The sequence below is a fragment of the Cornus florida genome, unplaced genomic scaffold, assembly GCF_030987335.1.
Source record: "Cornus florida cultivar Cherokee Brave unplaced genomic scaffold, ASM3098733v1 CherokeeBrave_3.0.0_Hap2_Chr03, whole genome shotgun sequence".
Classification (NCBI taxonomy): Eukaryota; Viridiplantae; Streptophyta; class Magnoliopsida; order Cornales; family Cornaceae; genus Cornus; species Cornus florida.
This window is the reverse complement of record NW_026775573.1, coordinates 55,514,207-55,586,295: the sequence shown is the minus strand read 5'-3', so window position 1 is coordinate 55,586,295 and position 72,089 is coordinate 55,514,207. Positions and strand designations below refer to the sequence as shown.

The 72,089-nt window shown below is 37.0% G+C and overlaps 2 protein-coding genes across 13 annotated transcripts in view; one reads left to right on the top strand and one right to left on the bottom strand.

The window, feature by feature from the left end:
• The window catches only part of LOC132300568 (putative disease resistance RPP13-like protein 1), a 7,218-nt gene extending 5,201 nt beyond the window's left edge, over window positions 1-2,017 (top strand). The window contains exons 2-4 of one of the 5 annotated variants that reach the window (XM_059797712.1): window positions 1,146-1,312; window positions 1,413-1,538; window positions 1,887-2,017. The gene's annotated coding sequence lies outside the window, so the exon portion shown is untranslated. Of the gene's footprint in view, window positions 1-165; window positions 290-1,125; window positions 1,313-1,412; window positions 1,539-1,875 lie in introns of those variants that run through there. The other 4 variants (XM_059797710.1, XM_059797711.1, XM_059797713.1 and 1 more) reach the window with 4 other exon arrangements.
• Window positions 2,018-40,885: 38,868 nt separating this feature from the next.
• LOC132300567 (mediator of RNA polymerase II transcription subunit 15a-like) lies at window positions 40,886-70,959 on the bottom strand. Of its 8 annotated transcripts, none has more exons than XM_059797709.1 (12): window positions 70,928-70,959; window positions 70,018-70,138; window positions 62,106-62,217; window positions 61,810-61,930; window positions 59,056-60,441; window positions 56,487-56,557; window positions 55,023-55,097; window positions 53,338-54,759; window positions 52,879-53,223; window positions 47,251-47,451; window positions 47,067-47,155; window positions 40,886-41,506 (listed from the first exon to the last, which is right to left on the bottom strand). In XM_059797709.1, the coding sequence occupies exons 2-12, from the start codon at window positions 70,125-70,127 to the stop codon at window positions 41,302-41,304; spliced, it is 4,137 nt and encodes a 1,378-aa protein (XP_059653692.1). In that variant the 5' UTR covers window positions 70,128-70,138; window positions 70,928-70,959; the 3' UTR covers window positions 40,886-41,301. The 8 variants fall into 8 exon arrangements, with proteins under 8 accessions (XP_059653692.1, XP_059653688.1, XP_059653685.1 ...); XM_059797705.1 differs by having other exon boundaries at window positions 70,018-70,642; window positions 70,928-70,945; XM_059797702.1 differs by lacking the exon at window positions 70,928-70,959 and adding an exon at window positions 70,258-70,917.
• Window positions 70,960-72,089: the final 1,130 nt, after the last annotated feature.

The following is a 72,089-nucleotide window of genomic DNA, read 5'->3' as shown; positions in this document are numbered from 1 at the left end:
ACAACATGTTGCAATTCTAGTTTGCACAAGTTAGTTACTTCTATTTATTTAATTAACTTCTCCACATATTTATGAATTTTGACATTTTTTGATAGCATCATGGTTGTCAATAACAGACTTAATTCCTAAGCTATGTGACAAGCATTCGTGTGCTCTCTTTTTTAGCAGGCAAAGAAATCCATGATGTTGAATTAGTTGCACTATACATGCATGCTGGAAAGGAACCAAAACAAGATTCATGTGCCCTTTCAGCTCACATAGACCTGGGCTTGACCTGAACTAAGATAGGGTAGGGTAATATTGACTACAATATGCTCAAAACACACACAAACTTCCAGTTGAATCATGTTTGAACTACAATGTGCCCAAGTAGCTTAGATTAATTTCATTTTTTTTTTTTCAGTCCCTGTTTGGTTGATTGCCAAAAAGACACTTGTGTGATTGTAAATGCTTCATATATGGATTTTTTGGTCGTCATAATAGAATATCACGTGTTGAATTGGATAAGGACACGTGTGTGATCAGACACACAATGTATTGTAAGTGGGTGATTTTTTTTTTTTTTTTTTTTTTTTTTAGTATTATATATCAGTAATTTTTCCTTTTTTGAATTATATATACTTATAAAATTTTAAAGTTGGATCCCTTAAAATAAATAAAAAAAACTTACTTTTGCCCTCTCACACAATTTTCGAGGTCGTACCTATGTGTATGGTTCATTGAATTTTCATATGATTTTCTAATTTGGTTGGGAGATTTTTGGAGCAATTATAAGTCTAAGAAGTAAGACATGATTTTGTATTACAGCTTCTCTTTGGAAGGTCTGTGTCCTGTTTAAGAGCAATGCCATTCATAAATAAGAAGTAGACCTCCTGCCAACGAATATAATTGATTGGTATCTTTTTAAAAGTGAAAGACTGAAGGTTAGACTTCCGAGTCCTTGTAAAGACGGAAGTATAAAAAGCAAATTAGTAAATCAATTCAAATAGAAATTGGTCAATACTATATTATATGTATAGAATTCACATGATATTATCAATGTCTGCTATTCTGATCCAAGTTTAATGATAAATCCAAGTTTTTCACCTACAAACTATTTATACGATCCTATAATTTCTTATATAGCCGAAGATTTATGCCAACAGGATACAAATGTAATGTGGCTATGGAACCAATTTGCAAGGCTAAGCAAGAACGAAAGCTAGGATATACAAATGAGCACCGATGAATTCAATGGCGATGCCAACTATATCAACACTGGTTTTTGCTATGTGAGACCAAACAATAGGACCATCTCATTGTTTCAGACATGGTATGACTTGAAGGACAACTCTTCCGGCATGAAAGAGCAAGATGTTTTAGGTAGCACAATGTTTGAAATTTTCGACTGACATTAAGAGATGCTTTTGCAGAGGACATACGGATGTGATTGGATTCTGATCCATCTTCGAAAAACTGTCGCAGAATCACAAAATAGTGGCCTCATGCACAGCTGTGCTGAAGAGATTCTTGTGGAATAAAAGGAGTACATATCTTCGGTAGGTCATATATCTAGTAGATATATTTGATCACAAACATATCAATTAGAAGATAATCAATCATTGTCACATTTCTGTGCCCTATACTTCATTGTCCTTGTGAATTTGAGAGCAAGATTTTTGAATCTCTCCCTCAATTTCACTTGCATGAGCCACTTAGGCACATGCTTAAGTTCTTACTAGCAAGATTTTTAGTTATTTTATTTATTTGATGGCAATTAGTTCAGAATTTGTAGGGATCAGTAGTTTGGCTTCAATTGATAATTCTAATCGAGTATATTTTAGATCTGATTTTTCAAATATTATATTTATGACATATATGAACGCTTATGCATAGGGGACATACAGACGCGTGGATAATAGCGTTGGATAGCTGAGATATTATTACAAAATCGTGGCCTTTCAGCAACAAAATAACAATGTCTTGGCCTCCTGCACTGCTTGGAGTATCTTATGCCTCATCTCTTACTGTTTCAACATCAGCAACCATGAGAATTCAATGTAAAGCATACATATGGTTTACGAGTTTATTGTAATTCTTCTTGTAAATTAAATTGTTTTGTATGTTTTAATCATAGTCAAGGGATACAAAGGTTGTATTCAGAACTAGTCTGTTGTTTTATTTGAAGACAATGGCTTCAAAAGAGCTGGCATTCCTTTAAACGTTTGGTTCTGTTAGTAAATTAGTACAAATGTTTCAGTTATTATGAATCAAGGTTTTACATTTCCCACCATGAAGTTAGAAGATGAATGACATGTTTGTTGAGTCCATTTCGTGTTCCATGGTGGTGATGTTTATTCCATTAGTTTGACTTACGGATATAAATATGGCTGTTATGTTTCCCAAAAAGATTTTACTTTTCATGAATTTCTCAAAAGAGGGCTCCTGGGAAAAAAAAGCAGCCACTGCAAAGCATTTTTGGATCTTTTGCACAAACACAGGAAAATCTTTATGGGCTGAATGGAAGAAATGCTACTCTATATCTTAAAGGATCAAAGTATATAGAGCTGCAATGTGAAGAATAATGGTCTTCGTGCTGCAAAAAGATCATCAGAATGAGAGACGGAATGAAAAGCTACACTAAGGCAACCTATTGGTAATGGGGACGACACCTACTTTTGGTTTGATCCTTGGCACCCTAATGGAATTATTGTTGTGTGAAATTGAAGAAAATTACAAAGATTATTTGAAAAGAAAACAATGTCATGAGAAAGTGGCTGGAAAATGTGCAAAGGTATGCTCGTGGTGCAGAAAAGATGCTGCTAGTTTGATGCTAGTCTTAAGAATTAATAGTCCGCCCCAAAGTTGAGGTTTCTTTGTCATGAGTCATGCAATGAATGCAATCCCGACTCCAACCCAAACTCACGCAACCCAAACCGAAAAACCGCTAATCAACTTTACCAAGGTGAAATTGACTAACTATCCCTGGCCTCAAAACCGACGATCATTTGGGGCCTAGTTAGTTCAACTATACACGTCCAAATCCGGCACGTGCTCCCTCTAAATTGAATTAGCCAACGGATCGTGACTTCCAGCCCTCCCTTTCTTAAAAAGCTTTTCCTCAAACTTTTGGAAATTCAATTTCATCCTTAACCCACCGAACCAATCCCAACACCATGTCAATGCCATGTCTAAATTGAATTTTTTCATCATTCCATTTACAAGTGAATAACTATCACAATTCTAATAAACATATTTTTTCCCCCAAACTAGCATACACATTTTTATTTTTTTTTTCCTAATTGATACTCACACACACATGTCTCTTACGAGATTTGAACCCCTGACCTCCCTTTAAAAAATAAGAAGCTGATACCGCTAGGCCCTTTGGTAACTAGCATACACATTAGTTGAAGCATTTTATCAAACAAGAAATGAACGTGATAAGAATAACCATAATAGATCATCAATGGCATGGTTTTGCATGATAATTGTCAAGTAAAGTATACAAACCTCTATATACAACTACAATGATCATAAATACATTTCTAATCCAACATGTCAACACATAAGGAAGTAATTAGACAAGTAAACATCAAAACCTACATTCTTACAATTTAGTAATTTGTAATGTTACCAAATTTTCCTATTTTCTTTTTTCCTGGAATTTATTTGATTTTTCTGGATTATTTCAATCATTGCCTCGTTTTGCATGTCACACGGGTCCCGAGAGTCATTTTGGTCATTTCCTTGAGTCGAGGGTTTTGAAAGAAAAAAATTTAATCATTTTAAGTCAATTGGAAGTGACGGTATCATTTTTAGAATTTTTCGGAAGCTCGGACGATTTCCGGACTCGGAAACTTATCCCAGTTTTCTCATTTAAGTGGAGGGCATTGTGGTCTTTTTACACATTTATGCATACACCTATATCCTTACATTGTAGAAGATATTTATTGGGACATAGAGGAAGTTTCAATGGTTATAGATGGGCGAAAGAGTAATTAACCATAAAGTGTAATTCATTCACATGGTGACAAGTGACAAGTTATTGATCACGAGGTCAATTGTTGACCAAACTATTTCCTCTATTCTTTCCATCACCCGGCAGAATACTCCCTTTCTCTCTAACCCTTCACTTCCTCAATCTATATCCATCTTTATGCACTAAATGTCTTCCACATTTTAAGCTTGTTTTTAGAGTGATTAAAGTGAGATTTTTATGAAGCTATAGCTGAGGAAATTGATGAGTTGAGGAGAGATTTTAATTAAGACCAATCTTGCAAGGGGCTGGGAATTTCGAATTTGGGGGCTGTTTTGAAGATCTTGCTTGGTTGAGGTAGGGGTTGTCCTAAACCTCAATTTCCTTTGTTTCTTGTGAATTGTCTTTCTTTAAATTGAACCATTAAGTGACTAGAATTGAAGTTGGTTTACAAGTATGTTATGTAGTTGAAATCTGAAAATTTTAGCTTACATAGTAACGATGTGTTATGTGCTTTAAATGTTGAAATTGAGTCCCCCTAATTGTTAATTATGTTTTGTGTACAAAAATTGAAATTTTGTAATCATGATGGTGGTATTGTTGTTGCTACAAAACTAAAATTCTGTAATCATGATGGTGGCATTGTTGTTGCTGCAAAAACTGAAATTTTCATGTTCAATGTACCTCAATTTTGGGACTGTTTTGTTGTGAATATTCTTATGGCCATATGTGCTTAAATGCTGAAATTTTTAACTTCTATCTAAATGTTACATAGTGTGCTTTAACTAGAATTGAAGTTGCTACAAAACCCATATGCATTACATTGGGTACCACATGGGGCAAAACAGATTTTTGTTAAAATGGAGGATGTTATGTTTTGAAAAGAAAGCAAACTGGTTTTTTTTTTTTTAGAAAATGATTAAGGCGTTGGATGAAATTTTGAAAGTGGGGAGAGACATTGGCACCTCATTAGCATTGCATTCCATTACAATCATGAGATTGCATTATGTGACGATTATTACTTTCCGAACATGCATGACCCATTTTCTTGTCGCTATTCTTTGTTTGGATTCACGGAGGCATTAAGGAGTGCGTTTTAGGCATCTTCTACTGAGCTGTTGTGCTCACTCCTTACTACTATTTTTCAGGATGCAGAAAGTAAGTGGCGAAAGACATTCCCCCATAGGCTTAGACAGGACTTGACAGACTTTCTTGTGTTAATTTTCTGTTGTATATACAAGTTTTGTAAAATTTTAAACTTATTGTGTATCTCTTTTGTAAGCTTATGTTTAGGGACTGTAGTCGGATGTAATGTTTGTAAATGAACTTTAGGTTTTTTTGTCTATGTGTGTGATCATGATATTACCATTATAAATGCATGTGGCGACTGTTGTGGGACAAGGTTAGCCTTTAGTATGGCTTACAATTGAGTTTGGAAATTATAGGACTTTAGTGACTTAGAATCCGTGTAATTTCATGTAACGACCCGGTCATTTGCCTTCCTTTCCTTTTTCCTGAAATTTTACGAATGAATTTTTTTCGTTTAAATTTCTTTTCTGAGCTCTGTTTCGTGTCGCTTAATGTCATCTCGAGTGCTCAGAATTGGTTCCTGAGACTCTTTTCCATGGATTGACAACTTCTTTTGAGGACTGAGTCATTTTCACATTTTTCGTTTTTCGACACTATGCATTATTTCGTCCTTTTCCCTATTCTGTCTTATCTCTGTTTGTCAGTTTTTGGCACAACCTCACTTCTCATGCTCGGAGTTGGTTTTTGACTTCACGTGTCTTCATCTTGAGTGGCTTCCACGAAATACGTATCTTTACTTTTGTAAGAAAGTACTTTGGTTGCTTCCGGTGTCCATAGGGGCATGGATGCAAAGTTCTTTGAAATTATTTTCTTTTCTTGGGGTGTTTTTCATAAATATCTTTTGAAGATATTTTATTTCAGGGGTTTTTAAGAAAATATTTTTGGAAGATATTTTTATTCTGAGCCATAAGTGCAGTTTTCACTTTTTGGAGGGGCCATTATGCAATTAATGAAAGTTATTGCAAAATGTCTTGTTTTGAGCCTGGATCTTCGTACGGGATTCATTTTCACATTTCGTAGAGTTGTGTACTCTTGGAATTTCCTCCTGGTCGATGTTTTCCAGTTTCAGGGTTTCTGGCCCCAGTTTGTGCCAAACTTGTTTTGGGTATAACTTTCTTCTCGGGACTCAGTTTTCAACACCGTTTCTTCCGTTGCTCATATTTTATCATTTTGAATCTTTTTCGTTCACAAAGTTTTGCCATTTGAGCGCGTCTGCTCAAATTTTACTTTTTCGGACCCGGCGGGGCCCGTTCGGGGCACTTTTTGGGATTTCTATAAAAGCGGGGTGAGATATTTCATTTTTCATCTTCTCCCCTCTTCATGCACGACCTGGAGCTCCCATGGTAGCCCAAGGGGTGCTGCCATCTTCTCTCTCCTCTTTTGGTTCACTTTTCCTTGATGGAAAGTCTTCGGCCTTAACGTTTGTTGTTCCCCTCGCCGTGCTCTACCTTTCCCCCTTATTAGAATTCAGTTTTGACCATTTCTTGAGTTTGGTTTTGAGGTCAAGTTATGATTTTGATGGGACTTTCATGGGGGTTATGTTCACGGCGTTGTCCCTAACAAAACCTAGTAGTTTCGTCGGATTCGGAGCCGTTCCATTTTGGTGGGCCTTTGGGATTTTCATCTCAAATTGAGGTAGGAGATGTTCTAGGTTTAAAATTTTGTTATATAGCATGCTTGTGATGCTTATACTACTTGTTTGCATGATTAAATATAAAATCTAGAGATTTTATTATTTATTTTTCTTGTACGGGATCTAATTTTCCTGGTTGCTCATAACTTGGTTTAAACATGTAGCATAATTTTATATTGCCCCTTGATATGCTCATTGTCGTGTATTAAAATTGGAACATTTGAATAAGTATTAAAGATTTTATTTAATATTTATCTTAGGTGAAAGATTAATTCACATGGCCTTAACTAACTTGAAATTAATATGTATTAGCATATTATATTAGGCCTTAGCATGCTCTTCAATATAGTTGAATTTGAAAGTAATTGGAGGTGTTTTGAAAATTAGTAATTATTAATTAATTTGATTAATTAATTTGCCCCGAGTGCACTATTCACTCCATTCGAATTCTGACTTGATATTCTTGATCTACATGCCATATAGCTTCACATATATTTGATTTAGAATATTCGGTGAGGTTTTGAAACCTTTCGTTTAATTAATTTCCTTGTTTAAGATTTAATCCTCATGGTGATATACAACTTGGAATTGAATGGTGGCATGCTAGAAAATTAAGCTTTGGTGTGGTTGTTCACATGTATTAAATTGGGATTAATTGCATGAGAATTGCAACCTTTATTTTATATTTAACTTTAGTGAAAGTTTAATTTACATAGGTGCAACTTACATGAAATAAGCTTGAAATCTGATATTACATTAGTCCTTGGCATGTTCTCTAAGATATGTTAAATTGAGAGTATTTGGTTAAGTTTGAAAAATCTAGAGATTTTAATTAAAAGAATTAATTAAAATCTATTTCGTGGTCCCATTAGCTTAATTAAGGTTTTAACTTGATATTTGTATTGGCCATGACTTGTTTACTAGTATATATTAATTTGGGACTATTAGAAGTTGTTTTAGAACCATGGTAATTAAATTAGCATGATTTAATTAAAGTTCTACTTTGTTGTTCTAACAACCTAATTGAGTTTTAGAATGGATATAGGTGATGACCTTGCCATGCCCTTTAACATGTATTAAATTGAGATTAATTGAAATTGAATCGGAAATCTAGAGAATTTAATTATGTTTATCTATTTAAATTCTATCAATTTGCTCCATAATCTAGTTGTGTTTTAGAAGTGGTTTCTATATTCAAATCATGGACTTGAACTTGTTATATATTCATTTGGTTATGTTTTGAACATTGGATAACATAGTTGCTATGTTTGTATTCATGAGAATATGTTTTCCTTATTGAATATATTGTTACCTTGTGTAATGATTTGCACACTTCGTGTTTAACATCTTTCATGCATAGCGTGTAACGAATCGCACACTGAAGATTCGACATTCATCATATCATATTAGTTGTGGATTTAGAGCATGTATTGTATAGGTTTCCAAATTTGGTTGTGCTTAGTAGATAGTTGATTATCTTGCATATTTCTGTTGATATATGCGTTGTTGCACAACTTGTTGATTTTGGAAACTTGGGGATGTCGTTGTTTGACTATGGCTAGCACGTGGTTCTAGTACGGGGGATAGTCCCTCTATATATAGTCTAGTGCGCACATAGGAAGGTTACCCATGGGCTAGTAACCCTAAAGTAACTATGTTGTCGGTCTGACCCGGCGTGACGTCCGAGTATCCACTTTGTTTGATTTCGCATTTTATTTTCAAGTTGATAACTAGATGATGTTGTAACTTGTTGTTTCTTATTTGTCGTTCCATTTTAAGTTACAGGATGTTAACTTTGAGAAATTGTGCTTTATGCGTTGCATTGGAAGTTCCAATGTTGGTTAAATTGCATCGATATTGAAAATCGTGTTTTGACATTCTAATAAAGCTTAGGATTGATCCTATTGATTCTTTTATAACATAGACGTTAGGTGGCATGAACCACTACTGCTATTTTGTGCTTTAGATTCTAAGTTGATGGCTTTGAGAACTTAAACCTTGTTGCATTGTATAACATGCTCTTTTGTTGTTGAATTGCATGGATAATGTGATTCTTGTTAACTTGTATTCAAATATACTTTTGTCATGTTGTATGGATTACTCTAGACCTAGTTCAATTGTATTGAAAATGCAATTCATGTTAATCTATGCTCAAGCATTCTTCTTGTCGTGTTCTTTGGATTATCCCAACCATGATTCATTTCATACACGTATGTATATCATGATTCTTGTTGCTTAGACTCTAAGGTAGCTTAGAATGCTCCCCGAGTCTCACTTGGACATAGACGTTAGGTGGCATGAGCCCCTTTAACATGTTTCACCTTAAGGTGATAAATTTGTAAAATGCTAGGTCGATGCATGCTCATCTCCTACGAGTAGCTTTATGTTACTCACCCCTACGATACTGGGGCATATTTCAGGTACGAAGACTTGGTTCGTGAAGCCTAGCATTCCTTGGATGTCGTGTAGCTTTCAAGTTTCCATTTCATGCAAATGTTAGCATGAAATGTCATTTTGTAGACTTATATGTCAAAATATGTATATTTGATTCCATGTATGTAATGTGTACATAAGTGCACTCCGTTCAATGTATTTGACATGTATGAGATGAGGCCGGAGGCCAATGACATGTGTATTGTATTCTATACAACTTTTTAACTTCATGAAATATTATGAAAACCTTAAAAAATCGCAAGTCATTGCTTCACCATGGTTGCATCGGGTGTGGGAATTCCATTTTCATTCTTTCATAGGGTCTCATTAATCTTGTATGAAGTGTGACCAAGGGCTAAATGGTCATTTGACTCCATTTTACATTTTTGGATTCCATGTTTTCCATTCTAAGTCTATTTTTGCCTTTTTGCCCGTTGGGGGGTCGGATTTTGTATCGGCTATATTTTTAAGCCATGGACCATTGTAGCACATCTAAATAGGTAAGTTACGTTTGCGTGCATGGTCGTTTCCGGGCAAAACCTTATCGTTTGTGTTTTGAGCCTCTTGTGAATTCATTTCGCATTTTTTTTGCATATTCTGATCTAGGGGCATTATGGACCTTTCACATCAGTTTTATTTTCTTCTTTTGACATGGTTGAATAGAAAACATGATTTTAGGGGGGGGTTCTTCTTTGTGTTTTTCCAGAAAATGTCGTCTTGGTACCGGAAATCTCTCGTGAAGTTTCAACTTCTAATTTTCATTTAGTAGCTTTATGACTCTCTTGTTCAGTTCTGATCTAGGGGCATTTTTGGGATTTCACAGTGAGATTTTTTCGATTCCGTCCGCAATGTAGGGTAGAAAACTCAATTTTAGGGGGGGTTTCTTCTTCATGTTTTTCCAGAAAAACTCGTCTTGACCTCCGTTTCAAGCCTCTGTTCTGGGCAGATCAAAAAAAAATGTAGCAGCAGCCAAAGGCTGCCACCAGCCATGTCTTTGGGCGCTGGCATGCGCGCCGGTGGGCTCGCACATGGGCGCCGTGTGCGCCATGGCCCCTCGTCGGGCCGCCGCGACGTCAACTCTTCTTTTGGGCTTTTCTCCTTCGTCTGGATTCCGATTCAAGTGAATTTTTTTTTAACTTGACTAATTTTTTGCTGTCTTTCCAACGGTGTACTCGGTTGCACCCGGTTCTTCCTGGATAATTACCAGTTTACCCTTTTTGCCTTAAGTGCTCGTTTTTCTTCGTCATGCCGTTTCTCCTTTGTCCGGACTCCGAATCATGCGATTCTTGAGTCCATCTTGATTAGTTTTTCGTTGTCCTTCCAGCAGTGTGCTCGGTGGCACCCAAATCTACAATTTTTAGAAATGATTATTTTGCCCCTGGGGGGCTTATTTGTCATATTTTCGATATTTTGCTCCCGCATCAGTTCTTGTTGAGTTCCACGACCTCATGGAAGGTCACTTTGACTTCTTAGAGTCTTGCTTTCTGTTTTCGCTTCCGCATTCGGATCCGTTATTGGATCATCCTTACGGTTCATCACAGGACACGCTGGCCTAAAAACCAGGGTCGTCATATTTCAGTTTTCACATTTGGTATGATGTGTTCCCTTGTAGGTTAGAATTGGGAATGACTGTAGTGATAGTAGATGACCTCGGGTTCGAGTATGGACCAGGATACATTTCGGACCCCTGGGTTCGGGTCTTTACAAAATTGGTATCAGAGCATTAGGTTCGGAAACCTAAGGATGACAGGTAGGGTTAACCTAGAGGAGTTAGAATTGAGTTTGACGGTGTTGCATGTTTATGTGGTTATTACTTGTTTGAATTGAAAGAATAATTTATCATTATGTGCTTACATGTGATTTGATTTCTAAATTCATGAACTAGTAAATAAAATAAAGCATGCTAAATGATAAAGTGATTATTGTTATTAAGTTTATCGTTTTGTGAATGTGAAAGCGTGCTTGTTTGGTAAATGCGTACGTGAAATTATTTATGTGATTAATAAAATGATTAAATTTGTTTAAAGCATGCCTAATTGTTTGATGTTAAATGTTTATGTGTAACTGATTACATGATTAAGTTTGTTTGATACATACTTGATTCATTGCGTGTTTACCTATTAGTTGTTTATTGTAGATGAAAGTAAGTTTAATTGACTGTGTACCTAATTGTTAAGTATTTATTGTCTATGAGAGCATGTACTAAATAATGTGATGACATTTGTTTGAGCATGATAAATATAATTCTGTTTTAGGATGTAGTTGCATGTTTTGGTCTGCATGTGGTCGTTCATTCACTAGGGAGTGGATGTAGGCGTAACTTGTTTGTTTCATTGTTGACGGGTGGGTTACGGAGGGTTCTGACCCATGTATGTGATGGGCTTGATCATTCTTACGATTATAAATGTTTAGTTCTTATCGAACAGATAATGTGAGCACCATAGCTCGTGGATTGAGCTATTTCTTGTATTCTTGTTTTGATCGTATAGTTGCTTTTATAGAACCACGCTTGAGGGCGACGTAAAGAAATGGATCCGAATGAAGGGCCATCCCAACCAGATAGGGTTTCAATGGGACAGGGCCAAGATAGAGAGGTGAATGATAATCCACAAGTACCGGTTGATGATGTCTTATTAGTAAGGGCTATAGCCTCAGCCTTTCAGAATTTAGGGAGTACCACAACTCCTCAAGTGGTACCACAATCGGCTATTAAGCCACAGGAAACGAGGATGGAACGGAATTTTTGGTACCTTTTTTAGTTTAATAAACTCATGAATGTAACATTTGAGGGAGGTCCAAACCCGTTAGTTGTAGACGACTGGCTTGATGAGGTTGAAAAGCATTTCAGGGCAATAACCGTACCCAATGATCGGTTAAAGATCACCTTAGCCACGTATAAGTTTGTTAGCGATGCGGCGGTATGGTGGAAGACCATGACTAGCGCACATGATATCAATAGTATGAGTTGGGATGCATTCAAGAATATTTTCTATGATAAGTATTTCTCACAGACCAAGAGACGAGAGTTGAGGACGCAGTTTGACAGACTAGAACAAGGTGACATATTAGTGACAGAATATGAGAATAAGTTCACTTCTCTTTCACATTTCGCTACGGATGTGTTAGGGAACGAGGAAGAGAAGGCATGACGTTTTGTGTACGGCCTAAATTATTTTATTATGCCAGGGGTGACACTTTTGGGATTAAAGAATTATTCGGAAACAGTTATGAGAGCACTAATGGCAGAAGCAGAAGCCAAAGATTGGCAAGAAATGAGTGGTCTGGTAGGTTCTCAGGAATCAGGTACGAGTGTAGGTACTTCTTCCCGAACCCAGGTAAGAAGAGGCACAGAGGTGCTTCATTGTTTTCTCAGGATCAACAAACGGCAGGTGCTACTCCTATTGTTGGTGCTTCTTTAGGGTCCTTTAGGATGAGTTTGGTGTGTTACCATTGTAGACAGCCAGGACACCACAAGGCGAAGTGTCCTTTTGATAGACCTGGCTCTGGAGTTTGCTTTTAGTGTGGTCAGTTGGGCCACACGAAGAGGGATTGTCCACAGAGGAATTGAGATATTACTGTGATTGATTATGATGTAACGGGGGCGACCTGTGACTGTGTTGTAACGGGAGATACTTGTGAGTTTTGTAACGGGGGATACCTATGAGTTGTGTTGTGTTATAACGGGGGATACCTGTGAGTCATGTCATGTTATAATAGGGGATACCTATGATGTAATGTGTCTAATTTTTATCATTTTCCAATTTCTAGAATTTTTTGTTTTTGCAAAGGCATTCTTGTCTTTTCTCGTTTTACGTGCTGGGCACTGTGGAGTGTGCTGGTTGTGTCCGAGAGTTAGTTAGGACATTTCATTGAGTCCAGGACTCTTTGAAATGCAAAGGTTGCCATTTTTGCATTTTTCTATTTTTCGAGCAGAACGGTCCTGTGTGGGACCCGCTACCGAGACTGTTGCAAATGGGAATTTTAATGGGTTCATTTGCATCATATTTATTTTATTTAATGTGTTTTATGTGGTTGTGGATTGATATGTGTATATATGTGTGTATTTGTGGTTTAAATTAAAGATAAAAAGAAAATGTATATAATTTAAGTAGGACCCACAAGATTTTTTTAGAAAAAGGCCAAGAGGCCTATTTTTGGCCTCACTTTCTCTTTTCTGTCTCTCACTCTCGCAGGTCTTCTCTCTTTCTCATTTTTTTCCTCTTTTTCTTTTTATTTTTGCATCAAAACTTTAAGTTTTGATTTCTTCTTCAATACTTGGTGTTTTTAAGTGCCGTTTGCGGCAAATTAAAGCCCACAACGAGATCTAAAAGTTGATCAGAGCAATTTATTGTTTGGTGCACTCTAGAAGATTCGGGATCTAGGGCATAAATTGGGGCTTTTTGCTTAAATTAAGGTAGGGGCTTCTAATCCATAATCTCTTAAATTTTTGTGAGTCAATTCCTCCTAATTTGTGTTATTACATGATTAATTTTGTATATATTTCATGTAAAATTTGCTATGTGTTGTATATGAGATGTATTTGCATGCTAAGTTGATATGTGAAGAAGAACTATGTCTAAATGATGATGTTTTCATTCCTATTGTGTTATAAGTGATAAATTTTGTGATTAGAAAGCTTGAGATATATTTCTAAAAATTTTCTTTTGAATTAAAGCATGTAATTATGTGAATTAATTGATGTTGTATGAGAAAGCATGTTTAAGTGATAAATTTCTATGTCTATTGTGTTTGATTTGCTAAATTTTCCTTATAGAGACATGTTGGTTATTATTAGAAATTTCCTACAAAGCTTGTTATATTGTGAACACATGACTTATACGGTATGTGATTCCCCTTTATGATATTGTTGAAAAGCATGATGCATTCAGGCATAGCATTGGGCAAGGAAAAGGGAAAGAATTGTTTTGAAATAGAAAATGGGGATTTTTAGAAAAAAGATTTGATGAAATGGTTTTGTGAAAAACTCGATCACCGTGGAGCTACCAAAGGGTCGTGGTGTTAATATAACCTAGAAGAAACTAGGGAGATTGTCCTAACATGGTTGAGCTATTTAGGCCCCAAATGACGCCACGGAGGTACCAACGGTCAGTGACAGTAGCCAATCCTTCCCTCGTGTCGCCGCGGAGTCACCAATGGACGGGTTATATTAATAGTTTGAAAAGTGATAGATTTGGATTTTGAAAATAGGGAGTGACATTCGTAGCATCAAATATCATGGCACGGCATTGTTATTTTGGAATTGGAATTAATGATGTATTCTCCCGGCATAGTATGACCCATATCCTATGTTCTTATTCATTATTTGAATTCACGGGGTTACAAGAGGTGTGTCTTAGGCACCACCTACTGAGTAATTTGCTCACCCCTTATATTTAATATTTTTTTTCAGGACACGGATGGCAAGTGGCGGACGACGCTCCTCTTATTATTACTTTTTTATATATATAAACCCAGAATGACACGTATAATATGTATTGACGTAGGAAAGAATGTTGTTGTCGCTAGTTGACCTCGGATTCGGTTAAGGACTAGGCTAACGGTTAGGACCTACGGGTTCGAGTCGTTACAAATTTGGTATCAGAGAAATGGTTCGAAAACCATTAGGACGACGGATAGAGGCCTACCTAGGGCTATGTGGAACTTATTTGCATTATTTGTGTGACTACTTACTAAAGTGTTTTGTTATTTGAAAAGCATGCTTAACTGTCTACTTGTTTACATGTTTATATGCTTACGGTTTTTAAGGACATGCTTCCTTGCAATTTGTTTACACGTTTATATATTTATATGCTAAAGTTTATGTTATATGGTCATATACAAGGAATAATTAGAAGATCTAACCGTGTAAATGAAATGTGAAAGAAAATGAAAGCATGTTAATCGTGTATAAGGAGCATAGTAATGAAAAGTGGTAAGCACGGTGTGTGCAGTTCTGATTTAGATACTAATGTGACAAGTAATGAGCATGGTATATGCAAATGTGTTTCGTGTAGTATTGTGGGTTTCATTCACTTTGTATACGTGTATGTCCATATCTTTATGTGGTTATACGGTTAAGCACTGGGATGGTTGCTAGAACGGTGGGGTACTTGTCACGGCATTAAGGGTTGTGTAAGTTTTGACTTGAGTAGGCAAGGAGGTCGGTTGCTTCAGGGTTGTTTGGGTGCCGATTCTTGTTGAACTAATGGCATGGGCTTCTAGCTCGTGGATTGAGCTATTTGGTGTGTAGTCATCCTGATCTTCTTAGTTGCATTTTATGCGGTGCTTAGAGCACGACCTCGAACGAGTTATATTTCAAGACACAATAACTGTGTCATATGTGAGTTCCATGCTTTGATATGTAGGTTTTGGTGACCGTGGAGGTCAGGTGTGCAAGTGAGGGTTTCGGTATGACCGTAGGAGGTTGGCGTAAGTGACTTGGGTCACGGTTAGGTGCAGAGGTTCTTAACGAACCGGACGTGGTAGGTGTGATAGAGATTGTTTAAGTCACAAATGTAGTCTATGAGTTATAGACATAAATCCTTTGGTACGGTCTAGGAGGCATGTTGGTTCGGGCTGTCGTAGAGACTGGTTTATTGAGGGGTGATCCTCGTATTAGAGAACTACAGGAGTGTGCTATGGGTAATTGACTCTCGGTGAGTTGATTGCATGGCTCGGTCGATGAGTGGAGTTTTGGGCTGGTACGGCTGTCTAGAGAGTCTCAAGGTGGTGTATAGTGGTTAGTTTTAGTTGTGTATACCAAGATTGCACTATAAAGTAGGTAGTATGGGGTTATTGGAGTGCTTGGTTGTTTATGGATGAAGTGATAGCTGGTGAGTATGGTGTTATCAAATGAATTATGTTTTAGAATTTGAAAGCTATGGATTCGGGTTGTATTTCAATTGTGTCTGAAGTATCAGGAGATAGTACTCGGTGTTTGAGGATCCGAAAAGGTAGACTGATGATAAGAATGAGTGAAACGAGGTTGATCTTGTAGGCTTAGTTGGTAGGCCATTTGATTTTGTCAGGGTCAATAGTGTTCTAAGGAACAGTGATGAAGGGAGGTAGTGACGTTAAACCTGAAGTATGAGGTGTTCTCATTTAGGCACGTAGATCGCCTTAGAATGAGTGGATTAAGTTGCCGGTTAAGCGTTGATGATTGATGGCATCATTGATGATATTGAGGTGACAGTTGGGTGTTGAGTATTCTGGGTTTTATGCTCATTTTTGTTTTGAGGATTTATCGATATTGAAGTCCTTTTCTAGTGGTATGCAGTGATCATTATGGGAATTATCAAGAATAATGCTTGTTCTTTTGTTATGATGATATTCTCTTAAGGATATTCGAAGAAAAATCCTTTTGTAGTGGCTCGATGGTCCGGTGGGATGATAGGATAGAATTGTGGTCGAAATGAGTGGCAGTAGAGGTGTTATGGTGTTGTGGTGTGATACTTAGTGCTAATGAACAGAGTGGTTTAAGGTAGGATCCAAATATAGTTTCGAAATTACGAGTTGTTTGTTGTGTGTTGTCAGGTAGGTGATGGATTGTGTGATAATTGAAACAATTGTGGAACGGGTGATCATGTGTCATTGTATTGCATAGAGTTTCTCATTGGGAGATTATTAGGTAGGATGGGATGTGGCGTCTAATATACAGTGATGGTTCCTAGTGTTGGTACGTTGAGGGTGTTGGTGCTTTTATCTGATTGGTTTCGGTTAACATAATGTTGTGGAGAAGTGTGCGCGAGGTTTCTGTGTTGATTGTGTAGGACGGTCTGTTAATGGCATGGTCACTTAGATTGATGTTCATGGTCTCATATATGTTTCCAAGTTGGTTCTTCTCTTTGTGTATAAGGAGTTCATTTCATCTCAGGAGAGATTAGGTATCCATGGTCGAATGAACGATGAGTAGCGTGTGGCAGGCTGTCGGGTGCATTTAGGTGTAAGTCGTCTAACTCTTGTGAGAGTGGGGTTTGTTACCCTTTCCGTTGTTCTAGTCCTGGCAAGGATGTCGTTTGTCATGACTCTTATTCTCCGTTTAGAAGTTGTGCGCGTCCGTGGGTGGACGGATTTGTGAGCGGTTTGTTGCACTGTTAGAGTTCGTCGATTGAGGTCCTGATTGAAAAGGTTGACTCACTCCCACGGAGGGAAGTATAGTCTTTAGTTTTTGTAGTGTTTGTTCTGAGAGTGGTCTTAACTGGTGGAATGTTGGGCACGAGTTGCCAAATAGGAATTGCGTTTCCGATGTTTGGTATTAGCGGTGGTGGCTAAGGAATGTGTTATGAATGGTAGTTTGAGGATGATTAGGTCATGTGATATGAGTTATGTATCCGGATGCTTTTATTGATGTCTGAATGGAGCAGTGTCTTGAGGACAAGTGTTGGTATTGTTTGAGTGCTAAGCAGCTAAAGAGAGAATGTGTGATTTTATTGAGGAATAATAGAAGTGATTAACTTTAGTTTTGAGGTTCTAGGCATGAGACGGTCGTACCATGTGTTTTGAGGAAGTAGGGATTGAATCGAATGATGTTATAGAGTTGTTTACCTGGTATGGGTGTTATGAGGAAATTAGAGATCTATTGTGCTGATTGATGATTGTGACGTTTAGTGCCGCGTTGCTTTTAGCTTGTTATGATTGTGTGATCGAGGAATGATTGTTGTTATTACTTTTAGCATGTTGATATGTGACTATATAGTTTTATGGACTGTGTAGGGTTGTGTTTGAGGTTTAGACCTGAGGACATGAACGACATCTGTGTTGAGATTGGATCGATTATGAGAATGGCCTGGCCAACCATTTCTCCTGAATTAATCCCTCTTTAGCGCGATGTCGGGTCAAAGGTCAATAATTGTTTTGAGTTGTCACGAACAGTGAGAGTATGGTTTTGGGCATTGTGTCGATGTGATAGTGTAAATTCAGGTGGTTGATCTCGGGTGATGAGGTGTGTTAGGTAGCACCAAATGTCCGATAAAAGGTTTGTGGTACGATCATTGATTATTGAAAATCTTGTTTCGAGGATTTGTGTCTTGGGTACAGGATAGTACGCTTATTGATTTGGTGACTAATGTTTATGCGGTCATTGGGGGACTCTTTGTTTAATCATCTTGAAGTTGTTCAGTACAATGATTGTCATACAGTGTGATTTGTAGTTGTTGGTAGGGTTATGTGGTGGTGTAGCTACGTTCTAGATAGCAAGTGTTTGGTCTACCAGGGATGTGTATGTTAGAGTTGAGATTGATTGAAAGATAGACAGGATTTTTTATTTAGGGTTTGGTGTGTCCGTTGAAGGATGTGTTGAGGTTAAATGTTACATTTTTCGGTGGTCTGATGACTGTCCTTTTCTCAGGTTTTGGAGTCTTTTGTGACTGTGTAGAGTAGACTGATGTCCGCTTTGAGTCAGACGTAAGGTCTAGTTGGTCTTGTGTTATGACGAAGGGAGAGATGGGCAACCACATTGGGTTTTGGTGGCAGTGATGTGTAATTGCTTGGTGACGTCCGGTATCAAAGGCAATAATGTCGGTAGGTTCATAGTCTCGATGTTTTGTAAGGTGTTCTTGGAGGAGAGTGTGTGGCTGTGACCTTCTTCATAAGGAGGATAGATTTCGAGGACGAAATCTCTTTAAAGAGGATAGATTATAATGTGTCCAATTTTTGTCATTTTTCAGTTTTTGGAACTTTTCGTTTTTGCAAGGGCATTATAGTCTTTTCTCGTTTTGCTTGCCGGACACCGTGGAGTGTGCCGGTTGTGTCCGAGAGTTGGTTGGGACATTTCATTGAGTCCAGAACTCTTTGAAATGCCAAAGTGCCATTTTTGCATTTTTCTGTTTTTCGGGCCGCACAATCCCGTGTGAGACCCGCTACTGGGACTGTTGCATACAGGGATTTTAATTGGGTTCATTTGTATCATATTTATTTTATTTAATGTGTTTTATGTGGTTGTGGATTGATATGTGTATATATGTGTGTATTTGTGGTTTAAATTAAAGATAAAAAGAAAATATATATAATTTAAGTGGGACCCATAAGATTTTTTTAGAAAAAGGCCAAGAGGCCTACTTTTGGCCTCACTTTCTCTTTTCTTTCTCACTCCCGAAGGTCTTCTCTCTCTCTCTTTTTTCTTCTTTTTCTTTTTCTTTTTGCATCAAAACTTTAAGTTTTGATTTCTTCTTCAATACTTGGTGTTTTTAAGTGCCGTTTGCAGCAAATTGAAGCCTACGACGAGATCTATAAGTTGATCGGAGCAATTTCTTGTTTGGTTCACTCTAGAAGATTCGGGATCTAGGGCATAAATTGGGGCTTTTTGCTTAAATTAAGGTGGCGGTTTCTAATCCATAATCTCTTGAATTTTTGTAAGTCAATTCCTCCTAATTTGTGTTATTACATGATTAATTTTGTATATATTTCATGTAAAATTTGCTATGTGTTGTATATGACATGTATTTGCATGCTAAGTTGATATGTGATGAAGAACTATGTTTAAATGATGATATTTTCATGCCTATTGTGTTATAAGTGATGAATTTTGTGATTAGAAAGCTTGAGATATATTTCTAAAAATTTTCTTTTGAATTAAAACATGTAATTATGTGAATTAATTGATGTTGTATGAAAAAGCATGTTTAAGTGGTGAATTTCTATGTCTATTGTGTTTAATTTGCTAAATTTTCATTATAAAGACATAAAGCATGTTTAAGTGGTGAATTTCTATGTCTATTGTGTTTAATTTGCTAAATTTTCATTATAGAGACATGTTGGTTATTATTAGAAATTTCCTACACAGCTTGCTATTTTGTGAACAAATGACTTGTATGGTATGTGATTCCCCTTTATGATATTGTTGAAAAACATGATGCATTCATGCATAGTATTAGGCAAGGAAAGGGGGAAAAAATTGTTTTGAAATTGAAAAAAAGGGGATTTTTGGGAAAAAGATTTGATGAAATGGTTTTGTGAAAAACTCGGTCGCCGCGGAGTTACCAAAGGGTCGTGGTGTTAATATAACCTAGAGGGAATTAGGGAGATCGCCCTAGCGTGGTTGAGCTATCTGGGCCCCAAATGACGCCACGGAGGTACCAACGGTCAAGGACAGTAGCCAATCCTTCCCTCGTGTCACCGCGGAGTCACCAACGGACGGGTTATATTAACAGTTTGAAAAGTAATGGATTTGGATTTTGAAAATGGGGAGTGACATTCATGGCATCACATATCATGGCACGACATTTTTATTTTGGAGTTGGAATTAATGATGTATTCTTTCCCGGCATAGTATGACCACTATCATCTGTTCCTATTCATTATTTGGATTCACGGGGTTACAAGAGGTGTGTCTTAGGCACCACCTACTGAGCAATCTGCTCACCCCTTATATTTAATATTTTTTTTAGGACACGAATGGCAAGTGGCGGACGACACTCCTCCACAGCGTTCGATGGGTTGGTAGACCGTTTTGATATACTTTATAGCTATAATCTCATTTTATTATTATTTATTTTTTATTACTTATTTTTTTTATAAACCCGGAATGACACGTATAATATGTATTGATGTAGGAAAGAATGGTGTTGTCGCTAGTTGACCTTGGGTTCGGTTAAGGACCCGGCTAATGGTTCGGACCTATGGGTTCGGGTCATTACATGTGAGTCGTGCTGTGTTGTAACTGGGGATACCTGTGGGTCATGTCGTGTTGTAACGGGGGACATCTGTGAGTCATGTTGTGTTGTAACGGGGGACACCTGTGAGTCGTGCTGCATGATTGTCTGTGAGTCATATTACGTGATTGTCTATGAGTCGTGTTGCATAATTGTCTGTAAATTGTATTGCATGGTTGTCTGTGAGTCGTGTTGTATAGTTATCTGGGAGTCATGTCGCATTATCATATGTGCGTCTTGTCATGTTGTTGCCAGTGCGTTGTGTCGTGTTGTAACGGGGGCTACCTATGAGTCGTGTCGTGTCGTAACAGAGGATACCTGTGAGTCTGGTGCAGTAACGGGGGATACCTATGACTGTTGTAACAGGGGATACCTGTGAGTTTTATAGTAGGAGATACGTGCGAGATTGGGTGTGACATGAGATGTCTGCACACTGTTGTTCTGGTAACGGGGGCTACCTGTGAGTTTGGGCAGAGGCCTGCACACTTTGTGCGGTGTCGTGTTCATCTATGCCAGGATGGTGGACATATCCCGTAGTGTGGTTCCGAACTGAACGATGTTGATGATGCTTAGTGTGAGCCCTTAGGGAAGGATGTAGATCGAGAGGTTTTGTATGAGTTTTAAGTTGTAATGATGTACCAGTTGTGACTATTATGTGTTAAGGCAATGATATATTTGTAAGACTATATGAGTATTCCAAAACAGTTTTATTGGATTATGATGTGTATTTTGTGAGTAGTTGAGCTCTTATGTAATGGTTTTAATGATGGATTAATGACAGAAGGGTTTTATCCATGTTTTGTTAGGGACCATGGGTTTGATTTAAATCGTCCGACTTACCTCCACGGCAGGAGGTGAAGTCTTGGGTTTCGAAGGATTCGTTCCGAGAGGTTATGATCGATACGATGTGAGACGTGACTTGTTTACCGGTGTATACGTTTTCTTAGAATCTTGGAGTTAGCAGTAGTATCTAGCAGTTGTGATATGACTTGTGTGTTGAGGATGGTTAGACCGTGTGTTGTGAGCCTTATGTCTAGAGTTAGACGTAGGGATTGATGTATGTGTATGCTTGAGGATTAGAGCTGAAGACAAAAACGATGTTGGTGTTGAGGTCGGATCGACGATGGGAATGGCCTGGCTAACCATTTCTCTGAGTTAGTCTTTCTTTAACATAATGTCGGGTCAAATGTCAACGATCATTGCTTTTAGTGTGATTAGTGACAATCAGAGTATGGTGTTTTGCGTTATGTACATTTGGATGTACGATCTCATTTTAGAGTGAGTCTTGCTTGGGATTAATGGTGTTCTTTGTACGTATTCAGGTGACTTATCATGAATGGTGGTGTACTTGGTACAGGACTACGTGTCCAAGAAGTTTCAGTTGTTGGATCAGTTAATCCTTGAGCTATGCTAATGGGTTATTTTCCCGGGTACCTGATGGTACATTTGACAGGTCAATGGTTCTCTTGATTACAGTCGTGGGTGTTCAGCTATGATGTAGCTGTTAAAGGCAGTAGTCACCAGAAATAGTTTTAAGGGTATTTTGGGATAGCGAGTGAAGCTCGTATATTAGCTCATTGAACGGTTTTGTAACCATTATTTTGTGAGCCTTAGGGCATTTGGCGCAGATTGTGTGAGGCGCTGCTGGTTGGACCTACTATGTTTGGGATCCAACCGCTTTCTGCTGGGATGTCTCATGTGGACCATGTTAGTGCGATTTTATGTGTTGGACTAGTTTTTAACCTAGGTTGAGTGTGGAAGTAGATGGTTGAGTGTCGTGGTGACTTGGATTGAGGGATTCTTTGGTGTTATCATGTGAGTTGACTGAAGCTGTCATTTGCGGAGTTGGTATCGACTAGCGGTATGTTCTGGTTAGAAGGATGACTATCCTAATGGTTCTCTGTGGTTAAGATTTGGTGGAGTTACGGAGTTTGGTTGGGGACTTATGCTTCGCGTGCTTGTAAGTGATGGTAGAAAGTTTTATTCGATACTACAGTGCCTTTCTCGTTCAGTTAGTTATGATGGGGGATGAGATTATATGTGACCGTGGTTACTGTTCGGTCATTGTTACGTTAGGTCACTAGCACAGGGTTGCGAGTGACACAGGATGTGAGATCCTTTGGATTGAGGTTTTGAGGTATAGCGTGTTGCGTGAGGTGCTCGGAGACTTATTCCGTTTTTGCATCCTTTCGTCTTTCTCTTATGAGGTGGGTTGATTTCGAAGACGAAATCTTTTAAAGTTGGGGAGAGTATAATGTTACCAAATTTTCTTTTCTGGAATTTATTTGGTTTTCTAGTATTTTAATCCTTGCCTCGTTTTACGTGTCACGCGGGTCCCGAGGGTTATTTCGGTCATTTCCTTGAGCCTAGGGTTTTGGAATTTTTTTTTTAATCATTTTAAGTCAATTGGAAGTGACTGTATCATTTTTAGAATTTTTCGGAAGCCGGACGATTTCCGGCCTCTGAAACTTATCCCGATTTTCTCATTTAAGTGGAGGGCATTGTGGTCTTTTTACACATTTATGCATACACCTATATCCTTACATTGTAGAAGATATTTATTGGGACATAGAGGAAGTTTCAATGGTTATAGATGGGCAAAAGAGTAACTAACCATAAAGTGTAATTCATTCACATGGTGACAAGTGGCAAGTGGCAAGTTATTGATCACAAGGTCAATTGTTGACCAAACTATTTCCTTTCTTCCCTTCCTTCACCCGGTAGAATACTCCCTTTCTCTCTAGCCCTTCACTTCCTCACTCTATATCCATCTTTATGCACTAAATGTCTTCCACATTTTAAGCTTGTTTTTAGAGTGATTAAAGTGAGATTTTTATGAAGCTATAGGTAAGGAAGTTGATGAGTTAAGGAGAGCTTTTAATTGAGACCAATCTTGCATGGGGCTAGGAATTTCAAATTTGGGGGCTATTTTGAAGATCTTGCTTGGTTGAGGTAGGGGTTGTCCTAAATCTCAATTTCCTTTGTTTCTTGTGAATTAACTCTCTTTATATTGAACCATTAAGTGACTAGAATTGAAGTTGGTTTACAAGTATGTTATGTAGTTGAAATCTGAAAATTTTAGCTTATTTAGTAATGATGAGTTATGTGCTTTAAATGTTGAAATTGAGTCCCCTTAATTGTTGATTATGTTTTGTGTACAAAAACTGAAATTTTGTAATCATGATGGTGGTATTGTTGTTGCTACAAAAACTGAAATTTTCATGTTCAATGTACCTCAATTTTGGGACTGTTTTGTTGTAAATAATCTTATGGCCATATGTGCTTTAATTCTGAAATTTTTAACTTCTATCTAAATGTTGCATAGTGTGCTTTAAGAACCGAATTTGAGCTCCTTGGTTGTTAATTGTCTTGATGTGCATAAACTAAAAATTTTAGTAATTTTAATGGTTGGGTTGTTGTAATTTATAGAACTGAAATTTGATGTTGGAAATGATATAACATTATGAGACTATAAAGTATGTCATTCATGCATTACATTCGGTACCACATGGGGCAAAACAGATTTTTGTTAAAATGGAGGATGTTATGTTTTGAAAAGAAAGCAAACTGGTTTTTTTTTTTTTTTAGAAAATGATTAAGGCGTTGGATGAAATTTTGAAAGTGGGGAGAGACATTGGCACCTCATTAGCATTGCATTCCGTTGCAATCATGAGATTGCATTATGTGACGATTATTACTTTCCGAACACGCATGACCCCTTTTCTTGTCACTATTCTTTGTTTGGATTCACGGAGGCGTTAAGGAGTGCGTTTTAAGCATCTTCTACTCAGCCGTTGTGCTCACTCCTTACTACTATTTTTCAGAATGCGGAAAGGAAGTAGCGAAAGATATTCCCCCATAGGCTTAGACAGAACTTGACGGACTTTCTTGTGTTAATTTTCTGTTTTATATACAAGTTTTGTAAAATTTTATACTTGTTTTGTATCTCTTTCGTAAGCTTATGTTTAGGGACTGTAGTCGGATGTAATGTTTCATGTAAATTAAATTTTAGTTTTTTTGTCTATGTGTGTGATCATGATATTACCATTATAGATGCATGTGGTGACTGTTGTGGGATAGGGTTAGCCTTTAGTATGGGTCCCAAATGAGTTTGGAAATTACAGGACTTTAGTAACTTAGAATCCGTATTTCAATTTTCAAATTTGGTATGATGTGTTCTCTTGTAGTTTAGAATTGGGAATGACTGTAGTGACAGTAGATGACCTCGGGTTCGAGTAAAGACCCGGATACGGTTTGAACCCCTGGGTTCAGGTCGTTACATAATATGTCATTCATAGCTAAAATTTTAAATCTAAAGCAATTACGTCAAACTTCTCAAATCAATCATGCTTTTATATGCGATTAAAACAAGAAATACTCACTAAGAATCAAAGACAAGTGTGTTAGACACCCCTACCTCAATGGAGAACAAAACCCTAACCAAGCTCCAAAATTCGAAGTGCCCAAATGCCCTCAAGAATGGTGTCAAAATGAAACCCTTGACAAGCTCACCAAGTTCTCCAATTAGCTCCCTTTCTAAATCTTACTCTAACATGATGAAATCAAAGGATTTTGTAGGTGGGTTTTTATGTGAACGAAAACAAAAAGAAAGCTTAGAGAGACAGAGAAACGGATGGGAGAGATAGGATCAAAATCCTCTCTCGCTCAATGATATATCTGTCTTAGCCAGTGAGAATAATATGAGATACATATGAAAAAAAATGTTAGGATAATTCACCTTACATTATAACATTTTATTAACGTGTATCCCAACTTTCCCTTTATTGTCATCCCAATATTTTCCTAATGGGCATTTCAATTTTACTTTTTCCTTACTGTCATCCCAATATTTGGCATTCCAATTTTTTCATAATGTATATCCCAAAGACGTATATACTTTTGCGCCAGACATGATTTTTATCCCTAATATGAGTCCCTTGGTCGATGGTGGAGTCCACCCCTAAATCAATGTACCAATTGTAGACTTTCACCTATTACCCAGTAGTTATTAATTAAAAATTATAAGTTTGATAATCTTTTCTTTTTTTTTATTTTTTATTTTTTTTTTTGGCCTTATTTTTGGACAATAGCAGTTAAAAAAATAAGAAAAAGTTGACCATACAAATTCATGCACATGAATTTCACTAACACCCCCTTCAGGTTTCGCCAAATATTACATTGAAACATCTTTCGAAAATTACTATCACTTAAGTCCAATTTTACTTTTCCATTAGTGACACCGTTAAAACTGTGCCAAAATACGATGTTACCCTTAATTTTTTAATACATTTTAATTTAAAATATCAACAACATAAAATGTCTATTTTGCCCTCATTAAGTACTCTCACACTCGTGTTTTTTTTTTTCGAGCAAATTGAAAAAAACTCCCCTTATAAATATCTTTAGCAATTAACCCCCCTCAACTATTATGAAGGGTCATTTTAACTAACCTCCATTAGAGTGATTGTGTGAGATAAAATTTCGGACAAAATTACCCTTAACATGAAACATCCGTTTGAGTTATTGTGTGATAAAATTTTCGGACAAAATTACCCTTAAAATCAAAACAATACATTAGGATTACTAAAGTACCTACCACTCAATTTTTTTTTTTAACTGCATAAAACACACTAAAATGAGGCCTCTGATTTGAAACGAGGCCTTTGATTTTTCTTTTGAAATGTTCTTGCATTTGGAATGTATATAGTAATATGTTAGTTATTTATCAAATGTCAACTTAAATTGATTTTGGTGAAAAAAAAAAAACTTATACCGTGATTTTTTATAAAATAAGATAAAGAAAGAGATATATACGAAAGATTCAAAAATATCAGTACCATGAATTTTTATAAATTTTAAAAGTAAAAATTTATCAAACTACATGGCAAAATCATCTCATAATTAGGAGGAAGTGACTTTTTTCATTTATATGTGTGTGTGTGTGTGTGTAACATATCACAATTTAATAGAAAAGTATTGGGATTAAGATTTATGATGTTGAAATAAATCAAATTTTATTTCATAATAAATGCTTTTCTACAGAATAAATAAATAATTAAATATAGTCCAAACAAATATTTGTTATTTAAGTGAAATATCTTTTAACTATAAAAAAAATAATAATAATAATAAACAAGTGTGAAATATTAGCATATCCATAATTTTTTAGAATATTATAAATTTCTACTTTTAAAATTTATAAAAAAATCATGGTGCTGATATTTTTGATCTCTCGTATATATATCTCTTTCTTTATCTTATTTTATAAAAAATCATGGTACAAGTTTTTTTTTTTCACCAAAATCAATTTAAGTTGACATTTGATAAATAACTACCATATTAGTATATATATTCCAAATGAAATAACATTTGGAAAGAAAAAATCGAAGGTCTCATTTTAGTGTTCTATGCAGTTAAAAAAATAAAAAATAAAGTGAGTGGTGGGTACTTGGTAATACTAATGTATTGTTTTGATTTTAAGGGTAAGTTCGTCCAAAAATTTTATCACACAATCACTCTAACAGAGGTTAGTTAAAATGACCGCTCAAGAGGGTATTAATTGCTAAAGATATTGATAAGGAGATTTTTTTACAAACTGGTGGAAGTCGAGGGGATTTTTGCAATTCACCCTTTTTTATTTTATTTTTTCTGACTAGCATCATCTTACCCACTCCTCTCTCATATCTGGAACTTCCAATTTGATGAAGACTAACAAAATTCGCAACTTAGTTCACTGTTTTTTCTTCTTCTTCATTTTGTGTATTTTTTATTTTCGAAATTTTGTAGGAACTGAAGTGGATTTTAAGCACATGTTCTTAACTGATCCATTGGTACTTTATTGGAAGCTGAAATGATAACATATATATATATATATATATATATATATATATTCTTCTAACTATTCTTGGTGTGATCAATCAGTTGTAGTCGAAGTGCGTATATCAGGAGTGATTCTGGACAAATTGATAATTATATTTCAAAATCTAAGCATTCCACTCCAAACATGTTAAAAAATGAACAAAAATCACATGCTTGTCCATGTGTTTGTTCGTATATGAATCTTTATATATATATGTGTGTGTATGGTTGTAGAGGTGATGCAAAATCTATATTAGGGTTATTGTATTGAAAACAATACAGTAATATTTTAAATATGGGAACTTGATTTCTTCAATTTTAGAGATAGAAGACAATAATCAAACAATTGGGTCAGTGCTACTGCCTGTGACTCGTGTGATTCATCCCCTGGATCATTTCTCAGTTCCATAGAGAACTTGGTTCTCTGTTCATGGTATATAATGCCTCTCTTCTCCGACAAATAATCATCCACTATGTGTAGACACTCTCCACTTGGCCTGCCTTGCCACCGGCTCGGTTGGTGGCGGCGGCATCGACTTTCACCGCTATTTCCTTCGCCATGTGCTTCTTTAGCTTCGCCTTTCCAGTCATGGTAGTGAATGAATCAAGGCGATTTCTCTCTCTCTATCTGGTTTTGGTGAAATGGGGATGGGTCAAGTGAGAGAGAGGAGATTAAGAACCCTAATTTGAAAAGCAATAAAATTAAAACTTCAATGAAGGAAAGGAATTTGCATAGAGATGTGGGTGTTGAGGCTAGATGGTGATGGTGATGGTGATGGTGACGGTGACGGTGACGGTGACGGTGACGCAACTCCAATGAGGCAGGGTTGGTGTTGGTGTTAACTGTGTTTGTGAATTGGGGCAGAGATGGTGTTGGTGTTAACTGTGTTTGTGAATTGGGGCTCGATGATGGATCGCCATGCATATGCAGATAGTACTGTATAAGAAGCAATATGTAATATATATACATACATATATCTCTAAATTTATAAAAGATTTAAGGATATTTTAGTCTTTTTATATAATTCTTTAGGGTTAAGGATTTCTTTAACTTTTGTCGAAGGGTATTTATGTGTCAGGGCTTTAATGCCTTTTAATGATATTAATTTTCAAAGTTATTTTAACATTTTATTTTGTCAAATCTAAGAGGTGTCAGTAAAATTAACTTAAATTTTTTTTTTTGTCTTATTTATGCACAGTAGCAGTTAAAAAAGAAAGAAAAAGTTGACTATACAAAGTCATGCACATGAATTATGAGTTGTGTAACTAACAACATTGCCAATTTTTTTTAACTGGATAGTAATTTTATTATTTCTGGAAGATTTTAATTAAAATGCAGAAGATGATTTGGTCAATTGTTGTGTAGCCCATCGTCCGAGCAGTTCATGAAGAGTTGGATTGATTAGCAATCTTATCATTTTGTATGACAATCTCTTGTATAAACCCATACCGCAAAAAATAAAAATAAATAAATAAAAAGACCAAAAATAAAAAAGGAAGTATATATTTTTGAATAAATTATCTTTTTGAAAAATCAAAAAAACCAATTAGCTGCGCTTAATAAATTATCTCTTTTAACAGCGCCCAAGGAAAAAAATAACAAAAATAAGTATTGTCAATAAATGAAGTAAATAAGGTAAAAAACAATTTAAATTTAAATTTAAAATTTATATTATAAGGAGTAATTATGGTATTTTCAAATAATGAATGATGCATTAATGAGTTTATAACCTAGAGGTACCGATGTGTGTGAGATTGATAAGTCTAAAGAAGGCAAAATGTTTTTTTTTTCTCTTTTACGTGATTAATTTAATTCTCTATGGTAATGGAATCCATTCCTCATTTCACTTTAAATATGGCACACCAAACAAAATAAATGGAATTATTCCATCACACCAAACTAACCTTAAAATAAAAAATAAAAAATAAAAAAAACAAATGCAGTGCAAGTGTTATAAAATAGAGTGGAAATATAACCTCCCTATAAATATGGCTAATATGTTTCTCAAATAGATTTTGAGTAAATGAAATGCTATGGGTGAGAAATTAAATGTTATTGGGTGAAATTAAAACTCACGGATATCTCACTAAGGGACAATACTTATCTATTCACCCATACTAAATCAGGAAAATAGAGAGTGAGTTAATTTATTCCAAAACAAATTTATTTTTCTTATTTATTAATGTGGTCCAATCACAAATACACCTAAGGTTTGTAATTACAAAATTAGAAAATTAATAAATAAAAGAAAACAAAGAGTGTGTGACTAAATTTATTCCAAAACAAATTTGTTTTTTCTTAATTACTGGTGAGTGAGTAAGTATTGTACTCTATTCCTTTCTTCTTCTTTTTTTATCATATTGGATTGATTTGATTTACCCGATAAAATTAGTCTCCGTGAATTTTGATTGGTAAAATTTCGTCCTAAAAAATCCTAGTGTCATTTCACTTAGAGCATCAAGGTGCAACAATAAGTAGATAATATGAGATTAAAGTAAAGAATGAGGAATTTGGTGTTAGTGGGAAGTAAAGTGCTATGTCATTAGGCCTCACCCCTTGTACATGTTGTGGTTTTGTGGAGTCTGATTAGGTAATTGATTTTTTAGGAAGATTTAATTATATGGAAACTTAAAGATTATTGAAGTTTTGGGAAAATTCAATTTCCTGATCTGATTTAACTTCCTTATTGATTTATGAAAAATTCAGTTTCCTGATCAAATTTAACTTCCTTATTGGTTTTGGATTCTACAAAAGGCAAATATTGTAGGACAAGTTTGGGACTCTATAAATGTGTGAGAGATAGAGATAAATTTGTGCCAATACAAGAAAGAAAAATCTCCATTGTAATTCTTCATCTTCTTCGTAGTGAATTTGTTCAGTGTGCTCTATGGACGTAGTAGCCCTAAGATTTGGGTGAACCATGTATATCTTGTGTTCTTGAGTGTGATTTTTTTATTCTTCGTGATTGCTTATTTATTCCTTGAATATCGTTATTTATTTTGCGTTTCCGCCACAACAACAGGTATCAAATCCGGTTGATTGTGTAGAGCAACTCCAACAACTAGTATCAGAGCCTTTGGTTAAGAACCTAGGGCACAGAAGGTGTTTAACGAAATTCCGAAAGTCTTTCGATCAGATCTGTCCGTTCAAGTGGGAGTAATGGCATCAGAAGGTAAGACATCCGCATCAATGATCAAGAAGTTCGACGGCACAAACTTCGATTTCTGGAAGATACAAATAGAAGACCTCTTGTCTCAGAAAAATCTGTATCAACCTTTAGGAGAAAAGCCAGATGATACAAAAGATGCAGAATAGAAATTACTTGATAGGAAGGCTCTTGGCACCGTCAGATTGACGATATCAAAATCAGTCGCCTTCAACATCAAAAACAAGAAAACGACGATGTCTCTCATGGCAGCCCTTTCTAGTATGTATGAACAGCCTTCTGCAGTGAACAAAGTGCACTTGATCAAGAAGTTGGTCAACATGAAGATGGTCGAAGGTGGTAAGTTCAACGAACATCTAAATGCGTTCAACGAGATAGTTGGGCAATTAGAGTCTGTTGATATCGACTTCAAAGACGAGGTCCGAGCACTGCTAATTCTAAGGTAGTTACCCGAGAGTTGGAGTGGCACAGTTACAGCGATCAGTAGCTCTGCAGGGAAGACCAAGTTGAAGTTTGATGAAGTTGTGAGCATGATTCTGATTGAAGAAATCAGAAGACAAACAACTGGGGTTTCCACCAGTGGTTCGGCATTAAATGTTGAAGGTAGAGGCAAGGGTCCAAACAAGAAGAAGGGCAACGGTACTAGAAACAAAGGCAGATCCAAGTCAATGAATGAAATAACACAGTCTCAAAATTTCAGGAATTCCATAAATCTTAGTAATGTTGAGTGTTAGAATTGTAGAAAGAATGGACATTACCGTGTTGATTGCATACTTCCAAAGAAAAGAACCGAAAGAAAAACTGAAGCAAACGTTGTCTCAGAAGAATCAAATGATGCATTGATATGCTCTTTGGAGAGCAAGGTAGAGTCATGGGTTTTAGATTTCGGCGCATCGTTTTATGGTACCTTAAGCAAAGAGCTATTTAATAGCTATGAACTGGGTAACCTTGGTAAGGTGTATCATGGTGATGATCAGCCTTGTAGCTTCATTGGCAAGGGTGAAGTGCATATCAAGTTGAATGGATCAACTTGGAAGTTAAAGGATGTGAGACACATCCCTGACTTGAGAAAGAATCTGATTTCGGTGGGACAATTGTCAGAGGAAGATTTTGTTACAACCTTTAATGGAGACTCGTGGAAAGTTTCCAGAGGTGCTATGACCATTGCACGTGGTAAGAAATCTGGCACACTCTACACAACTATAAGTGTTTATGGGTTTATAGCAGTTGCAGAAAACAGAGAAAATCACAACATTTGGTACCAGAGACTAGATCACATGAGTGAAAGGGGGCTTAAGATTATGCACTCAAAGGGGAAACTATCAGGCATACGGGCAATTAATATTGACTTCTATAAGAGTTGCGTGATGGGCAAGTAAAAGAGGGTCAGTTTCAAGAAGAGTGGTATAGATCTCAGAAAGGAGATTGAGCTAATTCACATAGATGTTTGGGGGCTAGCCACTGTCTCATCCATTAGTGGAAAATCCTACTTCGTGAATTTCATTAATGATCATACGAGGAAGGTATGTGTTTATTTTTTGAAGCACAAATATGAGGTATTTGATGTGTTCAAGAAGTGGAAGGCCATGGTGGAGAATGGGACAGGTTTGAAGATTAAGAGGTTAAGATCAGACAATGGTGGTGAGTATGAAGACACTGGGTTCAAGAAGTTTTGTTTTGATAATGGGATCAGATTCGATAAGACTGTGCAAGGAACCCCATAACAGAATAGGGTGGCAGAACGGATGAACCGAACATTGACAGAAAGAGCCAGAAGCATGCGCATACATTCGAGTCTACCCAAACAGTTTTTGGCAAAAGCAGTCAATACAACATCCTACCTAATTAATCGTAGACCATAGGTGCCTTTGGAGTATTGAATACTAGAAGAGGTATGGAGTGGCAAAGAAGTAAATCTTTCATGGTTGAAAGTTTTTGGTTGTATTGCATATACATATATTAGTGACCATGCTAGGGGAAAGCTCAACCCGAAGTCACTAAAATGTATCTTCATTGGATATGGTAGAGATGAGTTTGGTTATCGACTCTAGGATAATTAGAACAAGAAAATCATCAGAAGTAAAGATGTGATTTTCAACGAGAAGGTGATGTACAAAGATAAAGATACAGCACAGTCAACTAGTCATGTACAGAGTAATCCTGAGTTTATTGAGTTGGATGATGATCCAGAGAGCATTGATGCGGATCAAACAAATAAGGGTTCTTGACCAGAAATCACAGAGCATAGTTCACCGCAGATTCCAACTCCTAAGCTTACACTCAGAAAGTCCACGCGTCCTCGTGTACCGAATCGGAAATATTTGGATTATATGTTGCTCACAGATGATGGTGAACCTGAATGCTATGATGAAGCATGTCAGGTTGAAGATACTATCAAGTGGGAGCCTGTAATGGAATATGAGATGAAGTCCCTTATCTCCAACAAAACATAGGAACTAGCCAAGTTGCCCTTGGGGAAGAAAGCTTTTCACAACAAATGGGTGTACAGGGTAAAAGAGGAACACGATGGTTCCAAAAAATACAAGGCGAGATTGATGGGTAAAGGCTTTTAGTAAAAGCAAGGCATTGATTACACAGACATTTTTTCCCCGGTTATGAAACTAAGTACCATTCGCTCAGTTCTTAGCATAGTTGCAGCAGAGGGGTTGCACCTTGAGCAGTTAGATGTCAAAACTGCTTTCCTCCATGGTGACCTAGAGGAAGAGATTTACATGCAACAACTGGAGGGTTTCTCAGTCAAAGGGAAAGAGAAACTAGTGTGCAAGTTAAAGAAAAGCTTATATGGTTTGAAACAAGTCCCAAGGCAGTGGTATAAAAAGTTTGATGGATTTATGAAGCAACGTGGCTACAATAAGTGCAACGCTGACCATTGCTGCTACTTCAAGACGTTTAAGTCAAGTTTAATTGTCCTTCTACTTTATGTTGATGACATGTTAGTGGCAAGTCCTGATTTTAAAGAAATCAGCAAATTGAAGAAGCAATTGTCTAGTGAATTCGAGATGAATGATGTAGGTGCAGCGAAGCAAATTCTTGGGATGAGGATTAGCAGAAACAAGCAGAAAGGTACTTTGTAGTTGTCTCAGGCTGAGTACGTTGAACAGGTTCTGAAGAGGTTCAACATGAATAATGCTAAGGAGGTGAGTACTCCCTTAGCTAATCATTTTCAATTATCTCAAGATCAGTGTCCGAAGATAGAGGATGAGAAAAACTGCATTGCTAAAAATTCATATGCCTCATTGGAAGTTTGATGTATGCCATGGTATGCATAAGACCAGACATTGCATAATGTAGTGGGAGCAGTAAGCAGGTTCATGAAGGATCCGGGCAAGCTACACTGGGAAGTAATGAAGTGGATATTGAGATATGTACGGGGTACCACAGACAGATGCCTATGTTTCAGAAGGGGTGAGGTGAAGCTACATGGTTATGTAGATTCAAACTTTGCTGGTGAAGTGGACAACAGAAGAAGTACTACCAGGTATGTGTTTGTAGACACTAAAATTTTAATAGACTTTTGTTTTGATAAATTGACCAATTAAATATGGGTTGATGTTTAATTAAGTTATTTAATTGGCCCAAGCTTGGTCCACTTACATTATTTAAGTAGCCCAACCCAGATGGTTAAATAAAAAGATAATTATTCTTAATAAAATATATTTGGAATAATTATTTTTAAGGAAAATTATCATAATATACCCGGCCCGGCCCAGTTATGATTTTATCCTTATTAGGAGATGACACGTGTCATCATCCTATGGATCCAAGAAGCCTATAAATAGAGGCCTGAAGGAAGGGGTACACAAATTCAGAATTCTGAAATCCAGAATTCCAGAGAGAAATCTCATCCCCAACATCCAAACCCAAAAACGAAGAACACCAAGCATATCAAATCGTGTCGTTCTTCATCCAACTTCTACGGTGATCAACAACAAGCACATCAAATCGTGCCTTTTTCATCCAAATTCCACGATGATTCAAGATCAAAGATTAAACTCATGCAGCCCTTGGATCCAACCAACAAAAAAATGAGATCGAATCAAAGGGCCTTATTCTTTATAAAGAATATTACAGAGGATTGTACTCTAATTTTTTTTTTCCAAATTTAATAAAATATTATTTTTGCTCCCTATTTTGTTCTTATTTGCAAATTACAAAATTTGTGTGTACAAATTTCTTGCACGCTCGGTGGGACATCCTCCGCCTCTCATCCCTTTCTTCTATATTAAATCCTTAACAAATCTCATCGTCAGAATTCATGGCTTGCAACAAGATTCAGACGAAGAGCAAGAATACCCCTAAAGACATTGCAGTCATGATGGACAACATCAATACCACCACAAAAGGTGATAAAAAGGTTGCAACTTTGACAAGTGGTACAAATATCTCTGCAAGTTCAATGATATGGAGTATGGTCAAATCATCCGTTCTTTTCAAAAGACAGTACGATGCAATGAGAGTCGATTCCGACAAATCTGTCAAAGTAACAACTCAAACTCATACCGCCTTCACCCCGCTGGGGGCAAGGAGAAAGGTTCCTACAACTTCAAATGTTGCTCTAGTCATAAGTTCAAGTTCAAGGCTGGTCCACCCAAGGCTAAAGATTTTTTCTGACTCCATCACTATGCCAGTCATGATGACGAGTACTAACTCGTACGAAGAACAATTGACAACTATGGCCCGTGCAATTGAAAGATTACAACACTCTCTCAAGGAGCAAGATCTGAAAATTACCGCGCTCACAGAAAAGTTAAAATTGCGTGACAACAATGCTGAGTCAAGCAAAGGCCAAATTCCTCATTCTAATTCCATGCCAGAGAACACTCCCATTGACGATCAAAATGACATGTCCGCAAATCCAACTATTAAAGCTGCCTCCGTCACCTCACTTTCTAACCAACAACTTCAAGACATAATAGTGAATTGCATAAGAGAACAATACAGTGGCGTTCCTCAAAGTGCTCGCATGTACTCAAACCCTTACACAGAAAGAATTGACATCTTAAAAATGCCGGTTAGGTATCAACCTCCAAAGCTTCAACAATTTGACTAAAAAGGCAATCCCAAGCAATATATCGCACACTTTATAGAAACTTACGGCAATGCTGGTACAAACGGAGATCTCCTTGTCAAGAAATTCGTTCATTCCCTCACAGAATATGCATTGGATTGGTACACAGATCTCAAAGCTGGAGGTATTGACAGTTGGGAGCAGATGGAACGAGAATTTCTCAACCGTTTCTACAGTGCTCGTCGTACTGTAGGTATGTTGGAGCTTACAAACACAAAACAGATGAAGGGTGAACCCGTGGTTAACTACATCAACCGTTGGCGAGCTCTAAGTCTTCACTGCAAGGATCGTTTATCTGAAATTTCTGTAATTGAAGCATGTATGCAAGATATGCGTTGGGAGCTTCTTTACATCCTACAAGGGATTAAGCCTCGCATATTTGAAGAGCTTGTTACTCGAGCCCATGACATGGAGCTTAGCATGGAAAATCACGGTGTTAGGGAAGATGTTCCTGATATACCCGACAACCTTCAAGAAGATGAGAGAAGTGAGTCCGAAGAAGAAGACAATATACTTCCTAACTTGGATGACGAAATAGCTTCAGCTTTCATTATAAGCATCATCTCGAGAGACTTGCATCAAGAAATGCACCATGCTACAACAATGACTTCAACTGAAAGTGCAAAATCACAGGGGGCATTAAGTCAAGGAAACCAAGAAGAAAATCCTCAAAATGACGACGAGATAGTCCGTACCCTTTAGCATAGGTTTGGATTGCCGTTTAATTCTTGCATAGTTGAAGAATAATTAAAGTTGAAGTGGTCCCAGATACGAGCCTAAACTGTCGATGACACTCCTTGACATGAGTGTAAACTATTTACCAGAAGAAAAAAAAAATCAAAAACTCCTTGATACGAGTTTAAACTGTCTCCCAAAAAAAAAAAAAAAAATGACACTTCTTGACACGAGTTCAAACTGTCTACCTGGAAAAAAAAAATATCAAGAACTCCTTGATATGAGTTTAAACTGTCTTCCAAAAAAAAATGGCACTCCTTGACACGAGTTTAAATTGTCTACCTAAAGAAAAAAAAAAAAAAAAAAATGACATTCGTTGACACGAGTTTAAACTTTCTACCTGAATATATATATATATATATATATATATATATATATATATAACTCCTTGACATGAGTATAAACTGTCTACCTGGAAGAAAAAAAATCAAGAACTCCTTGATACAAGTTTAAACTGTCTCCCAAAAAAAAAAAAAAAAAATGACACTCCTTGACACGAGTTTAAACTGTCTACCTGAAAATAAAAAAATAAATCAAGAACTCTTTTATACGAGTATAAACTGTCTGGAAGAAGAAAAAAAAAATTGAATTACGTGATGACTTGATCCCTTTTTTGAGGGTACGTAGGCAGTTAGAATTTTATTCTAAGTTCAAGATAATGAAAAAAAAAACCCTTAGAGTTGCAAAATGGCAAAGTGTGTTCGTCACGAGATATCAAAAGAGCTAGTCTCAATTTGTCAACTTCACTTGCTGTCAAGATATTGTTGTCACTCATCATGCAATATCAAAAGTGCTCGTCGTACCCTGTCAACTTGGCATGCCACCGAATTGTAGCTGTAAACAATAATTTTGCTCACCGTCGATCTATTGCTGAAAGAGAAATTTGGCTTTCCGTTGAGGTGTCGTTAAAAAAATCTGCTAGCTGGCGAGGTATTGCTGAAAGAGAAATTTGGCATTCCGCTGAGGTGTCATTAAAAAAGAATTTCTGCTCACCACCGAGGTATTGCTAAAAAAAGATTTTGACTTTCCGCTGAGGTGTCATTGAAGAAAAAAAAAAATTAGGCCCACCGCCAAAGTGTAGCTGCAAACAATAAAACTATGAAGAATATTAGTGGCTGGACACCAACATTCGATGAATGCTTTGAATACATCTCCATGGTGATCATATGAAGACAACTCGCCGATAGAACCATGAAGAATATTAGTGGCTGGGCACGACATTCGAGGAATGCTTTGAATACATCTCTACGGTGATCATATAAAGACAGCTCGCCAATAGAACAATGAAGAGTATTAGTGGCTAGACACTAACATTCAAGGAATGCCTTGAATACATCTTCATGGTGATCATATGAAAATAGGGAGGCCAATAGAGCACTATATAGTTGTTGTTTTAATCGAAAGTCGTGAAAACGCACCAAGACATCTTCTAACCACTCCCAATATAGTTCGGTGTGTGGCAATGCAGCAGAAAGTATACAAGGAATACTCCATGATACTTCCTTCGCCTAAACATTAAGAACCAAGAGTGAAAACTGATTTTCTTCAACAACTCTATCATGAAGTGAAGAATTTAGTATCAAGGCTTCAGAGACAATAGATTCTTCATTAATCTGATCAAGACCAAAAGTTGGTGAGTTTGCATGTGGCCGTGCATGTCCAATGAGATGAACAATGTTCATTGTTAGGATCAGGCACTTGAATGGCATTGCAACCGAGAAGGGAGTCAGATACACTTAATGTGGTTCCTTGGCTTCTTCGACTATTTTTGCTATCTAAGATAGTCATCTTCTGCTTTATAAAACATTTGAATACTACCATGATGGAACAACAAACAAATTTTGAAGCTCGATCGGTATTGTCTAGAAGGAATATTTCAATTTCTGCTACAGTTGACAAAATCAAGTTGCTATACCCAATCAAACCCTTCAAAAAAAAAAAAAGCGATCTAGCGTGGAAAAAAAAAAAAAAACAGAGAGAGAGAGAAAAGTCATACCAATTATTTGTTCGATGCAACACAATCTTTAGAGGTTGTAATCAGACAAGTTTTCAACAACATTGAAATTGATGTTTAACCCTATAGCATGGATAGGTATATATAGATAATAAAATATATTCTATTTGTACTGGGATTTGTATAATTCAGTTCAAATGGGAAAGTAAAATTCTAATCCAAAATTGGATAGGAAAGGGAAAGAGGAAATCTTATAATCCAAAGTTGAATAGGAAAGCCTTTTACAATTCAAAAACCAAATTGGATACTTCAAGTCCCACTTGAAAAATGAGACAAGTCCTGTCAAACATGGGACTCAAAGTGGGGGCAATTTGTAGACACTAAAATTTTAATGGACTTTTATTTTGACAAATTGACCAATTAAATATGGGTTAATATTTAATTAAGTTATTTAATTGGCTCAAGCTTAGTCCACTTAAATTATTTAATTAGCCCAGCCCAGATGATTAAATAAAAAGATAATTATTCCTAATAAAATATATTTGGAATAATTGTTTTTAAGGAAAATTATCATATATACCCGCCCCGGCCCAGTTATGATTTTATCCTTATCAGGAGATGACACGTGTCATCATCTTATAGATCCAAGAAGCCTATAAATAGAGGCCTGAAGGAAGAAGGAAAGGGTACACAAATTCAGAAAATCCAGAGGGTCCAGAAATTGAGAGACTCAAAAATTCAAAGTGGACACAAATTCAGAATTCCAGAGAGAAATCTCATCTCTAACATCCAAACCCAAAAGCGAAGAACACCAAGCACATCAAATCGTGCCGTTCTTCATCAATTTCCACGGTGATCAACAACAAGCACATCAAATCGTACCGTTTTCATCCAAATTCCACGGTGATTCAAGATCAAAGATCAAGCTCGTGCAGCCATTGGATCCAACCAACAAAAAAAGGAGATCGAATCAGAGAACCTTATTCTTTGTAACGAATATTACAGAGGATTGTACTCCAAATTTTTTTTCCCAAATTTAGTAAAATATTATTTTTGCTCCCTATTTTGTTCTTATTTGGAGATTAAAAATTTGTGTGTACAGTGTTTATAGTGGGCACAACTGCAGTTAGTTGGGTTTCGCAAATACAAAGGATTGTAGCGTTATCTACTACAGAGGAAAAATATGTGGCGATGACAGAGGCCAACAAGGAGATGATTTGGTTACAAGGTTTGTTGATAGAGTTGGGATTTGAACAAGTGAAGAATGTTTTGCACAGTAATAGTCAGAGTGCGATATATCTAGCAAAGAATTCAGCATTTCATTCAAGGACCAAGCATATAGGACTTCGGTATCACTTCATCAGATCTTTGTTAGAAATTGGGGTGTTGACATTTAAGAAAATACTTGGCACCAAGAATCCAGCTGACATGTTGACCAAGACAGTGACCATGGAGAAACTGAAGTTTTGCGCAGCTTCAATCGGTCTTCTAGCTTGAAGACAGAGAGAAGCGCACCGACATGCATGAGAAGAGGACGGAATGAGTTTACAAGTGCTTCAACCTCCAAGTGGGAGATTGTTGTGGTTTTGTGGAGTATGATTAGGTAATTGATTTTTTAGGAAGATTTAATTATATGGAAACTTCAAGACTGCTGAAGTTTAGGGAAAATTCAGTTTCCTGATCTGATTTAACTTCCTTATTGGATTTGGATTCTACAAAAGTCAAGTTCTTGTAAGACAAGTTTGGGACTCTATAAATATTAACTCTAATCAGGTTATAGAGTGTGTGAGAGTTAGAGATAAATTTGTGTCAATACAAGAGAGAGTAATTAAAAGAAAAATCTCCATTATAATTCTTCATCTTCTTCATAGTGAATTTGTTCGGCATGCACTATAGACGAAGCCCTAAGATTTGGGTGAACCATGTATATCTTGTGTTCTTGTGTGTGATTTTTTTATTCTTCGTGATTGCTTGTTTATTCATTAAACAGCGTTGTTTAATTTGCATTTCCGTCACAACAACGAGTATCAAATCCGGTTGATTGTGCAAAACAACTCCAACAGTGCAGAGAGTCAAATAAATAATATCTCTCGTGTATGTTTTTTTTTTTTTTTTTAAATATGCTTTTTACTTTTTGGTTACTATTTGTGACCCCGCCCTTTTTCTTTCTTTTTTTTTTTCTCATTAATCATGCTAATTAAAAAATAATAAAGTAGATAATGAGATTTGAGTTGCACACCAACAAAAAAAAAAAAAAAAGTCACGTCAACACTTTTTGTTAAAGTGTGCTTACGTGCTATCCACTATTTGACATGTCACTGTTTCAAAAGAACACTAAATGATAAGCAGACCTAGCATATATCCATAGTGTGGCATGTTACAAACAGCTTATATACTTTCCTACCATGCATAATACATACACCCAGAGCATTCCAGTTGAGAGAACCTAAAGTGATACACGAGTACACCCACGGATTGATGAACTAAACCATATGGTTTTAGGAGTACCACCAAAATGCCTTACAAATGAGCAGTAATAGATAGAGTGCCATGTACAAGAGTTAAAGAATGTCTTCCATGAGTAATTCCACAAATTGCATGGTTCTATCATATTGGCTGCTGACGGCAGTGGCAGTGGCAGTGGCAGTGGCAGTGGCAGTGGCAGTGACTGACGAATTCAGCATCAAGACTAACAAAAAATTAACCCTTTCGGAGGTTTGTGTAAAAGCCAAAATGATCACGCGGCGCTCAAGCAGTCCTCCCAAGTCCCATATTTTGAACTGAAGCACCCTCCACCTCTCTGCTGCGCGAATTCTGAAATAACTGTGCGTGCACAAACATCCCAAGTCTTTGCTATGTCCCCGAGTGACATGGGTTGTGAAAGGCCTCGGAGGGATATGCTAAACTTTGACTTTGCCTTCAGCGAGAGATCTTCGTACTCCCTGTTGTCACCCAATTGTTCAATCCAATTAAATCAGAAAAAATAACCCATTAATATTTGGGAGCAACCACAAAAAATTATAAAAAGGGAAAAGTTCTGAACTATTATGGTTGATAATCTCATTTCTTCATGATCCCTCATGAAGTGCATATTGTATACTCTTTCGTACAAACAAGGGCGAGCAAATAATGAGAAATCAGGGTCTCTATAAGTTAAAAATATAAAAGAATATGAAATCTGACTTATATTTAATTACAAAGTATTTTAGGTTATATCAGTTTCGTCTTCAAAAAATAAAAAATGGGGTAAGAATCTGCGGTGTTTTATTAATGAGATATCATAAGTGTTATCAACCATCTACTCTAAAAGCTTAAATTGTTAGAGAGGGTGTAACTTAAATATATAAATCCTTCAGCACGCCCCCTCATGTGGCCTTCTTTTGGTCAATTTTTTAATTAGGGTGACGGTGAGGTTTGAACTCAAGACATTTGACTTTGATACCATGTTAACAACCATCTACTCCAAAAGCTTAAGCTATTAAAGAGGCTGTAACCTAAATATATAAATCCTTCAACAATAAGCAAAAGTACATAAAATACCAATTATGTGAACTAGAGAATTGTTATTAATATATCAGAAACACAAGTAAGAAAGTTATTTATCAAGCATTGCAGACAATAATTCACAATAGAATTTCTGAACTAGCATGAATTGACAAGGAGCCTCAAGGCGTTTTTCCTGTGAGAAAACTTAACATTGCAAAATAGGTTGACCGTCTCAGTACGTACATTAAATGACAATGTAATATTTCCATTTTTCATCATTTTTCATTTTTCCGAAAAATTTTGTTGTTGCAAGGGCATTTTCGTCTTTTCACATTTTTCGTACCGGACACTGCGGAATGTATCGGTTATGTCTGAGAGTTGTTTGAAGCATTTCATTGAGTCCAGAACTCTTTGAAATGCAAAGATGATCATTTTTTCATTTTTCAATTTTTCGGGCCGGATGGTCCCGTGTGGGACCCATTACCAGAATTGTTGCATACAGGGATTTTATTTGAGTCCATTAGTATCACATGCATTTTATTTAATGTGTGACATAAAGTTGTGAAATTGTTAAATGTGTATATATATATGTGGTGTAAAATGAAAACAAAAGAAAAAGGGAAAATAAAAGAAAATTGGTGGGACCCACAGCCCCTTTTTAAGTAGTCATGAGGCCACATCTTGGTCTCCATTTTTGTTTCTTCTTTTCTTCCCCTCCCGCTAGTCTCTCTCTGCCCCCTCATTCTAGACTTTTCTTTTTTCTTTTGGCTTCCAATCTTCAATTCTTGATTACTCCTTCAATACTTGGTATTTTTTAGTGCCGTTTACGGCAAATTGAAGCTCACAACGAGATCTACAAGCTGATCGGAGCAATTTTTTTTTTTTGGTGCACTTGGGAATTTCAAGATCTAGGGCATTTAATTTGGGAGGTTTTGCTTAGATTGAGGTAGGGGTCTCTAATTCTCATATTTTTGTACTTTCGTGAATTTTTCCTATTTTAATTGTTGTCAAGTATGATTATTTTGAGTAGATTGTCCCTTGAATGACTTAATTGTGTATATGAAGCATGCAAATATGTGTATTTGTTAAATAGTATGAAAAGCATGCCTTATTTAAATTGTTTGCCTTGAAAATGATATAATTGTTGTACTAGAAAGTTTATGCTTATATGTGTTGATGGTATTATGTGAGAAGCATGCCTAAATGTTAATTTCCATGCCATGGTGTTTATTATTTTCCTAGAAATTTCTATGAAGAAGCATGTTAAATTGTGAAATGTAAATCTCCTCTATTTTTATACTATTGGAAAAATACATGGCATGCATCCATAGCATTGGGCATAAAAGAAAAGAGAAAAGTGTTTTGAAATGAAAGTGAAAGGGATTTTTAGGAAGAAATTTTGATAAAATGGTTTTTGAGAAAATCCGGTCGCCGCGGAGTTACCAAAGGGCCGTGGTGTTAATATAACCTGGAAGGAACTGGAGAAATTACTCCAGCATAGTTGAGCTAGCTGGGCCCCAAATGACGCCGCGGAAGTACCAAGGGTTAGGGACAGTAGCCAATCCTTCCCTCATGTCGCTGCGGAGTCACCAACGGACGGGTTATATTAACAGTTTGAAAAGTGATGGATGATTTTGAAAATGGGGAATGACATACATGGCGTTGCATCCATGGCACGGCATTTGCTTGCTTTGAACTTGAAAATTGATTTTGTGTTTTCCCTGGCTTGGTATGATCCCGCTCCCTATTGCCCTATTCATTGTTTGAATTCACGGAGTCACAAGAGGTGTGTCTTAGGCACCACCTACTGAGCTTTATGCTCACCCTATTATTTTAACATTTTTCAGGACATGGAAAAAAAGTAGTAGATAACGTTCCACCACATGCTTAATTTGGATTAGAAGATCATTTTGCTATTTTTGTATCTAAGTCTCACTATTTTTGTAAAACTTAGTATATTGTATTCTGTACGGAGACTTATGGACTCTTATTATTGTAATTATATTCATGAACTGTAAGTAGATGTAATTGAAGTAAAATTCTAGTATGTGAGCATGGGACTATCTATAAGGCAAGTACTCCTTTATTCTGGATGAATGGGATGATGATGATGGGCTATTTTGAGAAGGTTGTTGATGTTATTGTTTTGGGAATGTTTTATATTATTTGCATTGTGTGCTGGGACATGTTAGATAAATTTTCAATGTCCAAGAGAGGCCATTGTATTTTTATACATTTAAGCAGGTTGGCGTAGGACCCTTTCTAGCAGAGGTCATGCCGAAATTTTTTTATAATTGGTTTCAGTTTAGGGTTTTTACAGACAACCAAGAAATAGAAAGGAGACTGTAAGCCCAAAAACTAGGAAGTGAAACTAGAATATAGGATTATAAAAAATGAAGATGTTAAAACAAACAAGAAGGAAATAATATGGACTTTAGAAGATGAATTTAATATAATATGAAATTAGATGGTCAGAATTGTGAAAAGTACAGAGATTATTGGATAATGAAAAAGAAAAGAAGAAGATTGTTATCTAAGAAAACTTGGTGGTGGAATGAGAATGTCCAAGCCACAATAAATGTGAAAAGGGAGTGTTACAAATGTTTCCACAAAATGAGAAAAGAATTTGAAAATACAAATACGCATATAGGAAAGTCAAAACAAATAGAAAAAGAAGAAAAGTATGGAACATATGAAGATATTTATTTTAAATTACGTACAAAGGAACATGATTAATAAAATATACAAACTAGATAAGTTATGGGAGAGGAAAACTAGAAATTTACAACAGGCCAGCCTAGTGGTACTAGGCCCCCTACTTGCCAAAGGGAGATAAGGGATTCGAGCCTCAGTGGAAGCATGTGTGTGTGAGTACCAAGAAAAGGAAAAAAAAAAAAAACTGGGGGAGCAATTCATTCCCCTTAGGTCTAATTAACCGTACGTACTCAAAGCTTGGGTAACAATCCCCGTAGACTTCTCAAGGACACAAAATGGGAACATATAGAGGAGCAATATTACTACCATTATTAAAATTAACCACTAGACATGAAACAGATACCTACCAAAATTAAAAGAATTGAAAAATCTAAACAAGTCATATACGTGACGGCATTATAGTTATTACTCCTTTTTTTTTTTTTTAACAGATTAAATAATAGATATATATATATATATATATTTTTTTTTGATAAATAAGCAATTCATTAAAAGCGTTCAAAAGAGGAACGCATCCCTACAAGACCACAAAAACCTGGGTACACTAAGGCCCCAGGGAAGCCAAAAACTCAATAGTCTCCTCAGCAGAGGAACATAGTCTACCCAAACCCCAAAAAAAGATAGAGCTAGTAACAGAAGATTTGAAAACAGTGACTGAAGATTCCTCTCCTTCAAAGGATCTTCTATTCCGAAATAACAGAATGATAGGTATCACTAGTAGGGGAAAAAATAGTAATATATATGTACAAATAAGTAATGGAAATATTGTTATCATTAGTAATGGAAATATTGGCACAAAATATATAAAAATTAACATACCCATTTAGTGAAATGTGAAGGTAAGGTTTAAAGATATTCACCATGCCTCTTAAGTTTTGCATTAACCATGTTGTTACTAAACATTAATTCTAATATAGGATGCAATCAGTATTATGAAAGGTAATAGGGGAAAAAACACTAATATATGTACAAATAAGTAACGAAACTATTGTTATCATTAGTTAATATCATTCGTTATGGAACTATTGTTATGGATGCAATGATGCATAGATGTGAAAAGGGAGTGTTATAAACCTTTTCCACAAAATGATAAAAGAATAAACCTTTGAAAATCCAAATATGCATATAGGAGAGTCAAAACAAATAGAAAAAGAAGCAAAGTATAGAACATATGATGATATTTATTTTAAATTACGTACAAAGGAACAGGATTAATAAAATATACAAACTAGATAAGTTATGGGAGAGGAAAACTAGAGATTACCAACAAGCCAGTGTCCTAGCGGTACCAGGGTCCTACTTGCCAAAGGAAGGTCAGAGGTTCAAATCTCGGTGGAGGCATGTGTGTAAGAGTGCCAAAAAAAAAAAAAACACTACGGGAGTAATTCACTCCCCCTAGGTCTAACTAACCGTATGGTAACAATCCTGTAGACTTCTCAAGGACACAAAATGGGAACATATAAGGGAGCAATATTACTACCATTATTAAAATTAACCACTAGACATGAAACAGATACCTACCAAAATTAAAAGAATTGAAAAATCTAAACAAGTTATATCGGTGATGGCATTATAGTTATTACTCATTTTTTTGACAGATTGAATGATTGGTATTACTAGTATATGGCACAAAATGTAAACAAAATCACACACCCATAGTGAAATGTGAAGGTAAGGTTTAAAGATATTCACCATGCCTCTTAAGTTTTGCATTAACCATGTTGTTACTAAACATTAATTCTAATATAGGATGCAATAGGTACTATGATAGTAATAGGGGAAAAAACAGTAATATATATATACAAATAAGTAATGTAAATATTGTTATCATTAGTTAATATCATTAGTAATGGAACTATTGTTATCATTAGTTAATATCATTAGTTATGGAACTATTGTTATGGATGCATAGAGTGTTCTGTCCCACATCAGGTGTGTACTAGGTAGGTGGTACTGGAAAAAACCCTACAAATTTTCGATTCCTTTGGGTGTGGAACGGGCCCATTGTGATAGTGGTATGAGAGCCAACTGGTAGATGTGTTGTGTGTGTGCTAGGTGATCTTGGGGTTAACAAAAGAACATGGGGAACCCCGTATATTTCGAGTGTGGAACAAGCCCATTGTCGCCTAGCTGTGTGCTGCCCCACATTGGGTGTGCACTGGGTAGTCTTGGGGCAAATAAATGAGTGCAGAACCTCATAATGTGACTAGTACTTTTGGGTGTGAAACCAGCCAATTGTGACAACATGCTAAAAAAGTTGAGAAAAATATACAAGAAAACCAAAATTCAATGTTTCCTTACCTAGTTTCGATCAGGAACTTGTCGAGAAGTATTGGGGAGCAATTAGGATAATTTGTGGGAACAAGCAATCGTAAGGGCTGAATTGGAGACTGCACAGAAATAAAACAGAACATAAATACAACAAGAGAAAGGATAGAGCAATTAGGAGATAAATGGCACTTAGATTAAAACATTTAAAACTCACCATTTGTGGAGAAGCATACTGTGACTTCAAGTTTGGACCGAGAGCCACGGCACTGAAAGAGCACTTAACAATGGTTCCTTCACCACCTTCAGTAGCAGCTGCTGCTGCAGTTAGATCAACATCTTCATCACTGATATCTACCACTGTATCTATAAGTTGCTGATTAATCTCCCTTATTTCTTCCAAAAGGGCATGGTTAGCCTACAACAGGTGAGACATTAGTTCTTTACACTGAAAAATCCAAACGGCTGTGTGCCTCAAAGTTAACAGTTCTAGAACTAAATCAGTTCATATTTACAAGTTCTCTGCAGCAGCTTGTTTTCTACTTATACACACACACACGCACCCCAATGGTACAGTAGAAATATAAAAAGAAGAGAAAGGAGAGAATTGTGTAAAGGCTTGAATGAGATAAATCACTCATTCATAGCTCTAATATTTATAGATAAAAAGAGCACATACTCATATTACAAGAAAGGAAATTAAATCAAATCCATCACAGCATATTCTATAGCATATTCTATGGAATATTCTATAGCATAATCAAATCTTTGCTAATATGGTAAGTCATTCCATAAATTGTGGCTATCATATCTGCTAACAGGTACCAACAAGCATAATGAAATACTCTCTAGACATAGTTCAGTCTTTGAGGATGTTACAGTGGCTAGACTGCATCTAGACATAGATCAGAAGCAATTGACTGCTGGCATCTAGACATAGTTCAGAAGCAATTGGCTGCTGACCCCATGAATAATACTCTCATGTCTCAAGGAAATGAGACCAGAAATGCTCTATCAGCTGCTTTGAGTAATGAGGAGGTTGTCCTGGCTCAGAAAGCTAGGATTTCATGGCTGAAGGAGTAGGATAGGAAGTAGGAACTTGAAGTTCTTCTATCAGAAGATTAAGTAGAACGCAAATACTAATTCCATCTCTATTTTGCAGGATTAGCAGGATTCTTTTTCCACCAGTCAAGACTCTATTAAGCATTGGATAGTGGAATATTATCAAAATCTCTTCAAAGGTCATTTACCCATCGAAAGGATTTTATCTATGGAAGAGGCTGAAGGTTTGGAAGCTCCAGTCACTGAAGAAGTCAAGCCAGCCATATTTCTACAGGAGTTGACAAGGCCCCCAACAGTACTGGAATACAGTTGGTGGTGATGTGGTAGAGGCAGTTAGAAACTTTCTTGATTCCCCTCACTTGAGTAAGGGCTCTTACATTACATTTGTTCCTAAGAAGAAGCAGTCAAGATCTCTGAAATCGGACCTATATCACTATGTAATGCGCTATATAAGGTCATATCAAAACTGTTAGCTTGGAGATTAAGTTCCATTTTGGATAAAATTGTTGGGAAGGAGCCAAATGCTTTTACCAAGGGGAGAAAATTTCAGGATAATACTATAATTGCTCATTAATTGTTGAGGGGTTTTGGTCACAAACACGCTAAAGCACCCATGGCTTGGAAGGTAGACTTGCGAAAAGCATATGCCTATGTGCAGTGGCCTTTCTTGCTTCAACTAATGCAGTTTTGGTTTTGGTCAGAATTGGTCGACTTGGGTCAAGGAATGCTTCTGCTCAGTTTGGTTCTCCATTATTTTCAATGGCTCCCCCTGTGGATTTGTCCAACCAGAAAAAGGGCTTAGACAGGGGTGTCCATTATACCCTATCCTCTTAATATGGTTACTGCATATTTCTCTGGAATCTTGGAGGCTGAGGTTAGTGTTGTTAGGGGCTTATTTGTTATTACTTATATAATATTGAGGGTTATGTGTAATTTCTGAAACTTATTAGTATAAATAGAATGTGGTGGAAGGATGAAAGTATTCTTTCATTCTCTCTCTCTTTCCCCATCTCTCTCTCTTTTCTATCATCCTCCTCCTCTTTTTCTTCTTCTTCTTATACTTTACTCTTGATTTGATTTTATCTTAAAGTCAACATGGTATCAAAGCATGGTTTGTAAAGCTCTAGGTGTGTAGTTGAAACCCTAGGGCAAGTTTGTGTAAACCCCCGGTGTGAAGGGTTTTGAAGCAATTCCAAGATGGGATTTGTTTGCAAGGATGTAGTGTTAATCACATCCAGCTGTAACCAGATCCAACTGTTTTTGATCTATTGCAGTGTCGATTGGTGTTTTTTACGTGTTCGCGTGGTTCTACAACAACGGCTTTTTCTACGTCGTTCGCGATTCTGGTATGGTCTACTTCGTTGCTTTCTAGGGTTTGTGTGGTGACTGCGTGGTCGCTTTTTTATGCATCTCAGAAGACAGTAATCTTTCTAGTTGAAGTTTGTGTGTTAGAGAGGTGGTTCTCTACGTATTTTGTTGCTGCTTTTGTTTCTGAGGATTGTATACCCAAAAACTATTTGATAAATGTCTGGCTCAGAGGAGACTTCAAAAGAAGCTGGGTCTTCTCCTAGTCTGACTCCAATATTGGGACATAGTAGTGATCATCATCCAGGCCTTTGTATTACCATTGTTAGGCTGGATGAGACAAACTATATGAAGTGGGCTCAATCTGCTTGTATGCATATCACTGGTCGTAGGATGATCGACCATATCAAAGGGACTATCATGTATCCCTCCAAGAGTAATCCAGAATTCAAAGAGTGGAGTGCAAATAATGCACTAGTTATGACGTCGTTGTTGCAGTCAATGCAACCACATATCAGCAAAGGGTTTCTGTATGTGAAAACAACTAAAGAGCCATGGACGGCTGTGGAAGAGACGTATTCCTCGGTTAGTAATTTTGCAAAACTGTATGAACTCCAACAATAGATTTCAAGATTCAAGCAGGAAGACCAAACTCTTGCTACATATTACCACAGTCTACGTGGTAATGGGAAGAGTTAGATCACTACCAAGACCACATACCTGTGTGTGCAGCTGATGTTAAAGCATTTCATGCTATGGTAGAAAGGAATCGAATCTGAGTTCTTGGGTGGTTTGCATCCGAGATACGAGCATGCTAGGGTACAAGTGTTAGGCAAGTATCCAGCCCCTAATTCTTTTAGAGATGTGTTTTCGTATATCCAGGTTGAGGAGTAGAATGAAGGCTATGTTTGCACTTGTATACACTAAGCCTAAGCCAAAAGTACCATCGTCTGAGAGGTCTACTCTTGCCATACAACAATGGAACACACCCAATCCTTCAAAAGGAGGGAAGCAGGATGACAAGAGCAAGTTGAGGTGTGATCACTGTGGGCGTACCCGACTACCCGCCACACTAAGGAAATAGGAATCTACACGGTCACCCTACTCCAGCTCCTGCTCATGCGAATGCTAGGCCAAGGCCTGGTCCATTTAGAGGGTTATTTTGTTCGCGAATCAATAAAGTTGTATTGTGACAATAAGGCTACTATTAGCATTGCCCACAATCCAGTTCAACATGACAGGACAAAGCAAATTGAAATCGATCGACACTTCATCAAGGAAAAGCTTTGTCTTGGGCTGATTTGTACTCCATACGTCAACCTGATCAGGTTGATGATGGTGTGAGCATGGCTTGCTTGCAAAATATGTTAGTCAAGCTGGACATGATATATATCTTTGCACCAGCTTGAGAGGGAGTGTTGTCAGGGGCTTATTTGATATTACTTACGGAGTATATAATATTGGGGCTTATGTGTAATTTTTGAAATTTGTTAGTATAAATAGAATGTGGTGGAAGGATGAAAGTATTCTTTCATTCTCTCCCTTTCCCCATCTCTCTCTCTTTTCCTCTCATCCTCCTCTTTTTATTCTTCTTCTTATACTTTACTCTTGATTTGATTATATCTTAAAGTCAACTGTTAGAAAAGCGAACAATTGCAGTTTCTGATGCAGCTCTGCTGAAGTCAGGTTTGGTTCTCTCTCATCAATTAATTGCTGATGACTTGCTTCTTGTTGTGAGACTTAACATGGGGACCATTGTGAACCTTAAAAGAGTCGTGAAACATTTTGAGCACGCCTCTTTCCTTGCAGTCAGCTTAGGTAAGTCTGAAATGGGTTTACCAGCCAGAGTGGTTAATTGGATCCAGCAGTGCATTTCCACCCCCAAGTTTTCTGATTCCATTAATGGGGAGGGAGAGTTAAATGGCTTCTTTGCTAGCAATAGAGGCCTGAGACGAGGTCTATACAAGCCTTATCTCTTTGTTTTGGTAATGAAAGTGCTCACTGGAATGATCAAGGTGGCTTCTATGGACAATAGATTCAAGTTCCACCGGAGATGTAGAAAGTTGAGAATTATGTAAATTTTAGGGCTGCAAGGTACGCAATTTGCCCATTACCTATTTAGGCCTTCCTCTATCTAATAAGGGTGTGAAAAAAGCAGACAATCTGTGTTGCTGCTTCTAGATGGTAGGACCTAAATTTGGCCTTAGCCGGAATGGTAGAACTTGTGAGAACAGTGATTACCTCAATAGTGTACTACTTGAGTTCAAATTTTACCATTCCTACAGCTGTTATCAATTCCATTAAAACGAGGGTGAGGAATATTGTTTGGGGTCACAGTGAGGATACAAAGAAACTGGCTTCTCCTAGTGCAAAGGATGGTTTTGGATTGAGAAGGGTGAAGGAGGTGAATAAAGCTATCAAATGTGTGCTTACTAGGGATGTGGTGTTGAGCAAATAGGCTTTGGGTGGCTTGGTTTAGGAGAAAGCATTTGAAATCTTCTTCCTACTGGTGTTGTGTGCATATGCTTTCTACTTCAACTATTTGGAGGAGTATGGTTGGTGATAGGTATATTCTAATGCTATAGATCAGGTTCAGGATTGGGGATGGCTAGAAAATTATGTTGTTCCTTAATCGTTGGTGTGGGGCAGTTTCTTACCGACAGAGTTGGACACAGGGTTAGCAGAAGTTTGCATTCTCCAAGAAATGCCCATCCGAAGGAGCTTATTCAGAATATTGAGGGGAATTCTAATAGATTTAACTTAGAGGAATCTCAAGTACTGCAATTTCTTAGAAGCTTCAAAATTCACAGTGGTGTGGATCAGTTTCGATGGGCTAGAGGACCATTTTCTTTTAAGGGGCTTGTGAAGCGTGTGGAATTGTTAAACCACAGGTTCCTTGGTGGTCAGTGGTTACTTGTATTATATTGCCGAAATGCAGCTATGACCTCCAAGAATTTGCAGCAGAGATGCGTGAGTTTGGTTTCCATATGCAGTATCTGTTTGAAGGATCACTTGTTCCTACAGTGCAGCTAGACAGTTATGAAATTGGTTTGCTGCTGTTCTAATGTGGAACTTGCTTGCATATACATCAGTTGGGGAGCTAGCGACTGGTTTTCCAAAAAAAAAAATCGGCATAATATGCAACTGTTAACCGTGCATATTATGGGGAGCTTTTGGGGAGTTTGAGGTTCGTGTATTGAAAAAAAACAATTATGTGTAATAAGACGTAGCAGAGAAATTACAGCAACTTGTACACAGTATTACAATTTACTCAGTAATAAAATTACTCAAAGCCATGCAAAATACTCAAAAAGGTAAAGGGAAAACCACACAGAACACTGGATTTGTGAGTGCATCAATAGTGGTTCAACATAGAACCCACAAATAGTTCTATATTCTAATTATACATCTAAGTATAGTGCATATCCAACAATTTGTTACTATCTTTGTGAAAGAAAATACGAGAGTAAAATAATACCTCAATTTTAGGCCTCTTGACACTAGATGTTGCAGTCGACTCTAAGTCAGACACTTCTGAACCAGCCAACCGTTTTAAACTATCATTTATGCTTCCAGCAGATGACACAACATTTAAGGGCATAGCACTTGTGTGGCGCCTCATTTTCCTTGTTCCGGTAGTTACATCTTGTGTAATGAAATTTCTTGCCTGTAGACGACACTTTGTCATGGCAACCAAATCTTCACCAACTGCAGCTCTAGATCCATTACCTGGAGCTGATCCTGCTATCCTGTCAATCATACTGATAACTGAGCCAATGTCACTAACTGAGGCACTCAATGCTCTTGGTGACATTGACTTTACCTAAAAGTTAATAAGAATCCGTAAGATACAATTATTCAGAACGAGTTATTAAAAGAAGTGTATAAAATATCACTATGCATTATATATAATGAGTGGAAACTATTAAACACTAACCACTTTTATTAAGCGTTCAAGAGGCTGTTCTGAAACACTTGACTTGCCAGAAACAACAGCTGAGGCATTACCATGATTGCCATCCGGACTAGAGAACTCTGCAAGCAAAGGTGAGGCTGATATACCAGGAGTGCCAATGGCAAGGGATTGGGGTGGCACTAGTGCACCAGTTGTTTGTTGATGTGCATTACTCACAGCATTGGAGAGTGATGAAATGCCAGGATTAACTTTTTCAGACTCCCCTGGCATGGGGGATGGAGCCAGGGGAGTTGAAGGAGATGGAACAACAAAGGGTGAATTTGCAGATTGCAAAGGGGTTCCAGCTTTTGTAAGAGATGACAGAAGATTTTGCTGGTCAATTTGCGGCGAAGGATGCTGAGGAATTTGAGGAGATGCAGCCTGTAGAAGTTGTGGGGAAGAAATAGGGAATGGAGCTGACTTCAACTGTTGATGGTGATAAGCTGACCGCTGGCTTGCTGAGTGATGTTGCTGAAGCATTTCCGATTTAGGACCCATCTGCTGTCTCATCTTTAAGTCATTTACATCATTCATCTGATGAAGCTGTGGCATTTCTTGTGCCTGCATCTGTGCAGGTTGCTGATGCTTAGTTTGCTGATGCAATTGCTGCTGCTGTTGGTGCTGCTGCTGTTGGTGCTGCTTCTGTTGCATTAACTGTTGTTTTTGCATCAATTGTTGCTGCATCTGGCGCTGTTGATACTGCTGTTTCAATTGTTGGCTCTGTAGCGTCTGCTGTTCATGCTGTTGTTTTAGATGTTGATGTTGAAGCATATTGGAATTTGATTGAAGAGGAGTAAGGTTCGGCTGTAGCGCAGTCATCCCACCCTGTGATGATAAGGAGTTAACATTTCCCTGCTGGGGAGCGCTCACAGGATTTTGTTGTAAAGATCCCACAGCAACCTGCTGTAATGAATTCAGTGCATTTCCTTGACCTGACTCTATACTGGAAATAGTCTGCAGTGGATTTATCATGCTCTGCGATGCACTTGATACCCCAGATAAATAAGACAACGAATTATGCTGCAAATTCGCCACGTTGTTTTGTTGCATTGTTGCAACAGAACCCTGTAAGTTCATTGATTGCATCTGGGGGTTCATTTGGTTTTCATGTGGCTGCACTTGAGTAATTTGAGATTGTGGCTGCTGTGTTTGCTGCATGGAATGCATATGAGGTGGGGGAAGTTGCTGCTGCCCTTGCTGAAGTGCAGAACCAGGCCTCCGGGGCCTATTTGAATTAAGAAAATTGATAATTTGTTTCTCATAAGAACCCAACTTGTCCTTGTAACCAGGTACAATATTGCTTTTTGGAACTTGTAAGAATGTTATAATTTTCTCCAACATAGTCTTGAAAATTTTGAGCTTGTCAAGTTGATCATTCTTTGGCTGCTGAGGATGGGAATCATGCTGCAAAATAGTAAGATTTTGTAAGTGTATATCAAGAATCAAAAGTCAATATTGAGAAATCAACACTTCCTTCTTTTTTCTTTAAGTAAAGGTAAAATCCAGATGGAATACAAGAGTTCCCATGGGATATCACACTGTCTCGAACCTTAAATCCCCCTACCCGACTACCCAAAGATAATCGCACCACCAAAATTAAATTGATAAATGTTGATTGAAAGTTATGCCAAGGAAATAAATTAAAAAGATGTAGGCTGATAATTTACCAGCTGCAATTTTCCAGCAATTTTCTGGTACATTTCACTCAGTTCTGGTAAGTACGTCTCTTTCATGGCTTTAATCTGCAAAAGGGTAAAGCTTCAAAATTTCAGGTACCATAGAGATAAATCTACCAATTTGCAGATAACTGAAAGTGCAAGTCATAAGAATTCTTTCCCCCATCACATTCTTTTGCACATCAATCCACTTTTTTATACTTTATAACATAAAAAACACAAGAAAACCAGTTAACAGAAAAGGACATAAGACCAATGGGCCATTAACCAATGGTATAACTCTCCTCCTTCAAAGGGGAGGGGAGGGGTTCGAGCCCCGTAGTGGGTAATTTGCGAAATGTGTATGTGAGTACTTACCTAACCCGAAAAAAAAAAAAAAAAAAAAAAAAAAAAAAAAAAATGAAAAAGATATAGAAAATGTAACTTTCCTAAAAGCCAAATATTTATCCATCATGCATGAAAATCATGCAAGGCGGTATCTGCCTAAAAATGTCAGAAATGAAGCTAAACAATAAAAGAGCCATAGCTATTTTACCAATGTAATTGTACATGACTGCAAGGTTAAAACAATCATTTCGAAGAGTGAGAATTCTTAGTCATTCCACAACAGGAGCAAGGTCGACGGTACCATCCACATGCTATGTCCTTTCTTCCAATAGTTTATCTTGACATAATGCCTACATAATCTCATGGTTCTCAATGAAAATACAGTGGCCATACAAGCTCTGTATCATCAAGAAAGTCGAACTTTCTTGACCTGTTCTTCCAAGCTAAATAGAGCATTATATAGATTGCATAATGTTTGAATTTCTGAACAAATGTACAGCTTCCATAAACAAAATGATTGTATTAGTATATCTTAAAAAAGTGTCTAAGTTGAACTGTATCCAACAAAACAAAAAATGCTAGCCTCAGTGAGATCAGACAAACCATCACATCCACAATGCAAACACAAGAATCCTATTTTCCTCTTAGTTTATGTTGATCCACGCACGTCATTTTTTTTTTTTTTTTTGCCTTTATTACTGTACAAGGCCGATCCCTCTCAAATTGTTTTCTAGTTCAATCACCAATAGTGAGGGTAAATCATGTGATGGGAACTACATAAATTTTGAGCTGTTTATCTTCTAAGAAAGAATGCAGATGCTAATCATCTTTTTCCGGCACTTCACTTATCCCTTCAAGACTTGAGGAAAGATGCTTTCTTTTTTTCTACAATTGATTACTTGTGTGATATTTTTAGTTATCTTCTTTAAAATCCTTTTCACTATCTACATAGCTTCTTGCTAGTTTATATGTTACAGTAGAAACTATCATCAGTTATAATGGCCCCAAGTACCATCTAACATGGAATCTGGATGTCATTTTCAATCCTTACATAGACCCAGACCACCCTGTTTTCCTTAATGTCCAACATCGCAATTGACTTTAATAATAATAATAATAATATAGTACCTTTTGATAGACCTCCTCCTGCCAATCGCCAGTGTTAGCATTTCCTGTCTGAGCTGTGGAATCCAAAGAAGCTGCACCACAAATATAAACTTGTGCATATGTTACCTAATTAAGTATCAATTCGATGGCAAAATTAAGAAACAAAACATAAGTAGCATGATTCATATTTTCCAGCAAAGTAACCCTGCCTTGCAGCTACTGTTTACCACCTATAGCAAGAGAAAATTAAAAAAATATTCAGAAACCTCTCCAGAAATTAAGCCTTGATTCAGCAGGGCATTATTTATTCTATCATAAGTAAAATTGAGCTTCCTTCATCTAAAGGAAAATCAGGTAAACATAAGGATAGTTAGCATCCAAGAAAACCCCGAAGTGATCTTCAGAAAATCTATCATTGGTTTTCCTGGATTCCTGTTAGGTTCTTTTCCCTGTGCGTTTGCTGTCTGGTGTTCCCTTCCTATTTGTTGTTTGGTAGGTTTTGTTCCTCTATTTCTTGCACTTTTTTTGTTTGGTATGGCCTTACTTGCCCTCTTTTTCTCCTGGGGAGGGCCCCTTGTAGTTTTACCATGCCTTTCTTGTTTTGTTTATCTTCTTTTTTTTCCTAGTTGGCACTCAATACTACCCCCCCCCCCCCCCCCCCCCCCAAAAAAATAAAAAATAAAAATAAAAAAGAATTGTTTGCACCTAGCAGGAATTGATCTTGAGACCTGATGCTTCATGAAGCACAAGGGCCCAAGTCTTTTCCAACTAGGCCTACCCCTTGGGGTTCCTTTCCTGTCTTCTATATAAATTTTACTTATTGGAGGAGGGAGAGCAGAATATATAACACCATTTCAATGCTCTGTAACTCAAACCTCTTGTTAATAAGAATGTGAAGGGATTTTTGTTTGTTTTCAAGCACACTTGTAGGCTTCTCACATTTATAGTTTTTCATTTAAGTTGGAAGTCATAGGCTCTAAAACAATCATTTTGCAGCTGAAAAAGAGCATTATGTATTCGCTATTCCCCAATAATACAAATTACAATCACAGAGCCAAGGTCGACCAAGAAGAATATGTGTCACTTCGTGGGAATTATGTCCCACCAACTAGAATCATTAGAAGCACCTTAACAAAGAGAAACAAGACAACAGTTAGTTACCAGAATGAAAATACTACCCATCCAAGACACTTTGTACAGTTGTGCATATGATAGGATTGAAAGATTGAGACACACAACCGTGGCTGCCAAGACAACATACATGCAGCAACGACTACCAATAATAATAGGCTTTGAGTTTCCACAACAAACTAGAATCTGAAAAATAGACATGTGCTGCCAATCGTCTTCCTCGACTCTAGGAATTACAAGGATTCGCCTAACAATGGAGAGAAATCAAACATCTTCTTTGGTCTCGACCAATTCATTATGTTTTACATCCCATAATCAAACAAATTCTCATTATCCTAGCCATTTTATTTATCTCTGGCTCTTCTTCATGTTTCATTCAAGTATGAAAGTTTTCTACGGACATTGACATGCCAAGTACCAATCTCCTCACATCTGATGCACTTGTTTCTCTTCCACTTCCCTAGCTATCCATAAGACCCTTTTCTTTAGGATCAGCCATTGAGAAAAAGATGGATTGGAAACGGTAGGTCGATTTAATGACTGCATTGGTGCTAACTTTGCGCCGCGATCTCAGGATCTCCGAAGGTCTTTCTTCCAAGTCCAATGTAGTTGTTGGGAAAACAACTTCCTCCTTATATTAGACCTTATGCCAGCTATAAATCTAGCAAGCTCTTACCCCGAGTCTTCTACCACTTGACTCCTACTCTTTGATTCACTAAATTTTAAACACATATTCTACCACTGACATGATGCCCTGTGAATCGCATATCATGATAATTGACCGGCATTTACTCTGTAGCCTAGCCTTCATTTCTTGCCATGTGCCCAGATTGTCCCAACCACCAGAAATTTCCTTTATCACCAGTCACCAAACTTTTGCCGCAAACCTCACTCTAAAATCATCACTCATTATCATACCAATCAAACAATTCTCAATTAAATTAAGTCAATCAGAAACAGAATCACACCGACCTTACCTTCAAAATCGGGCATCTCCATCCTCAACGCTTCAACCCTAAACCCAGGCCTTTGGGAAAAATTTGGAGGATGATTTACTTGATTTTCCACTTCTACAATGGATGTTGCTACATATTTGTGCCAGAACTAAATCGAAGTTTACCCTGAATAAAGAAACCATTTCGCTAGAAATGAAGAATATGTCCATTGTAATAGAGATGGTCAGGATACTCAACTCTTATCTGACGCATCTTAATCACAAACAAACTACTCCATAAATATCTAACAATCTACTGCTGAGACTTTGTTACTTAATTAAACCAGAAAAAATAGATTACATTAAGCATACTCTTAAGTTGAGAGATTAGAAATGAGGAAAGGTAAAAATCTGTAAGAATGATATCAATACGGTGCATATATGAAAATGTGAATACCATAAGAGAACAGAAACATGGGAAGCAAAGCTAGACATATTTGAAGTTCCATGACTAAAGTGACATACTTGTGGGCGTCTCTGGCATGGCTCTTTGTGATTGAAATAGCTGCTTCTGCTGATCAACCACATTGTGCGTCTGAAGCAAGGGACCTGATGTTTGTAGCCTCTGCTGCATATCTTGCTGTAATGGAGTTGGCTGCTGTTGCAAACCTAATTGCTGTTGAATTTGTCCAGACTGTGATTGAATCTGTGATATCAATTGCTGCTGCAGTGGCCGTGCTTGTGATTGTTGACCCTGGTTTGGCAACAGTGTAGTCAAATTTTGCTGGGTTTGTTGCTGCACTGGAACCTTAGATTGTTGCATCATATGCACTGAGTGCTGATTAGTCTGCATGCTAGAGTTACCCGACTGAGTGCCTAGTAATTGTTGCTGCTGCTGCTGCTGCTGTAGTGAAGCAACATTACTTTGAGGGCCCAACTGCTGTTGATGCATGTTTGAGAGGTTGTTTTGCTGATTCATTAACTGTTGTTGCCGCTGCAGGTTCGAAAGATTATTCTGCTGACCCAGAAAACGCTGCTGCTGCTGCTGCTGCTGATGCTGCTGCTGTTGTTGCTGCTGCATGTCAGGAATGCTGTTTTGTTGACCAAGTAGCTGGTTCTGTTGCATGTTTGTAGCATTTGGCTGCTGACCCATTAGCTGCTGCTGCTGTTGTGTTGGCAACATTGACTGCTGCTGCTGCACCGCCGTTTGCTGTTGATGAATAATGGGACCCTGTTGTGGTTGTTGTTGTTGCCTGAAATTTGCTTGTGGATGTTGCTGAAGCACAGGTTGTGTTGACTGTTGAACAGAAGTCTGCTGATTCTGTTGAAGGTTAGATAGTGGAGCTGATTGCATGACAGAATGCTGCATAACAGATTGTTGAGAAGACTGCAACTGAGTTGATTGTAATAGGTTTTGTTGTTGTTGCTGCTGCTGCTGCTGTATGTGAGATTGCATGAGTGAATGTGTGCTATTCCCCTGTGGGAATTTCGGCTTCAAAAGCTGCTGCTGCAACTGTTGCTGGTAAAGATAATGTTGTGGATTCTGAGACTGCTGCTGTTGCTGGTGGGGAACAACTTGCTGCCTTCCTTGCATTTGCCTCTGAGAATTGGCATAAATATTAGAAGGAACCCCTTGCCCCATTGAATTTCCTACTGAGTTCTGTGAAACCCCAGAGATATTTTGAATGTTCTGCAAGTTGGAATTCTGACCAACAGCATTTGACATGGTGGTTTGATTTAGACTGGTAACAGGAGGTAGTGCAGGTGTCAAACTTGCGGAACCTTGTACTCCAGTTGCTGCCATATTATTCTGGGATAATAGCTGTTGGCGTACTTGAGCCTGATTGGACGCCATTGGAATAGGAAGTGGTTGCCCTTGGTTGTTAACTTGGGACTGCATGCTGTGAGATGCTGCTCAAAAAAATAAAAAATAAAAACAAATAAAATATGAGAGAGAGAGAGAACAGCACCAGGTTAGGGATGAATGCTTGGAAAAAGAAAAAGATGAAAATAATGACCTAGGACTGCAAATACTTCAAGAAAATAAGTCTTTTCTGAGCCTACATGCCTTACCCAAAATATTAATTTTGGAGAATATTTCTTCAATAAATGTAGAAAAAAAATACCCTGGTTGGAAATCTAATTTGCCCTATAGTGCAGACTAGTTCACCAATATTACAGCCAAATTATCAAATTTTCCAGCCTGCAACATGAGCTACTTTCAACTTCAAGAAACAACATGTGACAGTATGGATAAATATTTGCTTGGGGATGAATTCTAAGACGAAATATTTGCTTCCTAGTGTAGGAATAATTCTTTTTTCAGTCTGAACTATGAGTTGTCTTCAACTTCAAGAAACAACCAGTAGCAGTATGGATAAATATTGGTGAAAATTTCAAAGAGTAAGTATTTGCCTTTGATTACACAGGATGATATTTGCATGATAAAGGCCCAAGGAGGCTTTGAATTAGGAAATTTTCACCTAAATAATGCCAATGTCACTAATTTTGTTTGGAAAAGCATTGCAGATCCTAACCAAATTAACCAATAATGGGTTTATTATGGGGAAAATATATGAAAAGAAAAGAACAAAATGTAACGTTGGTCACACCAGTTCAGAGTACTAGGGATGGTAGATTCGGTGCAGACCTAACCTTCACATTATTTGTATGTAGTGTCTCAAACCTGCGTTCTCAACAAGCGAGGAACCTCAAGCTTTTGGCATTGCACCAAGCAATGGCTTCGAGAAAATTCTTCACTATTAAAACTTCTGCCAAGGAAACTTTTGTGTGCAAAGTATCATGGAATATAAATAAGATACTATATTAAAGGGGCGGGACATCAGTAAGATTTGGCAAACAAGGCCTTTTGGGCAAGCTGCGCGAGAAGGGGGCTTCTTGGAGTCGGCTTTCTTCGCACTCATGACAGAACCTGGATTTTAGGTCATCATCTATGAGATATAAGCAACACAAGAGACAGAGCCACGATATGATGGGACACGGGCATGCCAACACAGTGAATCCTAAAGAAGTAGGATACGAACAGGTTGAGGAAACAGCAACAAGGAAAATATTTTAGGCATGTGAAAACTATATTTGACAAACGTTGTTTCTTTTTGTGTTCTCTTTTTTCTTTTTATAAATAAGATCTCATTAAAGAGTGCACAAAAAAAGGAGCGCATCCCATATGTAACTTACGAGTCATAATAAACAACAATCATCTCGCATATAAGCAATGACCCAACATGGACACAACATATATTATCTTTCATTCATCACCTGGATCTGGAGGATTTTTGCTATTAGTGGAAGGGTTGGACGTAAGAGGAGTAGCCATAGTATTTTGCGATTTGTTCTCCATCGTCAGCATTTTCAGAGATATTTTTCTCAAATAATCAGACTGCAATTAAAAATTAAGAGAAATTATTATCTCTGGAGTAATACATAACAATAAACTGAACCATTAGTCATAAAAAGATGAAAGGTAAAATATAGCAAGAATATAATTATAGAACAGAGCGTACAATGCAACATGCACGCTAGAAAAATTAAGAGAGGCATCATGATAAATATACCTGACTTGTTGCAGCAGTATAGATCTTTTCCTCAAACCTAACAGCAATTTTCTTAAGTTCTTGTAGTCCCTCTTGTCCAGAAAAGGGAAGATGCCTCTTCAAAGTCTCCATTCTATACATGTCAAACATTACATTTCAAATGTTAAACAAACATAACTACTAATTGAGTATAATATAGTTAATGGGATACTCTTAACTTTAACTGATTAATGGGGTGTAACTTAAGTGCTTATATACTCAATGCGCCCCGACAAGTGGCCGGACTTCCCCCATGAGAAAGCAAAACATGTGCATACATTATAATTATCAAGATGAACAGATTGATTTATTTGCTCTCTAGTTAGTTTACCTTTTTGTCGTTATATTTGTTAAAATTCAAAAACTAGTTAAAATCAGTAAGTAGAGCAATTCAACCTATTCACGTCCCTCTAGATCTAGATCACAGCCTTGCACTTACTTCTACATCAGAATCTGGAGTTTTGGTTCTAATCCTTCACATGGCAATAATAGAGTGATTACATCAAGAAATTATAGGGTAAAAAAATGGAAAAAGAATTTAAGTTGGAACATTTCAGCTTTGGTATCAAATTAATGCAAAACAACACTAGACACAAGTAATGCTGCCTAAAGTAAGACTTATGAAATATGATACGCTAGGTTAGGGACGGCTTTGACTGAGGCTGTGGCCTTAAATACAGCGGAATGGAAGCATAGGATTCATGTAGCTGACCCCAAGTAGTTGGGAAAAAGGCTTGATTGTTGTCGTCGTTAGGTTAGGGACAGCCTGCACATTTATGGGAATATAAGATAGAAGAACGGTTAGACGCTTTGAGGATTCTAAAGGGCCATAATTTGCTTCGTCTTAAAAGTGACTACTTGACCCATTTTCCCTGTTCCTTTTGCCTTAAAATTTACATTGAAACAGTGTCTTGAAAAAAAATTGAAGAAAACTTGAGCGGCAAGTTGTTAGAGTTAGGGTGTAAAAGATGGGATGAAAATTCGAACAAGATGGGGCCAACTCATTATCAAACACAAAATCTGATTGCAAAGAATTAATAAAATAGGAGGAGGAGGAGAAGAAGAATATTCTAGGAATCCCGGCAATCACACATAAACACAAGATATACATGGTTCAGCCAAGACCGGCCTACGTCCGTGGATGAGAAGAGATTCCACCATGATTCGTAGAGATATTACAACAATCGAGTACCAACACCACCACTCCACGAGAGAACCTTACAGATCAATGTTAAGGGCCCAAACAAGAACAAAAGACACAAGATCATAATCATTGAAATGATATCAACAAGGCTAACCATCCTAATGGCATGTCTGGCTCCAAGCAGGAGCATACGCAGAAAATATGCACCTCACAGGTGCCATGGCTAATGGCAAAAATCAATGGACATGAGTTGGCAGGTACTTTCCTGACATTGAGTAAGATAAGCCATGGGACAATCTTCTCACACTCTCTTTTTATGGGGCGGCATGGGTGATGATTTGAAGTACCCCCATGTGTGGTGGCGCAGACCTTTAGACCAATTCAGAAGGGAGGGCTGGGAATGAGGAGATTGGACTTGTTCAACAAAGTTTTGTTGGGCAAGTGGTTGTGGAGGTTTGGACCCATTCAGAAGGAAGGATTGAAAATAATAGGAAAAAACCTATTGGAATCACACCAACAGGGCCTAGGCATCACACTTGGAGAAGGCATCACACCCTCATAATTTGTGAATCACTCACAAAGAAATCTCAAATATATTTTTATTCATTCATTCACTCCCTCACCAAGATTCCATTCTACCCCTTTTACAACATTCTGTGAGTGTAGCTCATTACCCTTGGAGTCCCCATAATTAAAGTAATCAAAAGTTAACTCTATAACATAATAAAAGTAATCACCCCATAATTAAGGCAATCAATATTTGACTCTAGGATTACCCCATAATTAAAGTAATCAACACCTACCTAATAGCATAATTAAAGTAACTAAAAGTTAACCAAATCTCCCAATTATTCAAAACTCCATGTGGATCCATATTATCTAGCCTATGCCAACTCGAATCTTAGAATCCTCCTTTTGGTGCCTTTTATACACCTTTAAAGATTTCTGTCATTGATCTCCATCAGGTACCTCCCCAAATCCCTACCCTCGCTTCACGGGTTACAAGTTCATCAGTAATGACACCCGCTTCAACCACGACCAATCCCATTTTCCACAAACTTAGGAAAAACAACATCATAAACTTATGGAAATTCAATAATCACACTTGTTTTCCACCCCACACACACTCTATGCAATGCAAATGAGCAATTGTGGCTTCATGATGTGTCCTTAGGAATGTTGTTACTCAAGGTACCTTTGTAAACCAAATGAAGTCAATCATAGCGAGTTGGCATGGTATGCATCATGACATACACATGTGTGAGTTATGTCATAGTGACATTGTGGAGTTGATTGAGTTCTTGCCTTTGGTATTGTTGATTCTTCATGCTTTTATTGGATATATGTGGGAAGTGTTTATAATTGACTACTGTGGATATGTGAAAACTTGTAAAAGTTGCTATGTACTCTTAACATATAACATATCTCCTTGTTAATAGTTGGATCATGACTTGCTTACTTGTCAAGTTGTTTGACGTTGGCTTACCATGTTATGAACCTACAGCTAGGGAGCATGACCCCTCTTCCATCTTTGTCTTGTCGAGCACGCTTATATGTTTCTAGGAATCCAAGAAATATAGTTTATTTTGTTATTATTCCATCCTATTGGGCATTCGTGCCCACCCCCGTGGACTTAACATTTTTTTTTAGGGTATTTCTTGCTAAGGAGGACTATAGCTTGCAGACACACATTGTAGCATGATTTTGTGGACTTGAAACTCATCTTTGGAACATGTTTAGTATTTTTGATGTATAAATTCAACTTATATCAAAACAAACTTGAAAATTGGAAAAGGCAACTTAGCCGCCTAAGTGGGAACACTTGGTCGTCTAATTGGGCATTCCAGAACATAAGGTCAATAATTGCGAAGGGCACTTAGTCACCTAAGCAGTGATACTTAGTTGACTAAATGGACATTTCTGCAGCTAGGCCAAAATTCCGATAGGAAACTTAGTTGCCTAAGTGGTCATACTTAGTGACTAAATGGACATTCCAGTAGAAGTCAAAAATCCAGAGAAGACACTAAGTGGGACACATAGATGCCTATCTCGTCACACAAGTTGGTAAGCAATGTTCAGAAAGGACACTAAGTTAGGCGGATACACTTAGACACCAAAATGACTTTTCCAGTGAGTTGCAGAATTGTGGACAGGGATACTTAGTCGCCTAAGAGAGACACTTAGTCGACTAAAAGGACTTTGAATTTTAATATCCGATTTTCAAATTCCCTCCACATCAGCACTAAAAGGGCCAAATGGTTATATTTCCTAAATTGACTATAAATAGAAGTTCCCTTGGCCCTTGAGCTTTCATCACTTGCTTCATCTAATTACTCTAAAGTGAGCTTTGATTTGTAGATCTATCACTGAGGGATATTCCTTGTTGTACTTAAACTTTTATCTGTTCTTGAGAGATTGTGTAAAAGGGTTGGTGTAACCCATGAAGACTAAGTAAGGCGTTCACTTAGCAAGAAAGAGAAGCTTCTGAAGTTTTGTAAAGGTTTGCTCTCACCCGTTGAAGGGGAGTAATGATTTTGGAATCCTCAAGAGGCGCTCTTAAGGCGTGGGCATTGCCAAGAAGGTGCCGAACCACGTTACGACTCGGTGTTCCTTGTGTTTGCATTCCTCTACCCTTATCGCTGTTTACTTTCAGCTTGTATACATAATTGCTGAATTTTTAATTTGAATCAATATGGTTGCAGAATTCACATAGTTTGACAAAAGATGCTATTCAACAACAACACCCACCCGCCCCCCCCCCCCCCCCCCCCCCCCCCGGGGGGAGCTCATTATTTGGGTAACAGAGAGGATCCTTGGTGTGGCGAGAGGCCACTACTCACTAGAGAGTCTTTCCAAGATTGCGGAAGACAGGCATGTGTTGGTTGCCCACTGCTATCATCTTGATGATGGGAGGATGATCTGGGATGTGCACTTTGAGAGGCTTTTGCATGACTGGGAGGTAGAGGATATAGTTGAGTTCTTGGCTATGCTTTATAGCCAGGCTACCTTCAAGGTAGGGATGGATGAGTGGATATGGACGGCTTTGAGCCATGGGAGATTTGGCATACGGTGTTTCTATTGCCAGCTGATGGATGCTCAGGGGATGTCCTTTCCTTAGAATTTGGCTCTCGAAAGCTCCCCTGAAGGTGGTTTATTTGGTTGGACAGCTGCTTTGGGGAGGATTTTAACCATTGACAATTTGAAAAGGTGGCATCAGATTCTTGTCAATTGGTGTTGAATGTGCAAGAGGGGCGAAGAGACGGTAAATCATCTCATTTGCATTGCCCTGGGGCAAGGGATGGGTGGGATATGTTGTCTACCATCTTTGGAATCCAGTAGGTCATGAAAGAGTCCACGAGTAGTTTGATTGATGCTTCACACGGATGCCAAGTGCGTTCCCACATCAGGAATATGCGGAGGACTTCCCCCCTTTGTCTTTGGTAGGCCTTATGGAGAGCAAGGAATAGGAAATCCTTTGAACGGCTGGAGCTCCTTGGGAGTGTTTAGATATATAGTTCTTACTTCCCTATTCTTTTAGGTTCAGGGCCCTGATTGTAAATCTGTAGAGATTCTTTTGGATTTTGTGGATAGATTGAGGCAATAGTTTTTGTGCAACTTGCTTTGGGACTCGTCCCCCTTTTGGATGCTCTTTAATGAATACTTATCAGGAAAAAAAAAAAAAAAAATTGGATCAATAATTTCAATTTCTCCCCGCCCCCCCCCCCCCCCCCCCCCCCCCCAATCTCTTTCTTTTGACGAATATGTTTTAACTAATTGATTCGTAAATATTAATATCATAAAGTGATCCATAAAATAATTATAATTTTACAAAACATATACATTTTTTTTATAAGTAAAAGTATTGCATATATATATATATATAACTTTGCAACAAATATTTGAACATGGAATACTCATTTCAATTTTTTTTATTTTCTTTTTATAAGATTTCATTAAAAGGCGCTCAAGAGGGGAGCAGTTCTAAGAAAACACAAATAAAGCAAAAAACGACGACTGCAAACTCAAACTATTAACAAAATCAACAAGTTCCCTCACAGATTTACAATTTTGCCCATTTAGCTAAAAGAATAAAGAGCTCAAAATACTTTATTTGAGAGACCAAATAGGAGTCTGTCTCTTCTCCATCAAAAGATCTCCAATATCTCTCACACCACAAGCCCCGCCATAAACAAAGGGGAGTGGCCCTCTAGAAATCTCAGGCTCAGCTCTCCACCATACACCCTCTCCAAGCCTCACTTCTGTCCATTGTGGAGCCAGGAGACACCCAAAACATACCAAAAGCAGCCAAAAACATAGACCAAACATCTCTCGCCATTGGACAATGATGGAGGAGGTGATTCACTAACTCCTCTGTCTTTTTGCACAAGCAACAACAATTTACCACAATCTGGCACCTCCTTCTTCTAAGGTTGTCCAAAGTGAGAATCCTCCCAATAGCAGCTGACCGGGCTTTCAATTTCCAGACGACCTTCCAAGGGAAGGACGGACCCAGAATCACCAAGAAGCTTTGGTAAAAAAAAAAAAAAAAACAGACTCAAAACACTCCTTTCGGGGAGTCCATCCAGACCATCTCATCCATCCCCTGACTATATAACAGAAGACAAGAACTCTACTACCTCCGCAAGCTCCCAATCATGGAAATCTCTACAAAACTACACATCCCAAATCATCGTCCCACTATCCAGGCAGTAAAATTTGGCGACCCAGGTATGTCTGTCCATAACGATTCTGAAGAGCCATGGAAACCTGCGGGCCAAAACAGTGTCCCCACACCATAGGTCCTTCCAAAATCTAACATGTCTTGCACTCCTAACCTTGAAGCGAATGAATTATGGATTACTCATGTCTCTTCTCCCTTAGAAAATTTTCTAAGTATAATATAATTTACACTAAAACCAACCTCAAAACAAACAAATTGGATCCCTTGGGTGATTACTGAAAGTATCGTGAGTGCATAAACTAATTTAATAATTAGCAATTATCCCAATAAAGAGTTAATATATCATAAACTATGGATTAGTTATATCTCCTGTTGGTAATGAAAAAATTTTGCAAAAATCCTCTAAACTTCAAGCTCAGGAAGATATGAATGGATCCTTCAAGTAAAATGTTCAATTCTATCTACTAATGCTCTTAAGTGCATGTGAAATTTAAGCCTCTAATCCGACATGTGCAATAGCCTTGTAAGGCAACACTCATAACATTCTAGTAGAAAAACTACATAAAGCTTGTATTGGGTTTAAGCCTCTGATCTGACATGTGCATAAAGCTTGTTAGTACTAAACTCTAAACCGTCATGAGAACATACTACTAGGTTACATTCTAGGTTTCAAATGATATGATCATTGCATGAATTAGTGAGACCTAATCAAGTAGGTAAAAGACTAAAGACTTAGATAACTTCAGAACAAGCATAGTAAGACTGAACTAATTTAGAAAGGCCATTGAGCAGACATGAACACCCAATAATACCTTCGGAAATCTAGTAATAAAAATAAAATCACTATTGACAATTCTATCTTTTCTTCTCAAGCGGATTCTGATTTTAGATTAGACTAACAGCGTCACATATGCATGTTCATATATTTATCCTATCCAATGTCAAGAGTACTGCAGCTAGTTCCATGTGCTAACAGATACATTTCATCCATAAGGAATTAAGAGTGAAATTTGCTAATGATCCATGGGATTAGTGCATTTGTTTCATGCATGTAGCCGTATTAGAATAACTTCTGATTCTTCAGCAACAAAACTAGTCTACTTTATCAGTTTATCTTATATTGGGAGCCTAACATTGCATTTATTGGTAAGTTACATGGTTTGTGCTCAGTACCCTTATAATTAAGAAAAAGAAAAGGGATGAAAGCATCTGTACTTTGCCTTGGCCACTGTCCTTGTTGCATTTTGATGTTACAAATTTGAAACTGTCCGGTTATGTTGGGTACTAATAAAGCCTAAAAGTAGATCAGTCCATTCTACAGCTTGAGTGAGTTGTTGAGGTGAAAAGTGATGCATCATACAGAAGAAAAATTCTTACGCGCAAAGGAACTAAAGTTATCATCCTAATGGATTTGGTTCACCAATAGTTAAGAACAAAAACAAAGAAAAAGTATGATTACAATACAAATGCATCCAATTGCCTCCCAGTGTTCTATACGAGACACAACCCTTTCCATTATATATATATATATATAAATATATATATATTTTAGATAAGTCCCTTTCCATTATATTTAATGATCAGTAATCTATCCTAGGAGCTTGAACAAATAAACATAAAAGATGAATTCCATCTCACCGTGTCCCCATGGCCCTCTATCTTAATGCAAGGACAAACTACAAATTAATCAAAATTTGTACCCTGTACCATAAATTCGAAAAGGAACATTTTAAAGCCAGTACTTCAAAGAAAATACATCATTTACAAAGCATATTTCTAGCTCCTTCAAATCCAGTTCACACATTGCTCATCAGCAAATTGCATGAAAAAAACTCTCCCTTTCCACAACAACTAAGACTAGCACAATTGCAAGTATAACTCCTACGATAGAAAAATCTCAGAAGAAGTATATCAGTAAATACTAGTAATCACTCAGTCATAAGCTCCCAAATGGTCATGCATCGATCATGGATATATATGTACTCATAAAAATGTATGTAATAGTCTAAAAAAAATAAGAGAATTGACATTTGATATAAAGATATTTATGGCCAAAAAAAAACACTTACATCTTGTTGACAATCCTTTGTCGCGAATCTGCTTGTAGCTGAGTCCTCCAATCGCCTGCATCCAGCGGTGGTTCACCACCTTGTGCAGGCCTCCAGTTATTGGTATCCATAACCACCTGATCTAATAACAACCAAATAATCACAATTTCCCTTCAAATTCAGCTCAAATACTAACAAAATTAACTATTCTTTCAATATTAATCTCATATATATATATATATGTATAACTTGAAGACGAACCAGTTAACAACAGAAATAGAAAACACAGGTGCTAAATCGCCAACAACGACCCGATTAAGAGAAGACTGTATGGTAGAGAAGTTTTTTCAGTCTTTTCTTCTACAAATTTATCAGATTGAGACAAAACCACTAACCCACACAAAGAATATGTTAATGTTTATTTATTTATTCCCGTCAATACTTTGAAAAGTATGTACACACAAAATTAACAAAAGCGTAGTTATAAAGCAAGTACAGATTAGGCTCTCGCGATGGCCAACCGTGCATCTGTTGGACCAACTCTGGTTGAACCGCACAGGGTTAGACCGGTTTGACTGAACCGGGAAACAAATCAAACCGAAGGAGCTTCACCACAAGGGGAAGAAGAAAAACGAAGAAGAAGCACCTGTGATGCGGAAATTTAATTCAGAAAAACAATTCATTTGATTCAAAAATACAACCTTGGATATCGAATTAGAAAATTTCACTTAGAGATTGAATTGAGCCCAGAAACAAATTTCTGCAAAATACAAGAGGATGAGACAATCGAGCACATAATATCTTAAATTTCATCCTCTTGTGTATATATATATATATGTGTCTATGTATATAGGTATAGAGGAGAGTGAAGCTCAAAAAAATTCGGAAAATGGAAACTAACGGAGGACGTTGTTGTAGATCCAGACAATACCTGATGTATTTTACCAAGAGGTTTGAATTTAATGTCAATCACCTAGTGCCAAGTCATATATTCCATTCAGACTAGATAAAGGGAGGTAAGTTCCACGCTTTTGAACAGCACTCAAGAAAATAATAATAATAAATAAAATAAAGTAAAAATCATTCACTAAATCAACGCTCAAAAACACCCCTAGGTGATTGGCTTGTAACTAAATCCAAATAACCTGCAAATAGCTTCAATATTATTTAAGTATGTATATTATTTAAGTATGTGTATATAAATTTCTATAATTTAAAATTTGTATTAACAAATTGTTCTCTGATTATTAATTTTGACCAAATTTTTTTATAAATTTCAAAATACCTTAAAGGCATTTTAAGTATTTCAATCTTTAATTTTTTTAAAAAAACTCTAAATTTTTGTGAACCCCCCCAACCCAAAAAATTTAGGTTTTTTTATTTATTTATTTATTTTTGACACTTTACCCAATCAACAAAGCCAATGAGATAAAAATAAAATTTAAAATTTAAAAAAAACTTTTGAAATGGTGATTTTGCATTTTACCACTCTTATTTTGAGTACTAGTAAAGTTCAATAAAAAGCAAAATAAAAAAGTTTCAATGAATTCAAATCCACTTTAAAGGTAGAATTTTATATTTTGAGGAGCAGTGTCGCTCCCCAGTTCACAGTTGCTCTTTTGATTTGTAAAAAAATTAATCACAAAAGCATATTAATTGCATCTTTTCTGTTTTTTTTAACATTAAAAAAGGTTTTAAAAAAGTTAAAGACAAAATTGCCCTTTCAATTGGCCTGCCTTTTCGTGTGTGTGTATGATATATATATACACCTAACTTTTTCAAAAAATTCGATGTGTGCATATATATAAATATATAGATATATAAACAACTATATTTTGGATTCTCTCCTTTTCTTTTTTTCCTTCCTTTCCAATTATCTTCAATGCGTCATATATATATATATATAACACTTTCCTCATCTATCGTTTGCTGGGGTCAGATCAGTAGATCACCACCATAATGCCTCTCCATCTTTCTTTACAAAGTCGTCCACATCGCTCCCACAAAATAACTATAACTCAATCCCACAATTTTACAAGTAAAACTCAATATATAAATTTACTTCAACTAAAACTCACGATCATGAAAACTCA

Coding starts and splice junctions, on each gene's coding strand:
- LOC132300567 (XM_059797709.1), bottom strand. CDS start 70,127: ATGGATACCAATAACTGGAGGCCTGCACAAGGTGGTGAACCACCGCTG. Junction 62,218..70,017: donor CAAAGGATTGTCAACAAGAT/GTAAGTGTTTTT, acceptor TGACATGTATAG/AATGGAGACTTTGAAGAGGC. Junction 61,931..62,105: donor ATACTGCTGCAACAAGTCAG/GTATATTTATCA, acceptor TTTTAATTGCAG/TCTGATTATTTGAGAAAAAT.